The sequence below is a fragment of the Callospermophilus lateralis genome, chromosome 11, assembly GCF_048772815.1.
Source record: "Callospermophilus lateralis isolate mCalLat2 chromosome 11, mCalLat2.hap1, whole genome shotgun sequence".
Taxonomy (NCBI): domain Eukaryota; kingdom Metazoa; phylum Chordata; class Mammalia; order Rodentia; family Sciuridae; genus Callospermophilus; species Callospermophilus lateralis.
The window spans coordinates 72045351-72117439 of record NC_135315.1 but is presented as its reverse complement, the minus strand read 5'-3'; positions in this window follow the sequence as shown (position 1 = coordinate 72117439).

The following is a 72089-nucleotide window of genomic DNA, read 5'->3' as shown; positions in this document are numbered from 1 at the left end:
TTGAGTATTTTTTCTTTTTAAACTTAGTGTATTTTATATATATGAAAATTATAAAGGTTCATGGTGAATGCCATGATGTTTTGCTATAGGTATACATTGTGGAATGGCAAATTAAGTATGCATTACCTCATAGTTTTTATGAGAACACTTAACATCTACTGTTAGAAATTTTGAAGTATATAGCATATTATAATCAAGTGTAATCATCATAAGTGCAATAGAGATATAGAATTTAGAATTTATTCCTCCTTCCTGAAATTTGCATACTTTATTAACATCTCCCTAAACCCTACTGGTTTGTTTTTCCTAATGCATCATGTAATGGGGCTGTTTTATTAGGATATTTTAGAGAATGGTAAACTAGACCTCAATGAATATGTTCTTTCTTGAAATGTGAATATCTTCTTCTAATATCTTTAAAATATACCTAATTTTTGTGAATTCACATAATCATGAGTTAAATAAATATATATATGTATGTATGTGTGTGTATATATATACACATATACATATGTGTGTGTGTGTGTGTGTGTATATATATATATATATATATATATATATATATATATATATATATCTGTGCTCATCCCAGTAATATGCAGCATCTATGTAAAATGATATATTGTAAATTTAAGTGATAAATAAATTTTAAATTCCAACAGATTTAATACTTCTTCTATATGAAACAAATTTATAATAAATTTAGAACAATAGCTCAGTACACTATAAAGAACAAATAGACAAGACATACATTGATATTTATATTTGAATATCAAATACCAAGTAATTTTGTATTGAATTAAATGATTATTTTGGTGATTATAATCTTGCTTTTCACTCTATTTTAATTTGATTACTTGATTTGTCTTGGTGAGAGAAGGCTTGTGCCATTTGGATATAATCAAATCAGAATCATAGAACTATAAATATTTATAATTTAGATATGCTTCATTTTATAACCATGTATAGATTTGTTGTGAGAATAAAAATATTAATACATTTGAAATATTTTAAATAATGTCTGGTTTAAAATAATTGCCCAATAAATCATAGACCATGATGATGATGATTTAACCCAATGAAGAATTAACCCAGATGTACCAAATGTGTTGTCTAAGGCATTCATCTACAGGAGTGTGAATAAGAGCTAAAACATCATCATCTGACTCAGTTTAAATTAGAATGATATCATCCATACAATCCTAAGAACAGCTTTGTTAAATATTATTTGAGATGTTATTTTTACAGATGGGGGCATTAACACAGAGAATATAAAAATGACTTGCTGAAAGTCTTTGTGGTGTGGATAGTCTGGTTCCAGAAGTGTGTTCCAGGAGCTTTATCTGTATTTGCACATCTATATAAATTGAATAACATTATACCTAAAACCAACAAGTAATATGCCTTCTGTACTTGGAGTGGAAGAAGTTTATTTCACAGCTATGTTGTCCTTTAAATGAAATTTCTAACTACTGAAGTGCCTGTCAAAAATTCTGGCAAGATTGAGTTTAGTCAATGCATCTATGTTCCTCCCTGAAATTCCTGAAGTTGCCTTTCCTCTTTTATCTTTTTGTCATCTGGATGTATATAGGTACCTATATGAATGTTTGATTATCATTTAGGATCCTTTTAGTTTACGCAAACTAAATTAACCATGAAGTTTACCAGATTATCCAGCATAAAATTACTCATTAACATATTAATATTGGTTTAGAGGTATAGTTTAGTGATGGTGTTTGCCTCTCATGTGAGGTCCTAACTTTGATCCTTGGTACTGTGAAAAAAAAAGTTAGTATTTATATAAAGAGATCATGTATAATAGTTTATGTTTTATATATTTCATAATATAAAGTATTGATACATTTAATGTTTTGTATAACAATTTTACAATATACCATCATATTATTAAACTAATATTCCACAAATATCCAGTTTCTTTACTTTTAGAATTTAATATTTAATTCTGGCTTACTAATTACATTTATCTGAAAAAGAAGATTTGTCCAGAATTGGCAAAAGATTTCATATCTTTCTCCAGCTCATGCTCAGGTAAAAACTGGGGTTGAATCATAGCTCTAATTTCCGCCAGGCCCATATAAAACTTCTAATTAGGTCTTAGCACATTCTTTCTTGAAGTTCTGTCAATGAGTAAAAACTGTTACATGTGCTGAAATTCTATTTCCACACTCTCTCTCCCAAGAACTTGGTAATGACCTCTCTGTGGAGAAGTCTATATAAAACGTATTAGCAACTCCTCTGGTGTCTTCCATCTGCCTTGGGGAAGGCATCTTCTTATAATGATGGGAGTCACTGGCAACAAGGCTCTTCTAGATCCTCCTCTCTCTGAACACTTTCTAGGTCTTTGAGCATCGCCCAACTCTATTTATTTCTAAGCATCACTTTAAGAAGGAAGAGGAGAAGAGAAGACCTTATAACTTGTCCAGAGAGTGAGCCTTTGTTTCTCAGATCCAAGCTATATGGCCTATTAAATTTAACTTTGAGGTGATTTCAAGTAATTATCAAATTTAAACTTAAACATATGCATGATTTACCTTTGCAAAACAGGCACTGGGTTCAATCCTCAGCATCACATAAAAATAAATAAATAAAATAAAGATATTGCAGATATTGTGTACATCTATAACCAAAAAATATATTAAAAAACACAGTGGATTTATGGTTATACACATTTGGTTCCCTTGAATGGGTGAAGAATTGATTAAGTTAATGAAAAGAATTCATAGGGGGCTAGGATTGTGGATCAGTGACAGAGTGCTCGCCTAGCACAGGCGGGACCCGGGTTCAATTCTCAGCACCACATAAAAATAAAGGCCTTGTGTCGTGTCCATCTACAAAAAATATATTCTCTCTCTCTCTCTCCTCTCCCTCTCTCTCTCTCTCTCTCTCTCTCTCTCCTTTAAAAAAAGAATTCATGTTATTGCATACAACACAATTTGTGTCAGATTTTACTATGTGACCCTTTGCATCTGGCCAAACAAATTTACAAGTTACTACTCTCTAGGAAGTGGTAACTTTTTGGAAACATTATCATCTTTTTTTTTAGTTGGTTTTGTACTTAGGAAGACTTTTGTCAGTTTTCTTTTTTACTTAAAACATTTTGTTTATTTATCTTAATGAATTGCAAAAGAACCTTGGGCATTTTAAAACTGGAATAATTTAACTGAATTTTTTTTTGTCTTTTCCCTTGGGGACAAAATAATAATTATAGTTTATAATTATTAACTACAGTTAGTTATGACATTTAACTCAATTCTTAAATTTGTGGGCATCTTTCTCAATAACAAAATTATGCTATGGAAATACATGAAAATATGGGAGGCTTTTAAAAATGTCCTAATTAATCATACTCTCTTGGTGTTAATGTGGCTTAAATAAAGTCATGAAATCATTAAAGACATTGCTGTTGCCATCCTAGATGTACCTATAAAGAGACAACACTTTTCTCTTTGAAGCCCCATAGCCAGATATGGAAGAAACCATTTGGGGCTCTCTTGTAACTCTAAGGAGTCTAGTTTTGTTCAGACATATGAGAAAGGAATTGATCTACAGGAATATGTCTAAAACTAGTGTGGTATAAAATTCAAATATTATAAAATGCTTGTTTGTATATAAAGTGGAGAAATAGCAGAATAATTATTCACTATCTGTAGGTGTTAGCTTTTAAAAATTTCTTATTATTTTAAAGAAATTAAATATTAAGCCTTCCTGTGATGGTAAGAACAGTCCAGTAAATGAATATCTTCAGGCCCCATTTTACTTCCTTATGAAATAACCCTTAGGTGACCAGACAGTGGCCTCCTCCATTGATTGAACTGGAGACACAGTTTTATTCTCCAAAGGACTTTCACTGCCTGTTCATCACCCCTGCTGAGCACGTGTGAAGCTGTCACTTCATCCCTCTGCACTGGAGTCAAATACAATAATTCTATGGGGCATCTTTTGAGATAAACACATTATTATTGGGATACCTATCCCTCCCACATTATATAGTCATATTTGTGAGAACAGATCTTTAGTAAATTTCTTGATAATTGGTTATTGATTAGTAAGGTGGGTGAATTTAATTTACAAACACTGTCACTCCATAAGTGTGTCTGATGTTTAAATAAACAACACACTGGTCTTGAGAAGTTTCAACCAGAGCATATTTTATAGGCAGAACATAAAAAATGTCTATTCTAGGTTGGTGAAAAGATGTTAGTTTTTTAATATTTCTCAATTTATACTTTCAAAAAAGGAATAAGTACATGCATTTACTTACAAAATCTAAGGAATAAAATAACCTATTCATATTCATATCACAGCACTGGTATAAGAAGACCTATAACTTACATTAAAGACAACATAATTATTAAACAGTGAAAGCCAGCATTATTAATTTAACTGAAATCTGGTTTTCTTGGGGGGGAAATCTGCTTTCAAGTATGGCTTGACTTCTTTTAGTAGTTCCTACACATAATCATCTGCCAATTTAAAAACCGCATAGCATGGAATTAATTATGGAAATTTTAACAGCTGATTATAAGGAGTCAAAAAAACAAGATTATTCTTCTAGTAAGATTATTTTTGGTAAGTAAGATGGAAATTCCTAATTGCTGGACAGCTGTCTCCATCAGGATTTATTCACACAGCTCACCAGTCCAAACCAAAGAGCAGTGACAGCAGCTGCAATTTGACACACACACACACACACACACACACACACACACACACACACACATTTATAACAATTATTCCAAATTATTCAAGAGTCCTATTTCTCAAGCCAGCTACACTTTAGAATCATGAAAATCAGAATTAAATATAAATCACTGTGTGAAGTCCACTCCAAAGGAACTGAGTCTGATTATCTGCAGGTGGTTTCAGAGATCAGCATTTGCTTAGTCTTCTTCAAGGGAGTGGAATAAGATGCCAGAGGTGACAATCAAGGCTCTCGATCCTCAGTTCAAAGATGATACTGGCCTTGAATATCAGCTCTACCTGGATATTTATAATTTATTTGTTTTATATGATTATAAAATTATAAATAAAAATCATGAATTATTACTTTTTATTGTTCTTTAAGAAATAAGCTGTGGTCACCCTTTGCACATATCTCCTAACATCTCTACTTTTTCAGTGTTCAAAGAGGAGTTCATGCTCTTTGCATGAATAATATAGTCCACTATGAAGAACCATGTGAAGAAGATTGTTTCTAAAAGTCTTTTTTTTTTTTGTAGAGTATAATGATGTCAATATTTATTTGAACAGTATTAAGCTTTTATAGTATTGATTTGGTCATTAAATATTATTGCCAACTTATGTAATAAGAAGGATACTAAACCCTGAGTTAAAATTGTGCAGTCCAGTCAATGGACACTGACTAGTTCATTATTTAAGTTGCAAAAGGACAAATGTATTATCCTAACTATCTCACTTAAGAAAAAAATTGACACTAAATGTGACAACCACCTAGTTGAGAAAAAGAGGCAGAAGGATCACAAAATCAAGGTCCATGTCCACAACTTAATGATACCCTGTCTCAAAGTAAAATAACATAACAACATAAAATAAAAGTTTAGCGATGTAGCGTAGTGTTAATGCATCCTTGCCTTCAATTCCCAGTGTGTAGGGAAGGCATGGGGAATGAAATTGAAAGATTATAGAAAAGATTACCTAAAAAAGTATAATTTAAATACCTACTTATATCAAATTTAGGTTACACAAATGACAATATTTCATCATTTTCATCTTGAAAGATTATTCCATGTAAAAACCTTTTCATGACATAGTTTGAACCATGTTGCAGTGTTATGAAAGCAACTGATTGATCATTCAAAACACTACACCTCAAAAGGCTGCTACTTCTTGTTTACTCTGAATTAGTGAGCCTTTTTAAGTCTATAAAATTTCTTTCAGGAGAGCTCTCTTTAGATAATGTTTTATATCTTTGCATATTTTTATAAAATTATCTAGTCACTTGTTAAAATTAACAAGTAGAAGGGACTGGCATGGTGGTGCTTGCTTATAATCTCAGTGGTTTAGGAGGCTGAGACAGAAGGATCAGCAGTTCAATGTCAGCCTCAGCAATTTAAAAAGGTCTTGTCTCAAAATAAGAATAAAATAAAAATATAAGGGCTGGGAATGAGATTCAGTGGTTAAGCCCGCCTTGGTTTAATTCCTGATACCAAAGAGAAAGAAAGAACAAACTAGAAGGATAGAGAAATGAAGAGACTGAACTGGAGATGACACAGCAGTACAAGGAATGAAGCCTGCACTCAGTCTCATACCTGAGGAAGACATGTGCCCTTGCCCACTCCTGCTAAGTGACAGGAACTCAGCACTCTGGTCTGATTTTTGTTTTCCTAAAGCAAGTTTGTGATAACCTAATATCTATAAAGGAGATGACTCCACTAGGATTAAGACCTGTTCTCTCTTTCTCACAATAACCAGAAGCAAATCCCTATTCACTTCTATTTTGGTGAATTATTATACGACCAGAATTTCATATTTTCAATAAAATAGGAAGCTTCTGACATGGAAGTTTTCCCCTTAGGATATCGTCCCACCTAACAAAACATTGGCATAATGTCTTCGTTAGTGCATGAACCAAGTTGGGGCAACAAACAACCTACAAATTAATAGCTAAGATGAACTAGAACTTGATCTTTTTCCCACATAACTATCTGGAAGAATGGAGGTCTGAGTGGTCAGACTTCCCTGAAGAACAAGGTAACCAAGACCCCCATGCCTTCCATCTGGTTTCCAACATCCCCTAGGGGCATATCTCTGTTTCATAGGGACCAAATTGGTTCATATGCACTATGTTGTCACCAGAGGTTTGATAGGTTAATTAATCACAACTCACCATCAATTTGAGAGGGCTCAGTCATGGCCATTGTTATCTGTAAGAGAGACTGGGCAGTGTAGTCTCATAAATGATAAGTAGTATATCTTGTTAAAATGTGAGGAAGTTTTGGGTCTGGCCTGTAGCTCAGTGATAGATCACATGCTTAGCCAGCATGTGGCTCTATAATTTAATTTCACTATCAAATGGTAGATTTTAAAATAGAAAATAGTTTACTGGGGTTATTGGTTCATTCTTACTCAAGCGGAATATTTTTAGAAGATATTGCTTATTTTAATTGGAAAAGACTACTTGGTAATTATTTTGAAATATACATCAATATGGAAATATAATTTTCTATGTCACCAAGCCAACTTAGGTTATAAACTTTCATTAACCAAATCAAGTTCTTTAAGTTATGTAGCTTCCTTTTGGTAATGAGCTTTTTGCTCTAATCATTCTTGCTCTTATATCCTTTGGTTCCTGCAATCAAATTATATATTTTTTCCGTGGAAAACATACTTTCTTCTTTTAATGTTTTTAACAATTTATGCAGTGTCTAACATTCAATTTCTCATAGTTTCTGAGGCACTTTCTAAAACATCCCATTCTAATTTTTATTCAATGAAAGCAAACAAATTAATTAAGCAACAGCTATGTGTTAAGAGAATCTATCCTCAGGATTTTAAAATCGAAAGAGGAAAATGGGGGAAAATGATATAAATTAAAATTATGACAGAAACAGATTGTAAATAAAGTGCATAAAAAGAACACGACCTTTGATATGATACAATAAGAATATTTCAACTTTGCAGTCTTTCCTTTCCCCGCCCCCAAATTAAAACAATCTTTTATAATCATAAATAAAACATAGGACTAATCTTGTTGGACAATATGCTACAAAATGCCTGACCAGCACTCTTGGAATCTTCCAAGGTGATCAAAAACAAGAAAAATTTGAGCAACTGTCACAGACAAGATAGGAAATGCAATAGAGAAGTGGCAGAAAAAAAAATTTCTGACAACATATAATCCTTTAGTTGAGTTTTTAAAGAAAAATAGAATGTATACAAGCAAAAAAAAATAGAAAGGGTAAAAATAGGTATTTCAGACCAAGGAAAAGGAATTAGCAATGCTCAAGAAATGTGGGAGAACACATCATGCTCCTGGGACTTAAAAGAGTTCCCTATGGCTAAAGAAAATGTGCCTGCACAGATATGTTAAAATACAACCCTAAAATATTACACAGGGGCCAGACGATAGAAATCTTTCTGTGTCAGACTATGAGATTTCAATTACTTTCCTAAACACCCGGAAATGGAGAAATTTTACTTAGAAACACCAGGGGATTCACATACACAGATTTCATGTATTCCTATGAAGAATTCATGAGGTGTGAGGAGGAGATTAAGGACAGACTGATAGGGAAGTTATTGATATAATTCAGGAAAAAAGAAAGTATGACCTCCCATTTATCAGTGGAATGGAGAAGGGGAGAACATAGAAGAGAGAGATACTCAGAAAAAAAGGAGAAGTGGTTTTGAAAAGTACTTTTGTAAGTAAAGAAGAGATGATCTTGCATGGTTTTCAACATTAATGTATAAGGTTGAAAAAGATGCTACTCACTGAAATATGAAATGGAAGAGAAACTATAGGTTAGGTGACAATCAACTGTTATCCCTTCTGAAGGAAGGAACTATCAAGGTTTCTAAAAGTAGACATGAGATTCTGGTTGACTAATTTACTAGTTTGGGGATCTTGAGTAATTTAATTCACCTCTCTGCATCTAGATTTTTCCACTGTAAATGGAATTTCTAGTATTATGAGGACCCTGGAAGTTTAGACGTAATATAAATTTAATGTCATCTCAGTGTGTTCCATATTGTTTCAGTGAGCTTTTTTGCTGCTGTGACTAAAAGTCCCAACCAGAACAATAATAGAGGAGAAAAAGTTTATTTTAAGGCACACAGTTTCAGACGTCTCAATCCATAGACAGCAGTCTCCATTCCTTGGGGCTCAAGGTGAGAAAGGACAATATGTTGGAAGAATGTGGTGGAGGGAAGCAGTTCATATGAAGTTTAAGAAGCAGAGAGAAACACAGAGACTCCACTTGCCAGATACAAATATATACGCCAAAGTCCCACCCCCAATGCCCCACCTCCTATAGCCACACATTATCTGCCTTCCATTACCACTCAGGTAATCCTATTAGGTAATTAATGCACTGATTGGCTTAAGGCTCCACAACCCAATCCTTTCCCTTCTGAATGCTCTGGCTTTGTCTCACATGTAAGCTTTTTGGGGGACACTTCAGATCGAATCCATAACGCATATCATAAGCCAATAATAAATGTTGGCACATTTAACTATCACGATTTCATTATTCAGTCATGTTAAAGTTTTATACATGTGCCTATAGGAGAAATTCACTGTGGTATATCCACATATGTACATACCATAATTAGGTCAATTTCACTGAGACAACAAACCATTATTATCTGGGACCTTTTCTTAGTTGTCTTGATATGATCAATCCAGATGTCAATTTGTAGAACTGATCAAGGCTTCTTTCTAAACTTTCCGTTTATCACATTTTATGTGACTTTCAAATTCCTATCTCCAGTAGAAATAACTGATTGGATAACCCACTCAAACATGTGTTTGATTACCCAATTCATATTCTTCACCAAGAATCAGAAATTCAGGTTATATTTTCTCTGTTGTATATGCCAACAACTACTGATGATCTTCACTTTCTGTATCTGAAATCCATATGCCATTTTCTATATGCTCTTTGCATTTTCCTTAATTTAAGAAAAATGTCTGAAATACTTAAATAAAATAAAAGACAGAGTTCCCAGATATCCATCATGCAGTTTCCCTATTATTAATTTATTGCATTATCATGGTATATTTGTCTAAATTAATTAGTGTTGATACATTATAATTAGTTTAAATTCATACTTTATTCAGATTATCCTATTTTTGCATAAGGTTTCCTCTCTTTCAAGATATCACATTAATTTTAGTCTTTCCACTTTTCTTTTCTTTTTTCTTTCTTTTTTTTAGTACTAGAGAGATATATTGTAGAATATCCCTTAGGTGGGAATTGGCTGATATTTCAATTGTGATTATATAGGAATTATGTTGTTCGAGGGGAAGTTTAGATATAAAGTGACTTTCTCATTGTATTCCATCAGGGTGCATACTGTCAACATAATTTATCAAAGTTTATGTCTATCTTCATCTCCTGTTAGTGTTTCTCTGGGTTTTCCACTGGGAAGTTATGATATTTTTTTTCCTTCCCATACTGTACTCTTTGGAAGGAAGTCCGTATATATAATCCACACACAATTAGCAAAGAGTAATGCTCCATTTGTTAGAGCAAAGTATCTATACAATCTACTCTGAATTCTTCAAGGAGAGAAAAATTTATGTCTTATTTATTTACTTAATAATAATTTCTTTATTTAAATTGACATGACCTGTGGGTATTTAACTTATAGTTTTGCTTTTACTTCAATACTATGTTATTTGTGTTGCTGCTTAAATTTTTCCACTTTTGGTCACTGGAAATTTTACTGTTTTCTTTTGCATCCCCTTGACGTAGCCCATCATTGTGTTTTATTTCAGCACATCTTAGTCTTTGTCATTGAAAGATGCTCCAAGTTCATCTTGTATATTTCTTACCCCAGTTCTAGAACTAGCTATCTATCCACATTGTCCTGGATCCTCTTATTGAAGAATGGTATTCAAAATAAAGATCTCAATTCTAAGGGTGGTTTTTGCTTCAAGATAAAAATCTAACCCAGTGATGATTGCTCCTATATAAGCTTTATGGTAGCTGTAAATAACTCTTCTCTTTTAAAGTCAGATTAAAAATCATTATAGTGAAATTTTTGGACCTCTGTGTATACTGCTTTGTAATTACATAACTTGATTCCTGCAAACAGTTATAATGTAACTTAAATCATGTACCTTAACAATCATTTCTTAAATTAATGCAAACTAACTGCAAATTAGAAGTACATTCTGCATAAATCACTAAAATCATACAAAAGCCAGCAAACAAATTTTTAAAAATTGAGTTTAAATTTATGTGGAATTATACCATCTTGGCTCTTTGAGACAAAGGTGCTCCTTCTTATAATTAGACATATCTGATTCTGTTGTTATTTTAATGCTTTAAATAGTTAAGTCCCCTCCAAGTGCACTTTAATGAAGCAAGAATAAGAAGGAATGAAAGTAACTCTGTGCTCTGTAAAATATTAGCATGCTATTATATTATATCCTATATTAGAAATGGAAAAATAGAATAGTGGTGTGGATTTTTTTTTCTTTGCTATGCCATCACCTCCTTGTGGGTTATTGTAAGATAAAAATCATAGCTTTAACTGAGTGAAACACTCTTAAACTCTATCTTTCCTCAAATATATGTACCCTTCCTCAGGCTGCTTGTATCCTGCTTATTATACTCTAAGATATAAAATTCTACCAATTTGATTAATAAAATTTATGTTAAATTCAGATAATGTTTGGTCTTTGCAGTAAAAGAAAATTGATGTAACAATATTTTCTCTTGCTTATTTGAAAATCTGAACTTAGGGAAACTTTGTAGAAAAATTCAGAAATGAATTTTATTGTAATGATTTTGATCAAATCCTTCAGAGAAATGCCTTTAATGCAATCTCAAAATATTGCAGAATTTTCAAGCATTGAGAAATAAATCTATTTCTTCATGAATTAATCATCTGTGTTTCTACCAAATTACAATTTTCTATAAATTTTATATCAGGTAAAATATTTACAATATTCCTGAAAAATATTTTTTCTAGTTATCTGCAAATATTGTTAATATTACTATTATACGATAACCTCCAGTGATAAACATTAGATAGTACTCTGCATCATCCTTATAAATTTATCCAAAAAAATTTAAAGTACCTTACTCTATATAATAATTCATGAATGATTCTGAACTTATACACATTAGTCACAAACAAATCAATTCTCAGAAGAATTAATAAAAATAAATAATATTGTTTCATATAAAAATAAGAAAAATGGTAAAGAATTAAGAAACTATTTCTGTGTGCAAAATATAATTGCATATAATTTAGAGTTTTTAAAATATTTTGTTAAATCTCTCATAAAGGAAATAACACTATAGACAGATCACTTATAGTATGTTAGTGAGCTTTCTGTCTTTTTGAAAAAATAACCAAGACAATCAACTTATAAAGAAGAAAGCTCTATTTTAGCTCACAGTTTCAGTGATTCCAGTCCATTGTTCATGAACTTCGTTGGGATGAAGCAATTCATCTTGATGTGAGCATTTGGGTGAGGAGGCAGCTCACCTCATGATAGCCAGGAAACAAAGACAAAGAGGAAAGTCCTGGGGCAGGTTCTTATGTCCCCTTCCAGGGCAGCCCCTAGTGACCTAATTGTCTTCCACTACAACAACTTCCTAAAGTTTCCACCTCTTCCCAATAGTACTACAGGGTGGGGGTCTCTAGGAGACATTTCAAATATAAATTATAGTATATGAACAGACAAGAGAAGTTTTAGGCAAATATTTATTTCTTTTTTTATATATTTATATCTTAATTTTCGGCAGACACAACATCTTTCTTTGTATGTGGTGCTGAGGATCAAACCCGGGCCAAACGCATGCCAGGTGAGCGCACTACCGCTTGAGCCCAACAAATATTTATTTCATTGATAAGAATGATTATAAGAATTTAATTACATGAAAATAATATTCTAAAAGACAATTCTAGAGGGTCAAATGTAGTAAGTGATAGTTGGAGGAAGTTTGGAGGAATTAGGACTTTAATGCAGTGGAAATCTGAGCTTACATTGCATTTGTTACCATTTATATGTCCATTTATTATATCACTTCCTTTAAGATATGCTTTGAGACATCAGAAAAGTCAGAGAAAACTGTTATTTGGTGAGTGACCCTGAAATAGCAAGCAGAAGACAGGGTATTTAGTTTAGTTATATGAAGAAATTGTTTTTTCAAAATGCTTTTTAAAATCAGGCAGATAGTGTAATTTGAAGTTCAAGCATAAAACCAGGGACCAATAATTCAGTGAACATAACTGAACTGAATCTCTATTAGGGCCACTATATAGTCTTAAAAGACTAGGAAAGTATGGCTGTCTGCTTCTCGACTACTTTTATTATTTTCCTGAAGAAAGTGGATATAAAATCTTATAGCTGAAAATAACTGAGAGCAGTTCTCAAGTGAGGCAGGTATACAGAAGATAATTGAAGATGGATCATCTAAACAAAATATTACTTTATTGTATTTGGGTTATTACATTCACTACTATATAAGAATGTGTGCCTAAAATTTATGTGGTTCAATATCATAGTGGTAAAACCTCTATATAATAAACAAAGAGGATTTTTGAATGTTTTCTTTAAAAATTACTTGTTGGGGCCTGGGGTCATAGCTTGGTTGCAGAGCACTCACCTAGCATGTGCAAGGCCATGGGTTTGATCCTCAGCACAATGTAAAAATAAAAAATAAAATAAAGGCGTTGTGTCCAACTAAAAATTAATATATATATATATAAAAGGTAGTTGTTGGGTCAGGCATGGTGGTTCCCTCCTGTAATCACAGTGCCTTTGGAGACTGAAGCAGGAAGATCTCAAGTTCAAAGATAGCCTCAGCAACTTAGCAAAGCCCTCAAAATAAAAAAATAAAAATTAAATTTAAAAAATTCAAATATCCTGGAGATGTGGCTCAGTGATTAAGTGATGGGGGGTTCAATTCATGGTTCAAAAAAATGAGATATTTAAAATCATCATAAGGTTTGTATTTTATTGCCTTATACATATTTCTGTTAAGAATGAAATATGATGTTGTGAATGGGTGACTGTGACCTTTGTAGGAATTATCAATATTCATACGTATCTGGAGTATTAAGAAAGATGGAAATATCATCAACTAAGTACTCTCCCATGTCTCTTGATTGTCAAAGAATAAATTTTTATGTGGGAGAGTCTTCTGAGAACAAAGCAAGAAGAATATTAGTAAAACATGTCAAACATCAAAATACGGCTCTTTGTCCAAAATCCAGTATAAGCAACATTTTTCTCAGTTTTCTCATCCAGCGGACTCTTAATAGTTAGAAAATCTCTTTAATTATATTAATATATTGAATTGTCATCAGACAATTTTATATTTTCAGGGACAGTTTACTTTTTTTTTATTTTGTAGTGGATAAAACCTACTGATACTTTTGCATGCTTTCTTATAAATTTCTTTGTATCATTTAATTAGATAGGTCAAATTTATTTGATTAAACCAGTTAAAATATGAATTATAATGAAAGTTAATCCTCATCTTTCATCTTATAAATATAAAGCATTTTCTACAGGCAATTAACTAAAAATAGAATCGAATTCTTACTGCTAAACTAATTGGTTTTAACAGTATACCTTCTGTGTTTCATTGAATGCATAGGGAAAATCTAATAAGAAGATGAATATAATTTAGTGGTATAGTCTCCAGATTTTATCAATGATTATTACTTTATATGTTCTCAAACTAAAATTCCTCCTTGTACATAATATACTAAAGATATCATTATTAACTAATAGTGTTATTAGTAGTATTTTATCCATCATACATACACACTTTTAATAAGATATTATTGCTTAGAAAATGAGAGAAGTATTGGATTTTTCTTTTTATAATAAATGAATATATTAATTATATCTTCATCATTTTATAGCAACCTCTCATAAAAGACATATTTAGCCATTTCTTTCTAAGGGTTTTTCATAATATACCCCTAAAGACATTTTGATACATTTATCTACATTGAAGAAAATGAAGTTGTACTATTTCTGAGAAAAGCATGTCTGATATTACTGATTATTTGGATAGGAGAGAAGCTTTACTAACCAACTTATAAAGCAAGCATTTTCTATAAATTAAATATGCCAAATATGTATTTTCTTATTATTGACTAATGTATTAAAGTTAATGAAATTTTATTAAAAATACATTGTATTGGCAAAGATACATTAAAATTAAGGTATATCCTATTTTTTTTCTATTACTTAAGATCTTTGTTAAAAACAGTTACCTCTAAAAAGAGTCTAATTAATAGTCCTTTGTAACTCTTGGTGAACAATTTTCTAAAATAATAGTATAAATAAATATCCCTAAATGACTGAATAAAACATCTCTTGCAAGTTTGTTGTTTCGAATTTTTTAAACAAATTCATATATATAGTTTTCATGCTTTTTAATTAAATTTATATGTGCATTTCTTTGACAATTAAACAAGCATTATTTATATAGTCATGTATAGTTTTCTAAGAAATTTCTATTAGTTAATGCTTCCTAGAACTTTTTAGATAATTATTTGTAATAAAGAAAAATAAAATGTACATTTAATAATATATTGGTCATCCTTTTAACTAATTAAGACTTTAAATTACTGGTAATGTTTCAGATAAAAATTAATGTGATTTTTGCCTTTTTAATTTATTTGACTGAAAATATTACAAATAAGAAAATATCTAGAGGAACATCCATTTCCAGGAAGTTCTTAAAGATTTTTCACTTAAATTGACTACAGAAATGCAAAATTCACAGATAGTTCAAAAAAAATCTACACAAAAGAAACATGAAATACTTAGGCATAATCAGGAAAATTCTTTATGAAAATTGCTTAGCTGGTTAAGGTAATATGTAATATTTATTTAGAGTACTGTGTTATTTGTTATGCTCATGACTATATATTTTTTTTCAGAATTTAAAATCAGGTTAACAAGATTGTGAACCAACAATCCGTAGGATGTGTCTATTTTCATGGGTCTTTTCACATTCTTTCCCTATTTTTCTGATAATTAGAATAAATTGTGAAAAATATAGCTATCTAGAATTAATTATATAGTTTATGGTGACTATGAAATAAAATGACCTTTAACTAAATAAAGTTAAGATAATAGATTTGGGTTAATGGCTTTCCCCAATTTCTTAGCTTTATTTATATCTAATTTTAAATATCATGGGAAACTAAGAGACAAACATGAAGTATAAATTATTTTGCTTTTCTACATGGTAAGCATGCATTTCAATGGAATTTGGTTTATGTGTTGCAGAATTCTCATATGCAGAAGAAAACTATTCAAGGTCAATTTGGCTTCTTGCTGTATGATAGATAATGTAATATGCTATTAAGAAAAAATTATATAAATTATGTATTCTTCATACATAATTTTATTTTAGGAGTGACATTTGCGTAGTGTTACAACTAGGCACATAGAGATGCACTGGAGAAATTAGTTTCAGATTTATAGACAAGATTTCTTTCACTTGTGAGTCATTGTGCTTTCAGGAAAGATGACTCTTAATGAGAACACATATGTTTATGCTAAATAACCTGTAACACCAATGGAGGTGGCACAGGCACCTCACCATTAGCAAGATTGATTTTGCCTCAGTGTATTGCTTCACAACAGAAGTACCCTTCAGGTAAGTTGAAAAAGTTATACAGCATGTAGTTTAAATGAGCAGTGACAATTCCAAGAGAGGCAGGAGAATTGTAACTTGCACTCAAATATCATTGCAACTCTCAAAGAAAACAAACAGTTGTCTGTCAAAACAAAGTTGCCCACATCTTTAGGGGATGTTTTTCCTATTCTTTCTGCAGTATTGGGGATTAAATTCAGGGTTTAGGCATGCCAGGCAAACTCTCTCCCACTGAGCTATATCCCCAGCCCCAGGTTTTCTTTGTCTAATCTCTTTATCAGTTTAATAATATTTATTAATCCCCCCCACATTTTTCAAATTCAAATCAAAACTATGCTATAGGAGGTTCTTATTGGAAATAGTTACCAATTTCACAATAATGAGACAATATCCAAGAAAGTTTAAGTATCCTTCAGGTGCACATGGTTCTAAAATTAGCACTGTAAGTCATGTTCATTACAACACATTGGTCTCTTTTCTTTAAGTTCATTGGTTCCTAAGCATTTAATCTCAAACAACTCCATATTTTTACATTAGTCAATCCTCTCAACCACGTCTCCTGTTTCAAATACTTGTTTAACATTCACTTTCTTTTTTTGTGAAACAAATCTTTCCCTAAGGAACTACCTCAATAATTATGGTATATATATATAATCTTATATTCTGCACATCTACTGAAAAATGAGCATTAACTCCCAAAAATATTATTTGTAAATGAAACACAGTGGAAGAGAATATATAATATACTACTAAGTATATTATATAATATACTACTAAGCAAAAGTAAGATTATTTTCATGTCATTGTATTTGTATGGAAAAAATTTTGAAAGGAAAATGATAACAGTATGTTTCCCCAGGGAAGGTAAAGTTGTGTAGGGAATTAGGAAGATAGAGAAAAGAGAATAATAAAAAAAAATTTAAATGATTTTGTTGAATATTTTGGTGTTTACTTTCTTTAATTCATTAGATATCAACATATTATTTTATATATGTAATGCCAATCTGAGAAACAAAAATTATATTTTTACTTGTTCATAAGGATACTCTTGTACTAAATTCTTGAATATTTGGAAGAGAAGGATAATGTGTTAATATATACATCATTCATTTAAAATGTTGGGATGCATTGTCATGTATAGATGCTTATAAAAACAGAAGTTATTATATGCTAACATTAAGCAATGTATATTCTTTTACTTATTTCTTTTTCATGATTTTGAAACACAAATTGACCTATCCCTTTAAAATGAATCATTTTTTTGAGAAATATTCAAAGAGTAAATAATCATAAAATATTTTCTTTTTTTTTCTTTTTTTTTAAAGTGGCACATTTATTTACATTTTTAAAATATCATGTGAATATTTTCTTTAGAAAAATGTAGTAATAGATAAATTTGGACAAATTTTTAAAACTTAAATTGAGATATTCTTATTAAGAAATATGCCAATGGAAATTGAGACTTTAATATGTATAATTTAAATTAAAATTTGCTCAGGAAGTTCATGTACAAGTTATAGTATGATGCAAAATTTATGGACAATTAACAAACTGGACTACATAATTTTACAATGAAATACTTCATTTCAACAAAGTTTTATGTTGATGTTTTTTATTCTCATAATATTGTACTTTCTTTTCTATACAATTTTATTTAGAGCTATTTATATTTATTATGCATTTCCTATTTTACAGAGAATGTATGGCAGTTTAAAATATATTTATGCTACTAAAATTATAACATCTTAAATTATTAACTGAAATAAAACATAACTTTCTTATTCTTTATTATTCTTATTATATTCTTATTATTCTTGTTATTAAAAATACAATAATAGTAATGCTATTCTTATTATATTCCTATTATTCTTTAATAGCAGTTTTTACCTTTAAAAATCAAGTATTCAGTTTCTTATAATGATTTTATGATATACACAGTTTTTAATAATATTGAAATTGTTTTAGCATAACTCTGCCTCTCCTTATTGTTTAATATATGAAGCACTGTGCAATTCTAGAAATTTTCTGTATAGTATTTTGATGGTTCTTCAGTAAAAAATAATATTTTCATTTGACACTAACTGTGATATATGTCCAAAAACAATGTTATGGATATGTCACAATTTAAACAGTACTATTAAAATAATTTCTAATATAAAAAATACATATTGATTAAAGAGGAAACATGGATAAATATGTAGATTCTTCACTTGTATGCTGAAAAGCAAGGAAGAATATAAGAATATTCAAATGGTACAGAGAATATAATATTGGACAAGAATAATGGGTTATATGCTTGAGGCATTTCTGCTACTAAAAGTCATTTTCACTTGGGGGAGTCCATGTCACTGTTCTATTTCTGTATTTCAACTGTAAATGAAAGCATTATACTAAAACATCTCTAAGCAGCCTTCAATTTTCTTTGTCTATGCCTTGATAAGGCTTCAAAATAGAGAAAATAAGTAAATGGAAAGACATAATGTGTCATCAATGTTATAAATAACATGGAATATATTAAAAATGAGAATTTTTTGTAGAGTTTACTAACCATTAATTGTGTTCCAATCATGAATCCATGATACACTGGTGTTCATTTGATTAATGATGATAATAAAGATTTGTGCATGTGCTTATGAATAACTCTAAATTAACATTAACATCTCTACATGTCAATCAAAAAATTGGAGTATATGGGCAGGATTAATTTATAGATATTTCTATTATCATTTTAGTGGCTCTTCTTCTATGTACACTTTTCATCAGTCCTTATTGATGAAATACATTCCTTACTTGTCCCGTTAGATTGAATATGGAACACATTACTGAAGATAAAATGAAGAGGGTTTAAAACAAGAGTAAATGAATTATGCACTCTTGAAAACCTAACCAGAGTATTACAAGTTAACTTATTCATTTTCTGTCCCCTGAAGTGGTAGTTAGATATATTAATTGGTGTTCAGATTTTTACAAGGAATTTGAAATTTATTTTTCTTATCTTTTAAATGCATTTACTTCAAATGATACACAAAATGTAAATATTTACATATAATGAGGTAACCCGATGTTTCAGTACATGTCTACAAATATGTGTTGCTTATATCAGGTTAAGCACATCTATCTTCTCAAACATATTTCTGGGGAAAAACTTTGACATGTAGAAATGAAGGAAGCTAGAAGAATATGAAATTATTGATTGAATTCAAGAAATTGATTTAGGAAAGAGGAAGGTTAGGCAAGAATTTTCAATGATCAATAATATATTAAGGACAATTAGCAATGGAACAAGGCTAGAAAGAGGCAACATGATATCACATAAATGGAATTTAATTACTGAGCCTGAAGCAAAACCCTGATTTAGCTAAGGATTCTTGTTAGTAATGAAACTAATTTATCCTTTTTGATCCATTTTCCAGAAAAACCTTGTGATTCAACCTGAATGCTAAATTAGACAATTAGTATGAAGCACACTATCTAGTGTTTTCAAAGATATTAATTTATTTTATAAAGTTAAAATTATTTTATAAATTTTTCAATAATTTCTTTTTGAGGAATTAGGCCTTTGAAATAAAAGAGAGTTGGAATCAACCTAGTCCTCAGCCCTGTGTTTTATGGATCGCTCTACAACCAAAAGAAGCTAATCAAGATATTCGAAGAACAACATTTCCGGTGTTCTGTTTTATAGAACATTTTCTCCCCATATTCTGATCTCTTAATCACTTCAAAACCATCTCTGTTGGATTCATTCAATATATTCATTCATCATATAATTGTTGCATTTTCATTATGTTTCAGAGGCATTTTAAATTCTGGTGATAATGCAGTGAATAAATATAGAAAATAGTCCCTACCTACTGGGAAAAAAAATCATATTCTTGTGAGGATAACATAAATTACCCAAAGAAATCAGTAAAAGGCATGCTGTTTTGCATTGTGACAAATAATACAGGGAGAAAAGGGCAGAAAGGCATGGTTGGAAATGTGATGGACACTGGAATTTTGTGGGTCAGGAAAGGAAGGTGATGTTCCACTCAAGACCTAAATGAACAGCATGAGCAAAGTGTGAAGATATCTTAAGGAGACCTTTGAAGTTCTCTTGCCTCCCACAGATACAGCAAGAATGTGACCTGCATTTAAGAAATGGATTTTTACAAGATTTGAAATTCAATTTTAATTTGAGGAGAGATCTAGGAAAAGGGAAACAATGTAAGCTTGGGGAAAACAGAATTATTGATTGAGTTTCAGGAATTAACAGAAGTTTGAGGAGGACTTGAGTTTTAGAGAATTAGGAGAAGATAATGTGACTGATGTGCCAACAGGTGCAGCTGATGAGAATGAGATAAGAAAGGTTATGTAGGGCTGGGTCTCATAGGGGCAATATAGTCTTCTCATGGATTCTTTCATTCTGAGAATTTGAGGAATAGAGAAACATCATCTAACTTAGCAGCTTTCTAGAGTATTGAATGTCAACTGAGAAGGAAAAAGAGTGGAAGCTTTTGTCATAACTCAGGAAGCACGTGATGAAATTGAAGGTAAGAAAAAGCCATCAGAGTCTGGTTGTACTTTGAAAGCAATCAAAATTATTTTCTGCAATATTAAATGTTTGGTAGACATAAGTAAGAAAAAGTTAAAATTCAACACTACCTTTTCTGATGTGATGGTTGATATCCAGTAATCTTGGAAAACTATGGGTAAATTAAGCTTTGGAGGGAAGGTAATTAAGTTTTATGTTGGAGGTGCTAACTTTGCAATGTCCGTCGAACATCCAAATGAAAATTTAAATATTTATTTTTATTTTAAATATATATACTGATATTCCACATTAAATTTATATGTGTGTGTGTGTGTGTGTGTGTGTGTGTGTGTGTGTATATATATATATATATATATATATATATATATATATATATATATACAGAGAGAGAGAGAGAGAAAGAGAGAGAGAAGAGAGAGAGAGATGGGCATGGGAGTTTGTAGAGAAATGACTCAATTCAAGATTCAAGATAGAAGTTTAGGATCACTGGACTTTAAATTGGACTTTTAAAAATAGGACTGGGGAAGATCACCAAGTGTGTGAAAGTACATGATGTATTTTCATTTGAGTGATTGAACCATAGGGCACTACACTGTGCAGAAGCCAGGGGCAGGAGGAGAGGGCAGAAGAGAAACAACTAGGGTACCAAGAAAGATATAGAGGTGTGGGCTCCTGGTCCAATCTCAGAAACTGTTTCTCCAGAGAGTAACTAGTCTCTAATACTGCAGCTAAGTATTTGTTGTTGTTGTTCATTTTCTATTTACATAAATCTTATACTAAATGCTTTCTCTGTCATTAACCCATCCTTAAATTTACACTGTCAACAAAGAGAAGCATTTTGGTTTTTTCTCCAACTACAATTGAATTATTTTACATGAAAAACTGATAAAAGGGGCCATAAGATTAAATGTTATTTCTGCAGGCTGCGATGAAGGAAGAGTTCTCAAAAACAGTTATTTTTGGTTTTTTCTAAGGACTCTTTGCTGTCCTCTATTGTGTCTTTATAAACTGTCAGTATTTCACAGGAATCCCAATATATTGATATCAAAAATGAATTCTTCACATTTCCTTTAAGACTCAAAAGTGTCATGATAGTCTTCTAAAAATGCAATATACATAAATTTGTGTTCCTTTTTGTAGGAATCTTATGTAACAGAACAATAGCATGTTTGTGTAGAATAAACATTGAAATAAGTTTAACTATTTTTGTAAAATTTAATCTTTTATATTCAGATTATCTTCTCTCTTTCCCTAACACCCACACACTATGCAGATTTAGTTAATAAACAAATTAAATTTGTTGAAAGAAAAACTAATCAATAATTTATTAGCATTACTTTTTAAAAAATCTCCAAGATTTTGAAAATTCTTTTGTCATGTACTCTCTTAGTTGCTTTCTTCTTTGTTCTCTATAAGATAGTTTACATATTCACAATATGTTTTTCTAAGAAACAATATATAGTATAAACTCAGATACTCATTTTAATTTTCTAGTACACATGAAACATAATCTAATTTCATATTACTTTAATGCATTGTCCTATGGCCACAAATTATTTAAGTGCTATAACACAATAAAAATGAATATTTTTTTTAAAATTTCCATGAAGTTAGAAATAGGTGCCTAGTTACATATGCATGATTAACTTTAATAATGATTTAGTGCATGTTATAATGGAATATTTCCAAGGAAAGACATTAGGAAATAGGTATTCTTTATATTTTCACTCTTTAACAAAAGAAAAAGAAAACAGAAGCTGAAATGATAAATGTAAAGCCAAATTTGGCATAAAATTGACACAAGTCCTATATGTCCATTATTTATTTCATCAGTGACTCTTAAAATTCAACCAGATGCAAATCCATAATATCAGGGAATGTTTGACCAAAAAAAAACAGATTCTAGTTGCTTTCCCAAATAAGAATCTTGATTATACAAAAAAACCTATATTTGATAAACTTTTTTTAAAATTTAGGATCATTTTTATTTGAGAATGAAGTTGCACTGATAGCTCAGAGTACCATATACCCTTACCCAGTTTCCATCCAAGTCAACATTTTATATCATTAGAATATATTTGTCAGAACTGGACAAACAGCAGTGTACTATATCATAAACTGGAATTCAGACTCTATTTGGGTTTTGCTGGTTCTGCAACTGTACCAGGACCCAATTCAAAACATCACATTAGAGTGAATCATCGCATGTCTTTACTTTTCATGACCTAGACAGTTTTGAGGATTACAGATTACATTTCAGCTTTCCACCACTGTAACAAAATACCCAAATTAATTAACTCATGAAGAGCAAAAGTGTATTTTGGCTCACAATTGTGGAGCTTCCAGTCCAATATCAGGTGGACCCATTACTTTGCACCTCCACTGGGCATGCCAGATGGCTTTGGTAGGGAGCCTATAGAACAGCAAACTGCTCTCCTCATAACCAAGAAACAAAATAGAAAGAGGAAGAAGAAGGGACCAAGATCCCACAGTTTCCTCCAATGGAATGTCCCCAGTGACCTAGGGATGTCCCATATGACCCTACCCCTAAAATTCCACAGTGCCTCCTACTAGTGCCACACTGGGGACCAAGTCTTTAACACATAGACCTTTGGGGTATGCTTATCTAAACAGCAGCACTGGTCACATATTTTGTTCAATGTCCCCAAATTTGGTTTTTATCTGATGTTTTTTTGTCAACTCTTATGGAGTTATGGACGTTAGAATCTAATACAAAGGTAAACAACTCTTATTACCAAAGGTGATATCTGCAACCGACATTTGTTATCACTGATAATGTTGAAATTTATTACTTCCTTAAGATAGCTCCACTCTGAAGTTACAGTTAAGATAGCTCCACTCTGAAGTTACTTTTTCCCCACTTTATGTTTTTCAGTATTTGGAAGTCTGACATTGAGTTCTGACCAAAATACTGTGGGGGCCAGGGAGGGATAGTTAAGTCATTTTTTACCCCTCCTTCTATTGAGTTAATAATTCATTACATCCATCAGTGTGGATATATGTATATTTATTTACTTTATACTTTGGGTTATAGTCCAAATATATTTACTATACTACTCAAATTGTCTGAGTTTTGGCCATTATGAGTCTTCCAGTGTCTCATTGATTTTCCTATTTTTTTTGAGGACCATAGTGCACTGCTCAAGTATGTTTCAGTCAATAACAAACTTCATATATCACAGCTCCCATAATAGTAATGGAGCTAAACATTTTCTATCACCTATTGCCATCATAGCTGTAATAACTACTTGTGTATTCGTGGTGATGCTGGTGTAGAAAATCTCACTATGCTGCCAGAAGTACAAAAATATATCATATGCAAATATGCACAGGACATATATTTGATAAGGACAATGAATGTCTATGTTAATATTTTCTACACTTCCTATGGTATAATTTTTGATATTTTAGAGGGTATTCTTTTTATTTCTCTATAAAGATTTCAAGTGTAAAGGAGTCTCAGCACCTTCTTAGGAAGAAGACTTTGTTACCAAGAGAAACAATGGCTCCATCCATGTTGTAGTTCCTGAAGACATTGCATTGGGACCAGATGTGGAGGTAGAAGATTGCCATATTGGTGATCCTAACTCCCTGTCAGCCTAGGTAAGGTATGAATTTGTATCTTAGCTTTTAAAAGTTTAGAGAGTAAAAAATACATATTTTAAAAATAGAAAAAAGATTATAGATAAGAATATAAAGAACATATTTTATATATCTCAGCAATGTGTTGGTGTCTTCAGCTCTTATTACAAGAGTCAAAAATTTTAAAATTAAAATTTATAAAGAAAAATTGTGTAGTAATCTGCTTAATTCATTTCTGAGGAAATATATATTTTTAAATAATTATAGTATAGAACAAGTAAGTGGTATTTATAAAATATGTGTAGTACAGAAATGTCAGGGGCCCACACTCTACTCATTCACTGGCATACTCCAAGTAGTGTCCAGGTCTGAAGATCCATTCATAATAAGAACCTGCATATGTGTGCCATGTGTTGTCTTTAATATCACATTTTTTCTGCCTTTCTATGTTTATATATATATACAAAAATCTTTACCACTGTGTTACAGATGTCTGCAGTATTCAGTGCAGACATGCTACACAGGCTTGTAGCCCAGGAACAATACACTATACCATGTAGCCTCAAGGTATAGTAGTCTGTACCATCTAAGTCTGTGTAAATATACTCACAATTATTAAATCACAATAAAATCCCCTAGTGACACATTTCTCAGAAGGCATATCTGATGTTTTGTGACATATTACTGTATTTCCTTGCATTATATGTCACAAGATGCCTCAGTGTCATTTTACATTTTCTCTATATCAGTCATAAAAAAATACATTCTCCAAAGAACTCTAATTCCCTTTACTGGAGAATAGTGAGCTGAAACTCATATCAGGGCTCTGAATATGATCATTTTTGTTGAAATTTCACTTCATCTAGTCCCCAGTGAACAGAGCTAGTAAATATTATGTATCTTCTAACCTACATTTACACACACACACTCACACATTGATATAAACATATAATTATTTGTGTATCTATGCTTATGGATATGAGTTCATATTGATGTTTCCAACTCTTATCTAATGCCACATAGTTCTTGCTAACCTACACAATTATTTATAATTACTATGCAGTCCAACTGTTCTTGTTTTGTAGGGGTTGAAAGTTTTTCTAGTATGTGTTATTTTCAGTGCTAAAACTATGAAAATGCCATGCAAACAGGGAAGGTTTTCACTCGAACATTTTCAACATTGAGAAACTTGGCTGCACCATTCATTATTATGCCCGAAAAAAATATTCATTCAATATGCAAGATGAGGCAATGGATTTCAACATAATGGAGAACAAAAAGTTCAATGAAATGGTTTCAGATTCCATAAGCTAATGTTGAAGAAATTTCTAATTATCAAGTTTGAGTATAACATCAATGAATATGTGTGAATATCCACAATTATGTGAAAAAGTTCATAAATTATTCTTCCCTTTTCCAGAAAATATCTTCCTGAGGATATGTTTTCTTCCTACAATTCAACCAAAACAACATAGTTCCACAAACTGAACGTAGATGTAAAAATTAAAATTACATTTATCAATCAATAAGGAAATGAAAGTCCAGCAGTCATCAATCAAAAAGTTTGATGTGTTTGAAAATAGTGACCATATTTCTTATATGGAAAATAAGAGAAAAACCACCCTTGATTTTTTTATAATTATTTAGTTCTATTATTATATAATAGGATTATCATTCATTTATTTAATCAAAATAAAATAAAACAGTTTAATAGTTGTTTGGATTTTTAATATGATATTATTAATACATAATAATATGTATTAACCTAAAAATTTAAACCTAAAAATTTAACATAAAATTTAACCTTAAAATTTTAGGTTAAAAAAAATTTAACCTAAAAATCTTAGATTCATTTATAATTTGTAAGAGCATAAAGGACGTCTTAGGACAAAATGTGTGTTAGCAGTTTCTTTAGATATTTTAAAGGAAGATTGTATCCATTCTGCAATCTAACGCCCAATGAGAAGGAATTACTCAAAATAGTCAATAATAGATAAATGAAAATATTAGCAATAATGATACAATGATGACAAAAATTCTTCTTTTAATCTTCTTAAATTCATTAAGTATGTACACTCTCAGAATGAGTTTCATATCTTAAAATTTGGTGGACATCCTGTGACATCAATTATAAGGAAACTAGGTCCCAGTCCAATCTAGACTGATGGTGGGTTAACCAGTCAATTTCAAGATAGATAATGCAGGACTGGGCATACTGCTGCAGTCCAGCTGCAGCAAAATAACCTGGGGGTGATGAGCAACTTGTGTAGATTGATACAGCAGGAGTGGGAGCCATTTATTGTAGGACAGGAGGGGTATATATACATTCCACACAGCTTATCTTAATTAATGTAAAATAGATACAGCAGTCAACCAAAAAGGAATCTCCACACTTAATGGTTCGCTGGCATTACTTCAAAAACCACTCCCTCTGGCAAAATGCCAGGCACCATCTTGACTTGTTTACAGATCCTAACAGCGTACATAATATATGAATGCACACGTGCACACATGCATGTTTATTCTAAGTCCTCTTTCATGTGGGCTTCAACAGGCTGTCTATAAAATCATTTCTGTGTCTTAGAATCATAGCTAAAGGGAAACAATCAGTTTAACTTATCTCAACATAGAAAATTGTGAACTCATACTAAACTTCAACGTAATTTAGACTTAACAGACCACTACCAATTGGAGAACCATGCTTTAATCACATATTCAAAGAAAGGATGCTTTCTCAGGATAATCTACTCTAGAAGGTTCTACGATGTTAGACATGTAAACTATGAGTAGCCTGAAAATTTTATCAGTTTTTTTTCTCCAAATAAAGTCCATTTCTTCATCCATTCAGAATTTAATGATGCTGCCAAGATTCTAGGCATAGGGTTGGGGATTGGAATACAATCTCTAAGGGCTGAGTCTGTCCTTAAAATTTTAAGTCATTATAGAAGTCTAAGTAAGAGGTTAATATGCAGTTCTAGCAAAGTTATGCTTCTATATAGAAGGTTAGTAATTACAGTACTATTCATAGAACAGTTTATTATGTTAGTTTTTAAATACATAATAGTTAGAAAATTGAAGTACTTTAGTCAGGAAGGGCAGTGTTTTGAGGATCTTAAGTGAAAAAATTTCAAAATATCTTTTCAAATCTTATAAAATAATTTTTAAGAAGGAGATTTTATACACACACACACACACACACACACACACACTTCTGTTTCATAAATTAAAAAAATACAGAAAAGAAAGTAAATGCTTCTCTATACAAAAGTTTAGTTGTAGGATTTGAATACCATGAAAATTGACATTTTCATTAATAGAGAATGAAGCAGATTTATATCAATTGACTTTGAGTTTCAAATGTTAATAAGCCAGTATATAATAACCTCAATATAAAGAATGAATAGAAATATGAACCATACAAACATGTCTCTGTATATATTTATTTATATATGTATATTTATTTTGTTCATAGTGTCAGAACTCTGAGCCCCTGATTGGCTAGCACCATTGCTCTGGGTCTTAGGTAAAGCAGAGCATCATGGCAGATTGGTGTGACAAAGAAACTTGTTTATTTGGGGGAGAGAAACAGACAGAGAGAGAAAGTGAGAAAGTTATGAAGGGGTTCGGCATAAGAAAAAAAAGAAACATCCTTTCAGGGCATATCTTCCAACTAGATTCTGCCTTGTACAATTTGAATTACCTCCCAGTGCAAATTACTAACCCATCAAATGGATTAGTGCACTGATGAGGTTAGAGCTCTCATTCTTCTGTTACATTAAAGAACAAGTCTTCAATACATGAGTCTCTGGGAGGCATTTCATATCCAAATCATAACAATGAACATACTTGGAAGTTGGAAAACAAATCTACAAGACTTTTAATATATTCAGGTCATGTACCTGTCATTGTAAATTAACTGAGGTCAAAGAGAAAGCCATGAGAAAAGGTAATCATACTTTTGAAACCATATGTATTTTGAAACAACTTAAATTGTGGGATTTTGATTTATTTTACTCTATTGTCCTTATGTTTCTTTTCAATTTTTATGATGAACACATTTGTAAACAAATAACAAAATGTTCCTTTTGGAAGCAAAATTTACTTTCCTGGAAGTTGTATCAGAGGTGTTTTAAAGTTACTACACTGAAGAGAAGAACAAAAACATTTTGCTGTGACTGCAATCCAAATTAAGAAATAAAAAAAGATTGTCAAGAAGTCAGTAATAGTGAAAAGTGATATAGCAAATAACGAAGCAAACTTTTACACTATTAAAATACATGGGATTTTTTGACAGCTTGGGTATGAGAAAGGAGCCAGGCATGTGAGAGTACAATGAATGTTAGATTTCTCATTTAGGAAAATGCCTAGACCATGAGTTCATTCACTGAAATGATAACAGGGGAAAGAGTATATCAGAGTGAAAAATGATTCAAATGTATGAAATGTCAATCATTGTACTGTCATGTGTAACTAGTAAAAATTAAAAAAAATGGAAAAAAAGAAAAATGACAAATTCAGTTTTACATATGATAGTATATATTCACATAGCAGAATCTTCCCCCTAGAAATATAGAAGTCATCAGTTGAGCTGAGGCCCACCAAGGTAAGAGGGTCTCAGAAAAAATGTAAATTAATTACACAGTAAATTTATAAATAAAAGTTGAAAAGAGGAGACTATTTTTTTAAAAAAGTAGACATATAAAGTAGAAATGATCTAGGGTAGGAGGAAGAAAATCAAAAGAAAAGTTTCATGAATGTACTGCAAATGTTTAAATGACATAATCGTTCATAGAGTCAAACACAGAAGAGATCTAATACAGGTAAACATTGTAACATTTCAACTGATTTTGAAAATGTGAACGCCATTGGCATATCATGAGAAGAGTTAAACATAGGAGGGAATAAGAATTAATGACCACAAAACATGCACAAATCTACTTGCAATGCTTTAGTAATATAATTGATGGGAAAAAAAACATGGGGAGGGAATGGAATGAAACTGAAGAGTTGTGTGGATTTGAAGCATGGTTTTAGTTTATATCATTCTCTGAAATGATAACAGGAGAAAGAGTTTATATCATGGTTGATATAAAGAATTTATATCATTTGTTGTCAATGTGCTTGCTTCCAGATAATTGTTCACAAACAGGACAGGTGAAATATCGGTACCAACCATTTTATTCAGAAAATAAAATTACAATTACAGTCCGTAAGATGGGATTATATGATGAGGATATAGAAGTTTTCCTACCAAGTTTTTATTACAAGGATGAACATTTTTCTAATTGTTTTTCTCTGCTTGCATAAACCCAGACCTTCTTTTAATCTAAATAGTTAAACTTAAAAAAATAATTATTTAATTGTTCTTTTCCTTTTGTTTACTTTAGATTTTAATCTAACTTTTGGAGTTGAGCATTTAACTTATTTATTTTTGTTTTTTAATTTTCATGACTATAAAATTTAAGAATTTAGGTAAAGGATGTTTCATCTGGTTTTCCTTTTAATAACATGTCATGCTGTGATATATGATATTAATTTTTATCATGTGTACAAATTTATTTTTCTCAATTGTCATTTTGATTAAAGAATAGTTTAGTAATATTTTTCAAATGTTCTGAAGAAAGGTGATTTTTAATTTTTAATTTTGTCAGTACATTATGATAAAATAATGATGTTTATATTGTTTATAATTTGTTACTTTTTGGTATAAATTAAGAAATCATGTTATAATATAATAATGATAAAATATGCACTTATACAACATATAACCTTGAAAATAAAGTATGTTCTATATATCTGGGAAAAAGTTTAATATATTGTTTAAACTTACTTCAATCATGTTTTTACATTATCCACGTTCACATTTTTTTTTTTCAAAACTTTGCTTGTTAACTGAAGGTGATTCCATAATTGTCAGGCTTCTACTTGCTTTACTAGTGTTCTATTTTGTTATATGGTGTATAGACATAATTTGACTTCACTATGAATAATAATATTCAGAAATTAAAGTTTTTTTTTAACATTCAATAATATTTGAGCTTGAATTCTATTTCATATGATTATAGTCATAACGCCTATTTTTCTGTTGTTTTCATATTCTTGAAACTTGTTGGAATCATCTTTATGATTTCTATAGGACTCTTTTTTCTAAGACATTTTCTTTATAATCAGAATAAAGTTGGTCTTATATATTTTTCATGGAAATTATATTCACTTAGTTTTGCTTTGTTTTTAATAATATACTTTCCCAAATGGGGAAAATGAATTTTTATAGATATAAATAATGGCCTATTTATTCTTATCCAGCTTTAAAGAATTTTCTCACCATTTCATAAAGTCTTTACACTCATATCTCATTATTTTAACATTTTCTCAGCACCACTGGCAAAAAGTTGGCAAAATTGCGTTTTAGTGAATGTACAGGAAAGCTTTTCCTGGGTTATACCTGTACTACTGCATTTTCTTCCATCAGAACTGAGACATTTCTTATTTGCTGGCCATTCATGAGTTAGTTGCTCTTCCATGATGTTCCTCAAAACTTCATCCTTTTAACTGTTCTTTTCAAAATGCATTCTACTATAATTATGTTTGTTTTATAGCATGAAAGGAGGAATATAGCAAATATTATGTTAGTCCAGCTACTTATCCCTATTATAAATACTTCCATCCAAATCTTTTTCTGTTACTACTTCCAGTTGTTGCTATAGTAGTGTCAATAATGATGTAAGAAGCAGTGATAAATAGAGGATCTTGTAGAATCCCATAATCTGCCTCTGGAATCACAAAACATTTATTCCCAAAACAACAGAACTGATTTGATGACTCTCACAAGATAAGAATTTTATTGAGAATTCAACAACGTGTCATAGGCAGAATAGTGTTTGGACATAATTCTAGCAGAAGAAAACACCTGAATAGCTATGTGAATTTGAATGGATTATAATTATTATTATAATTATAGGAATCATTCTTTTCCACTTCAAAAAACTATAGTGAAGATATCATATGAATAAGTTGCACAGTGTTGTAAATCTAGTCACCTAGGAAATGTATTTTTTTCCATAATTTACCTTAGTACCTATAATTAAAAAAATTGTGATGATAATCAAGATTATATCACATTTCTCTCTGAGGATTATAATGTAACTGATTAAATTTTGTTTCAAAATTTTGGAAAGCAGACACTGTTATTAGTTTGATAATTTTTCTTCCTATTGCCAGTTACAGTTGATATAGGTAGGTCATCTTGGAAGAGAACTGATATAAATGAGGTAAAAAGATATAAATGATATAAATGAGATAAAAAGGTATAAATAAGTTACAAAGTGACTTCATATATATATGAAGTCAACAAGAAGTGAAGAGGACACAATTTCTGACACAGATTTTTAGGAGGCTTTTCACAAGGGCTTTTCATATCATAGTGAACATAACAAGACATAAGCAGTGAAAGTAATGAGGTGATCAGAATGTATCACCACATTATCTAGGGCTAGGAGAAATAACTACAAAACTCTAACTGGACCACACATACCCAGAATTTCATGTTTGTTTGTCTCGAGCTTAGCAAATAGTATATCCTCTAAAATAAACCAAAAGTGTATTTATGATAGTACATCCGCAAAATATGACAGATTTTCATTCTTTCAAAAATTTTATCTATCCTGGTAGGTTTTAGCTCCTATCTCTGACTCCAATGGAGACTCGGTTGCCTTTTGTTTATTCCCATTTTTTTCAAAGGTTTCATTTTCCTTTCTGTAAGCTTAATGTCTCTAAAGTGTCTCCAGTAGAGCAGCACAGCAATCTTTATCTGATTACCATATTTTAGTGGCTTTACTTTCAGCTGAGCTATACATGAACACCTTCTGTGACAAAAAGTGTTTGTTAAGAGTCTAAAAATATCGGTTCATTAATAATACACTATCAATATATATTATCAATCAATTGAATGCATTATTAGGAAATTCAAATAACCTATACTTAGATTGAGTTCCTATGCAAAAATAAAAGTTAATTTTACTTTCAAAGATAATCAAGCATTAGAGCATTTATGCACAAATATTTAGTCGTGGGCAATTATTAGATCAAGTTCAACAATTGAAATGTATATCTTCCATTTTGAAAATCTTTCAGAGCACTATCTTTTTTTTACATAATGTTTTCTCCATTTGTAGTATTTGTAAGAAAAAAATAGCCTCTGAAAAATTATCTCATAAATTCTAGAGAAAGTGTAATTGATAATGAAATAGAAATATTAACAGTGTTCATGTTGAATGCAAAAATATATTTTGTAAAATAAATTATCAATTCTAGTTAATGGTGGCTGTTAAATGCTTAGTATAAAATACTGCACATATTTCATGTAATACATATTTATGGATAATTTATTTCAAATGCTACTTTGCCTCATATATATTGTGGCTCCTCATTAGAAGAATGTACACACTTTTATGTAGAGATAAAGTTACATTTATTGAGATGCCTATGGATCATTTTCCACTTCAAATTGATTGCATTTTTGGCCACATAGTTGAACATTAAGGAAAAAGACAAAGTGATGCATAGTATTTTAAAAGCTGTGCTACAGAAGATCATGGCAGGAACTTGATCATGATGATTTCAGAGTTTGGAGAATAGACAAAGGAGAAAATCACACTATTACCTAATTTATAGAGCAAACTGCTATTCTACAGGAGCATCTCATTCTGAATATAGATCTTTCATGGGGGTTCCAGCATAATGACATCTTTTCCAATCATTTTCACAATTTTAACCTTTAATGGAGTTCTGATTTGATAAAACAAATCAATGCTAGCTTAAGCTAGGGAACCTAAGCTTCTTTGGAGTTTAACTGCATGAATACATATGAAATTAGGTAGCATGAGTTTGTATTTACTAAGTCTGCCTTTCAACTGTGTCTTCAAGGCAAGTGGATGCTGTGAAATCTTAAATTGAAATCATTTTGATTTACCATATCTGTTTTTCCTTGTTCAGAATCTAGGGTGGATATGTCTTGTTATCAAATATTACTCTACAGTAAGTGGTATTCAATTGACATTACATTCACTAGCTCAGATATCAGTAACAGTAGGGAGTATTTATAAACAGTATCAGGCTAAAACATATTTATTTATTTTGCATTCCAGTCCTTCCACCTGCATTCTATGAATTTTCTCCTTAGGTAGGAATCATTTTTTTCCACTTCAAAAAACTATAGCAAAGATAAAGTCATATGAATAAGTTGTACAGTGTTGTAAATCTAGTCACCTATGGAATATATTGTTTTTTCCCATAATTTACTCTAGTACCTATAATTTTTTTTTAAAAAATGCAATGTTAATCAAGATTGGATCACATTTCCCTCTGAGGATCTGTCCATTCCATTATGTACAAGGATTATATGCAATAAATATTTTCTTGTTCACTTCTTTGTGAGCATACCACCCAGTTTTAAGTATCAAATGAGTTGAAAACCAGCCAACCATAAAATATATCTGTTTAAACTAGATCTGAACTTGTCCAAATGCTTATTGCTTTACAAAATATGTTCTTGCTCTTTATTTATTTTTAACAGTTGGTTGACCTATTCAGTAACACACTACATTCCTGCCCATTTTATAGCTACCTCTTTGAAATGAAAAATGCTCTCACCTTTTGAATAAAATACAAATAGAGACTAAAAATTCAAGATGAAAGAAACTGCTTATGGAGAAAAAAATGGATGTATCAGAAAAATGCACTATTCATATATATTAAAGCATTTTCTTTAGACTAATTTTACATTATATTTTAACCAAAGAAAGCCAGGTTTCTACCTAGTTATATAGGAATTGAAAAGATTTCCAAAATTCTTTAGTCAGCATTCTAAATATAGCAGAATGTTGTCTTCTCACTAGGCTGAGGTATGACTATTAACTTTATATCTTTACAAATATTCAGAGAATATGAAATGGAAATGTTAGAAATATGAACATAAGATGCATATAGTATGTTAAAAGAATAACAAGAAAATTACCAAAGATATGAATTTCTTATGGACAACATGATATGATCTTAGGAGAAATGGGAAAAATGGGACATACAAAACAAAAAGATGATAAATCAAGCTTAAATAGTAAAATTAAGAAGGGAGGAAATAGAAAGCAATAATGCTTTTTAAATTGTGATCAGAGTAAAACATTTAATATAGTGTCAAATATTTTCTAATAGTGCAGCTAATTATGTTGAATATCATGTTAATTCTCATACAAGGTTGCTAACTTTGAGGCTGAGATCCATTAATTTTCTCATTTTCTACATTTTAAGTGAAGAATATTTTAATTTTCTATCCTTTGAAAACCCATTTAAGAGAATTTTACAGCATAGCTAATCAGTGATTATAATGAATTTGAAAATATGAAGTGTTATGTCAGCATAAAATAATAATGCCATAATTACATGTAAAAGACAACAATCACTTTTTAGATTTTAGTATGCACATTTATGAAGCTAAAAATGAAACAGAAAAGGGGATAACATAAATAACAGTGAATAAACTGAAAATAAAGTGTTGAATACTTTATGTTTCTAGCATAGCTATATTCTGTGTAATATTTCTGAGTATACACAAGCATATATAACTTAGCACCCCTTTTATATAAAACTACTATTCATAGTCCTGTGTACATAGAAAAATGGATCCAGTGTATAATTCAGCAAAATTTTGAATCACAAAATCAGTGGTGGTCTAGGCAAGACTTTCTTACTAAGCATTGGTGTGTGAATGTCTTATACATAGTGGTTATTAGTTATGCAATATTCTCTCTGTGTTTTCTTTACTCATAACAAGTGCATTGTAAGCATCTCCAGGATTGATTAAAGCTATCTTTCCTACAGTTAATATTATGCACTGACCAATTTGGAAAAAGGTATATTTAAAACCTAGGAAGGCACAGAATCTTCTCTACATCTTCGGACCTTCCCCTAAACCTCTTTCATCTACCTTTACAGCATAGCTTACCATGGGGCAATGATAAAATTTTACCATCTAGAAAATATATTATGAAAATAGTAATTTTTAATCATACCTAGGTCTTTAATCACTATCTCATTTTTCCTCACAACAGAGTTAGAAGTAGGCACTACTAGTATTTTACTCATGAAATAGGGCGCTAAATTTAAGATGGATGGAAATTAAATAGAAGAACAAGGATTATTAGTATCAAAATTATTATTGAAGTATAAAATTTCTATAGAGTTGAATATAGATTGTACATTTATGGGGAGTTTCAGAAATTTATAGAATTTCATAGGAAAAACCATCTAGGATTTTTCTATACGGAGAGATTTTTAATTATGGATTCTACTTTTACATGTGTAGGATATGTGCATTTTCAATTTCACTTTTTATTATCAGCTTCAGTGAGTTGAATTTTTAAAGAAATTTTTGTATTTCATTTCTTATAAAACAAGTTTTGTAGTGTATATTTTACATTTATAAAATGTACGTTTTCATCTGTGTTGTGGTGGTGGTTATTGTAGGAACATCAGAATATGTCCCATTACATGTTACTCAAGATCAGATTCCTGAGGAAGAATATCAACTTGTTCTTATCTACAATACAATATCAATAGGTAATCTGTATATATGGAAACTCAACAAATGGAAACAAATGGAAACTCAACAAATAAATATCTAATATGACATTAGGAAAAAAACAGATAAAAAGAATGTGACCTGCATTCTCTGAGGATCAGAAATTTAACTTAAAACTAGACTATTTTTGTTTTGCTTTTGTTATTAGGCCTTTAAAAAACCACTGGTTTTTAAAAGCTATTTATATGTCTTGTGATAAATATAAATATTGCACTAAATTTTAAAAATTTGACCTTCAATTAGGCTCACTATTGTCTATATTCTCCATATATCCCCATTTAAAGGGATTTGGCTTGGTATTAAAAAAAAAAGATGCAATGCAATCACAATACCTGCATTGTATGAATGCACATTTTATTTATCTATGTTTGGTACCAAGTACTGATCCCACCGCTGCTAAGCAACCAAGTGACATCCTCAGCGCCCCCCCCCCCTCTTTTTTGAGACAAAGTCTCACTAAGTTGCTTAGCTCCTCGCTAAGTTTTGTCTTTTTTCCAAAAACAATTTGTGAAAGCACTGAATATCCAGACACCATTCCAAGAAAATTGTAGAAAGCATTTTCTTAAAGTCAGAATGCCATAGTATTGATAATCTTCAGAAAATTTCAAAATATGATAATGGTAATTTTCATATGTTCTTCAATTTACATGGAGCTATATTTTGATAAATCCATTGTATTTCAAAACTTTGGTGACAATGCATTTAAGGCCCCAATAAATCCATCATAACTTTACAAAATCATAAACCAAACCATCATTATTGATGGACTATTTACATAAATGAATTAAGTTCTTCTTTCACGTGTCTGTAAGTTACTGCTGGTTTTATTCAGGTGCTAGTTGATTGCAAAAGAAAGCAAATTAGGTCTTGAGGAGATATTAACAGGAGAAATTGAAGAAATTGATGAACAGTGGTGGAAAAAGGGCAGATAAATAGGCAGAAGTGAGGGAAGTAACCACAAACATGGAGTGCAAGAGAGGGTGGTGCTCTGCGAGTTTCCTGTTTCCCTTTTCTCTATGGCTCCTTCCTTCTGGACACAGCTTCCCTTGCACCAACCTTCTTGCTGTGAATGTGGGCTTTGGCTTGAGTGCAGCTCTGACCCACAATTCAGCAGGTTTGAAGCACTAACAAAGGACATCATTTGACTGAGTCAGCCTCTATGATTAAATTCATCATTTCTAGGGAGGATAATCTGAATTTACTCAGGTGAGATCAGAAATTGGCCACTGGTAGAATCAGTATAACCAGGTTTTCTAGAATGATCTACAGAACTAAATATTTCAAAAGATTGAAATGAAATGTCTCTCTAAGAAGCTAGGTGCCTGCACTGAGTGGAAAGTGTGGACATTAATGGTGCAATTTGGTATGATGTATATGGCATATTAAATAAAATTCACATAAGTGTGAATTGCTTTTTAATAAAGTTTATCAAAATCAGCCTAATAGTGCTTAACAGCATAGACTACAGAGTCATACTGCCTTGCCCTATTATTTGAGCAAGTGCCGTGAGGATTAAATCTATTTATTTGTTTAAAATTGAAAACTATCTGACACATATTGAGAACTATGTAAGTTTTTGCTAAAGGAAAGTAGTCTGAAATATTTCATCATTAGTATGAGCATAGACACACATGTTGTGTGTTTTAATATTCATTAACATATGGACAGTAAAAATACATACAAAAATACACATCCATAAGCATGTATGTATGTGTTTAAAGAGAAAAAAATATGCCAATATATAAATCTTATTTTTTCTCTTTTTTAAATTTTTCTTTAATTGACATATAAAAAGTTGTTTTTATTTATGGTATAATATGTGATGTTTTGACACATATACACAGTTTAATCTTCAAATCATGGTAGATATATCTAACTGCTAAAACATTTATCTGTAGCTCAAATATTCAAACTTGCTAATTTGACTGGTTAAAAAATATATATCTTATTAAAGTTGCATTCTTTGACTACTATTGTGATTAGTAAAACTTTCTGATATTTTTATTATTTATATTGATTCATGAGCACTATTTATGTTAAGTAAAGATGTTTTCTTCTTTGAGCACAAAAATGAGTTTTACAAATACGAGTTTTTTGACAATCTTCTTCCATGTCACTACATATTCTCCTCCTACATTATTAGTGGCCAGATAACAATATAAAAAAAATTAGCTAACAAATCCCTATTGTTGGTCATTTATGTTGTTTCCTGTAACTGCTACTATAAATAAGATTCTAGTATTTTCCCATAAATATTGTTCATTTTCTCATGAAAAAAATCATGGGAATAAAAATACTAGTTAGGGAAGCTTGATAAAGGATATAAGAAGCATGTAAAGTTATAAATCTATGATACATTTTGCCTGATATTCCTCACTAATTATTGTTCAATGACTCACTTTTGTATATGAAAGAGTTTGTTCCTCTTAACTTTGAATTTAAACTTGCTAATTTTACTGGTTAAAATATATATCTTATTGTGGATCCAAGATGGCAGGCAAGAGGGAGGCAGCATTCTATGTCGATCTGTGACCTGGGACTCAAGTAGTGAGAATATTGCATATTTGCCAGTGATAGAGGACTCCACCCCCATAGCTGTTCCCACAAAGGAATTGGGCTGCTGTGCCTGCACAGGGCTCCAGTCCTCAGTGTCAGAGCAGGACACCCTACTATTTGCCCACACAGTTATCCTGTATGCTGGAGCAGGACCACCAGCATCAGCACCCATGCAGAACTCCTGGCCACCCACCTGTGCAAAAATCCCTTACTCCACTTCCACACAGAATACTCAGCTGCTACCCACCCACTTGCAGGAACTCCAGACGCTGTTCCTGTGTGGACCCCCATCTATTAACATGGGGTTCGCCAGGTTGCCTCCATCTTGGGACTCTGCAGCCAATACTATAGTCTCCTATGCACTGTGGTCTGCTTGCACCTGGAGACATCATGCAGCCTCTGCAGACAGCTAACAGCCACAACACTGCGGGCTACAAACCTGTGTCTCTGAACACAGTGCCCAATGCCATCGCCTGGCCCCCCACCTACCCTAACCTCATTGCTGAAAGCAGCTGTCTCAAATTTGGGTCACTTGTATTACCATCTTTAGTTGGAACAACTCCCAGTTTGGAACACTGGCTGGCCAGGTACCCATAGTTTTTAACTCCTTCTTCTCCCCAGCAGCCGCTAACTGGCACAGTGACTGCCCAATACAAAACAGCTCAGATGCACAGCCCCCAGAGCATAAGACACAAGACCTCAGAAGAGAAAGGTCCCTGATTAGGAAGTAATAAGGGAGAGGGTGAGGGAGATACACTTTAGAGACTAGAGACCAGGAACTCTGAGGTCTATAGGCGAGATAAGGAGATGAGACCAGGTACCCACATGACAAGAGCAGGCCCAACAGGAGATCCCTATTGGGGACTCCTGGGTGCCATACCTCATTTCCAGGTGCCCTGCACCCAAGACCAACCCTCCCACCCTGGTAACCTTTACCATCCTGAGGGTAGAGATAAAAGCTAACAACAGACAACCCCCCCATTGGATGAGAAGGGAAGCAGAAAAGATATTGATTGCCAACCAAAACAATCCTTGTTTCTTCCTTTGTGAGTTCTTTCTTCTTTTCTCTCTCTATTCTCCCACCCTCACATCCCTAACATATGTGAAACCAAGTACTTTGCATGAATTAGAATACCGAGGACTGGAAAGTCTGAATAGGATATTATAGTTGTGTTGTATATTCTTTTTCTCCTATTTTTACTATTTTTTATTTTTCTTAATATTTATGTGTGTCAGTTTTATGAACTCTAATGTCTTCCCACTTACTTGTCTACTCCAAATTTCTTCCTTTCTCTTCTCTTCTCCTGTTACAAACCTTCTTCTTTAGATTCCTCTTTCACACTATGAAGATACAATATCTAAGATATATCCTCACCTCCTACCTCCTCAGCATATCATCCTACACCTCATCCCTGGTTCTTTGTCTACCATCAGAAACTTTAAACCATTTTGCACACCTACTGTTTATTGTAGGTAATATAGATAATAACTGAATTCATCACTTCTGTATATTGTGACAGAATGTAAATGTTTTAATAGCATTTATTTGGTTTAAACTTATGTATTGTTTAGATTGGGAACTGATAATATTGTCCTTCCCCTCAAAGGAGAGGTATTTGAACCCTGCAGGGGCATTATAAGCCTATAGGGTAATGCCTCGGATCCACAGAGCTAGAAGGGAAGACACACTAACAATCTGAAAAGATAAGGGAAGAAAGTGCCCCCAACAAATCAAGATACTACATTATTAGAATCCATGGCCATCAGAAAAAGAAGAAAGAACAGAGTAGGAGTTCAGGATGTACATAATTAAAATGTTCAGTGAATTAAAGGATGATATAAGAGAGTAAATTACAAGCAGCAAAAGATCATTTTGTTAAAGAACTACATAAACAAATCAGGAAGCAAGAGATTACTTCAACAGGGAGATAGAGGTTCAAAAAAAAAAAAAACACAACAATCCTTCAAATGGAAAAAAGCACCCAAATTAAAAGTTCATTTGAAAGCATCACCAACAGATTAGACCACTTGGAAGACAGGACCTCAGACAATGAAGACAAAATATATAATCTTAAAAAGAATGTAGACCTTGCAATAAACATGATAATAAACCATGAGCAGAACATTCAAGAAGTATAGAATATCATAAAAAGACCAAATTTAAGAGTTATTGGGATAGAGGAAGGCATAGATTTCCAAACCAAAGAAATGAACAACCTATTCAATGAAATAATATCAGAAAATTTTCCAAACAGGAAAAATGAATTGGAAAACCAAATATGAGAGGCTTAAAGGATGCCAAATGTATAAAATCACAACAGATCCATCCCAAGGCACATTCAAATAAAAATTCCTAGCATACATAATGAGGGAGAATATTAAAACACATGAAAGAAAGGAATATGATTACATATAGGGGGAAACCAAATATGATATGTGCAGATTTTTCAAACCAGACCCTCAAAGCTAGAAGACACTGGAAAACATATATCAAGCTCTGAAAGAAAATGGATGCCAACCAAGAATCTGCTATCCAGAAAACTTAAGCTCTAGATTTGATGATGAAATAAAAATCTTCCACGATAAATAAAAGTTGAAAGAATTTACAGCTAGAAAGCCTAGATTACAGAATACCCTTGGCAAAAATATTCCATGAGGAAGAAATGAAAAACAACAATGAAAATCAGCAGAGGGAGGTATTACAGTAAAGCAAAAACTAATCAAAGGAGAAACCAAGTCAAGTTAAATATCAAAAATAAACAAAAATGGCTGGGAATGCAAATCATGTCTCAATAATAAGCCTGAATTATAATGGCCTAAATTCACCAATCAAAGGACATAGACTGACAGATTTAATTTTTAAAAAAGACCCAACAATATGCTGCCTCCAAGAGACTCATCTCATAGGAAAATATATCCACAGACTGAAGGTGAAAGGTTGGGTAAAACCATACCACTCACATGGACTGTAGAAACAAGCAGGGGTTTCTATCAAATAAAGCAGACTGAAAGCAAAAGTTAATAAAAAGGCATAAAAAAGAACATTTCATTCTGCTCAAGGGACCAATCACGCAAAAGATATAACATTCATCAAACAAATGCTTCTCAATTTCAAGAGTCAAACAAATGGTGCTGAGAAAACTGGAAATCCATATGCAACAAAATAAAATTAAACCCCTATCTCTCACCATGCACAAAACTCAATTCAAAGTGGATCAAGGACCTAGGAATCAAACCAGAGACACTGTGTCTAATAAAAGAAAAAGTAGGCCAAAATCTCCATCATGTCAGATTACGCCCCAACTTTTTTAATAAGGCTCCTATAGCACAATAATTAAATTAAGATAAATAAATGGGATGGATTCAAACTAAAAAGCTTATTCTCAGCAAAAGAAACAATCAGTGAGGTTAATATGGAGCCTACAGAATGGGAGCAAATTTTTACCACATGTACATCCAATAGAGCACTAATCTCTAGGATATATAAAAATCTCGAAAATCTAAGCACCAAAAACCAAATAAACCAATCAATAAATGGGCCAAGATATAATCAAACAACAAACATGTGAAAAAACATTCATCATATCTAATAATTAGAGAAATGCAAATCAAAACTACTCTAAGATTTCATCTCACTCCAGTCAGAATGGCAGCTATTAATAATACAAACAACAATAAGTGTTGGCAAGGATGTGGGGGAAAAGGCACACTCATACATTGCTTGTGGGACTGCAAATTGGTGCAGCCAATTTGGAAAGGAGTTTAGAGATTCCTTGGAAAACAGGGAATGAAACCACCATTTGACCCATTTATCCCACTCCTCAGTATGTACCCAAAGGACTTAAAAACAGCAAATTACAAGGACAGAGACACATCAATATTTATAGCAGCACAATTCACAATAGTTAAACTGTGGAACCAACGTAGATGTCCATCAGTTGATGAATGTGGTATATATATACAATGGAATTCTATTCAGCATTAAAAGAGAATAAAATCATGGCATTTGCAGGAAAATAGATGGAGTGCGAGAATATAATACTAAGTGAAGTTAGCCCATCTTATTATATCAAATGCCAAATGTTTTCTCTGACATAAGAATGCATATTCATAATGAGGTTGGAGGGAGGATTAGAGAAACTCAAGAAAGGGCAAAGGGGAAAAGCCGAGGTAGGGGAAGGGAGGGGGAATAGGAGTAGAAAAGATTGTGGAATGAGATGGACATCTTTAGCCTAAGTACATGTATGAAGACACAAATGGTGTGATTCTACTTTGTGTGCAAAAGATATAAAAAAATTGTACTCCTATGTGTATAGGAAATGAAATGCATTCTGATGTCATATATAACAAATTAGAGTAAATAAAATAATTATATAGCTAATATATATATCTTATTGTGATTTGAATTCTTCATTGAACGTTCTAATATTGTTAACCGTTCTAATATTTTTTAATTTATATTATTCATGAGCACGATTTATATGTTAAGTAGATGTAACATTATTCATTATTGATTATGCTGCAGTATGTCTATGTTGCTGTGAACATTTTTTTCTATTTCATATTTGTCATTATGCTTTCTTTTAAAGAGAGAATTTTTAAATATTTTTCATTTTTATTTTTTTTTAGTTTTCAGTGAAAACAACATCTTTATTTTATTTTTATGTGGTGCTGAGGATTGAACCCAGCACCCTGTGCATGCCAGGTGAGCATGCTACCACTTGAGCCACATCCCCAGTCCCTGTCATTATGCTTTTGAGTTAAGAATTAGTTTTATGTTTAGATAAACAAGTATTAATGACATTTCTTAAATCATAAAAATTATTGTCAATATTTTCATCTTTGAAATTTCTTAAATATATATTTTTGCCAAATAAAAATTATTTAAACATTCATTTTCTTTATGATAGGATTCTATTTAGTCCAAAATTATGAGAAACATTCAGCACAATAACCTAAAAAGACAGTCAAAACAGTAAAGATATTTAAAAAAAACTTTCATTTTCTCCTAATTGCAGTCAGATGTGGTTATTCATAAACTAGAACGGGTTTTAAATCACACATCCTTGAGCAACTTGTGTGATCTAGAGTTTCTCAGAGGGTACAATAGAAAGAACATCTTAGAATTGAAACTACACTATCCATTTATAAAGCTAAACGTAGCTACTTTAAAATAATTGAGTAACATTAAGCTTAAGAAATATATTAATTGCTATATTGGAGCATATTAAGCACAATAATTAATGTGTACTAAGCTATTGGTGCATTTTAGATTGCTTTGTACAAGGTATTCTCTCTCACACACATATTAACTAGACGTTGTTCAATAATCATGCTTATTTAATAAAAAAATGTCTAATTTCAGTGGAACCACAATTAATAAAATTTATCCATAACTTTGGGAAAACTAGCCAATTTCTAGTTTGATACTTGTGTGGTTTTGCCCTATCCAAATATCATAGCAGATTCTAAATTTATAGATGCTCTGAAGAAGAAATCAAGCATAATCTAGGGACTAACAAGAAAATTGTTAAAAATGTTTTAATATAACTGATCAAGTAGTCAAAATATATGAGCAGAACATAGTGAAGGAATATGAACTTCTTTAGTATGTATACAACAGATCAAGTCACTTTTCAAATTTACTGCATGATACACTATCATTGTTCATTTTAGTAATAAACTTGGCTTTTCTCCTTTGCTCCCAGCCTCTCTCTCCCCCGAGATTACTTAAAGGTAGACTACTTGAGTTTCCTAGGTTTAAGAGAGCAAGGAGAAGGGTGATGCTATCTGTCTCTCTCCTGACCAAGAGAAATGAATTAAGGAAAGAGGAAATAACAACGCTTCTTCTCCTGGATGAAGCTGAGACATCTGCCTGTTACTATTTTATACTCGATAAGCAATATTATCAAGCTAAAGTTTTTTTTAAAAAATATAAATAGATTCAAATTGTCATTATAGCTTTCTCTAAAACATGACCATCTTTCACTGTGACTTTAAAATGTATAGCCTTTAATATTTTATTATTTTTGAGAATATTAATGTCTCAAACATTGTAACAGAAACCGTTCATTACTTCCCCAAAATCTGTTCTCTTTAGCAACAGAACCGACCCATACGTGGGTGAAAGACGTATTTCTAAGGGTCTTTCTGCTGTATGTGGCCATGTGACTAAATTTGGGCCATTGATTTATAAGGGAAGGGGTTTTATGGGAATTCTAGGAAATCTTATAAAGGTGTGGTCTTTTCTTCTTCCTCCTTTATTAGCTTGGCTCCCTGGCATGTGAATGGATAGCTGAAATTATTGGGGACACTAAGAAATATGATTAGAACCTAGAAGTGCTAGAGTTGACATGAGACAAAGCCCGGTTCCCAAGAGAGTGGTAGAAATGCCTAACCCATCTTGAATTCCTATTTCTGCAACTATTTTGAGTGAGATACATAAACTCAGTCCTTGTTCAAGCCACTATTATTTTGGAATTTTTTTTCCTATTTTATGCCACAAAACACAGTCCCTATCTGTTACAAAGAGTGAAGCCTATTTTTCCTAAACATATTTTGGACAAGATGGAAGTATTAATTCAAGTGTTCTCATTATTAATTATACAACATATGGCATACTAATCATTCAAAAGGTTAATACAAAAGATTGTGCTAGATTTTTAGAAAGTTCTGTTAATTCTTGACTGACCCAAAAACAATCTCACGTGTATAAGATTTTGTAAAATTTAAATATATGCACTGATTTCAAAACCTGGTATAATCATTTCATTCTAAAAATATATTCTGTCAATAAGGTGAATATAATCCCAGAATTATTTTGCTATATTTAAAACTGAATAGATATAAATTTCAAAAGATGCCAGCAAGGGATGACAGACATATTGTTCTCCTTTTTGGGAGCAAATTCTTTTCAGGTTCATGAACTCAATTTTAATTGTTTGATATTAGTAGGGTTTTTCTTCATATTAAGTGCCCCAGATAGAAAGACACGTATACATAGAAAACATCAAGGAAAATGGAAAACAATTCACTTTGTTATTAGGCTTACACTGCTGAAGTCTCCCACCAAAAGGCAGCGCTCCTCAAATCTGAAGTAAAAGCACATGCATTGATGTTCAAGGACTAGACAGGTCTTCTAATCATTCTGTTACTTTACATGAGCTCTAGGGAATCAGAATCTTCCCCAGGAAGTCAAACTTTAATTATTAAACTTTCTATCTCCTTTAGAATTTGAAAAAAAAAAGATTCCCAAGGACATGGCTATTTGCAATACAATGATTCCAGTTATGGGTAATTAGACTCAACATTTGCAATACCACATTATAGTGTTTTCTTTTTCTGTTGTGGGAGAGCGAAGGGTGACCTTAAAAAAGAGAGAAAAGGACCTGAAAGAATGTTGACACTGGTGACTCCATGTGAGATTCAGAATCCACTTGGTTCTGTGGTAACAACTCTGAACTTGCTGACTTGTCAAAAGGAAGGAGTTTGCTGAGCGGGAACATCCTGAGTATTATAAAAACTAAACTGTTTGCTAAAACAATGCATGATCTAAGTTGGTATATGGTAGATCAATTAACTATAAAAGTTAATTTATCCTCCAATCATAATCATTGACAAGCATCCTACATAACATAAAAATTTCTTCCTTTTTATACCCTTGAAAGAATGGAAGGGATATTCTAAACCCCTTCCTTTTGGATACATTTTGGTTTCTGCTGAAATCTGCTCTCTCTGAATTTTCTTTTTTTGCATCCAAGTGTCTTTAGGCTCTGGATAACAATGGGGAAATGTATTGTTGAAACTGGACACAGGGACACGGGCCTATAATCCCAGCAACTTGGGAAGCTGAGACAAGAAAATCACAAGTTTGAGGTAGGCCTCAGCAACTTAGTGAAAACCTGTTTCAAAATTTAAAAAAACTAAAAATAAAAAAGGGGATTTGGGCTGGGGGATAGAGCTCAGTGGAAAAGAGCCCTGAATTAAATCCCCAGTACCATAAAAAAAAAGCCAAAGAAATCACTGAACCTGACTCTCTCTGCTAGGCCAGTTCTGATTTTAGTAGCATTTAGGCTTAACTTTTGAACCAAACAATAAAGATCATTTAACTATCAAGAAAAAAACTAGCATGATCATATACACAGACTTGTTTTCTACATGTTATTGCTACATTATAGACAGTTGGGGACAGGGAACATGAGATTTAACTGTTATCCAGAACCCTCTGATCACCATATTAAATTACCTGAAGACCAGAAATTCATCTTACAAAGTATACCTGAATCTTAAAAATTATTTCTCAATAGACAACAGAAAATTATTTCCACAATTATGCCCTATTGCACTGTTCACATATCATTGAATAATTTTGCAGAGTGCAAAAGGATGGCAGATTAATGCAATAAAAAAAGTAAAAGACTTCATGAGAAAAATATATATGGTCATTAAGTTAGCACAAAGGATTCTGAGTTCTAAAGAAACTAAATCATGAAAAATCTATAATCCAAAATAGATTAATATCCATACATTACTTCCAGAGGGCAACTAAATCAGATTTCTTTAATCTCTCTCTTCCTTTATTTTTGCTATGGGAATTGAAGCCACAGACACTTAACCACTGAGACATATCCACATCCTGTTTTTTTAATTTTTATTTTTAATTTTTTTTCTGTTGTGCTTTTGTTTTGAGACAGGATCTCACTAAATTACTTAGGGCCTTGCTAAATTGCTGAGCCTGGCCTTGAACTTGTGATGCTCCTGCCTCACCCTCCAGAGCCACAGGAATTACAGTGGGCTGCTGAGCCCAGCCTAAAATTGATTTTTTTTAAATTCTGGGGCCATTGTGTATTAAATAAAGCCTGATCTAAGAAATCAAAATAGTGGCCACTTTTATGATGACCTTAGCATCTCAAAAATTAAGTTAACCAAATTTCAATCTCTATGTGACTCGGTTTCCAAATTCCTCCAAAGTCAATCTGTTGTAATAGATATCCTACCACAAAACATAACTTTTAATCTCAGTATTATTGCACACATGGATACATTTACTAAGCAAAAGGGGTGTTGTAAAACACAGATGTCTACTCTAAAGAATAGCATTGTTGTTAGTGCTGCTGTGATGTCATGATAAATGGTAAGATACGATAGCAGGAGAGGAGAAACAATCTTTGTTTTTGGATGTCCTGGATTCTGTTCAGTCTAGGCTAAAGTAAAAGGCAAAGAATAGATGGCAATAAAGGATAATAAGTAATGCTTGACTGACCTGGCTTTCTATATTGAGGTCTAGCTGACCTGCATCAGAAAAGAATAAAGACAGGAAATAAGAAGGTAATGTACCTTACTCAAAATGTTGGAACTTCTTATTAAGAAAGGAATCTTCTCTGCTGCCTCATGTTTGTATTGGAAATATGAAACTACGTCCTCCTGTTCACATAAATGCAGACCCAGCATGGATGGTCTCACTACAAAGGAAGCTAATGCTGCTGACACCAACCTATATTTCAAGAGCACAAAGCTCAGAGGCAGGTTTTCAAGAAGCCATTAGGCCAGCACAGCTCTATGTTTGTGGAATGTTGACCCTGTCCCCTACTTTTGGTATCTCTTCTGCCACCACCCAAGGTTGTGAGCTCCTGAGAATTTTCCATTCTAGATATATATTCACAAATTTCCTTCCACTTCTCCTATAATAGTATCTTATTTGGGATGATAGTAATGTCAAGGCATTGTTCTGGATGACAGTAGGAAAATTTTTATGTAGCATATGTTCCCATATATATTAGACTCATTTTCTTTTTTGTCATTTGAAATATTGAATCTCTGACATTAACCCATACCCTACTAGACTCTGACTACTTATCCTAACATGGATAAAAATCATTCTAAAAGAAGAGAAGTACAGGCAGTTCATAGGAGGCTTGGTGTATACTGGGAATTGCCTTTTGCTTATCAAGGTTGCGTTTTATAAAACCCGCCATGTTTTCCTTGTAATACTTCTCTATGCATTTTCAAGGTTAACAAATGTGTAACTTCCTGACTCCTTGTCTCTATTGCCTGGGACATAATATATATTTTATATTCATATATATTGTCTTATCTGCTATCACAGGTACATTCTTGAGAGTACTCTGACTTTGGCATAAACAAATTCCGTGAAGAGATCACACCCCCAAACACTGAGGGAACTGAAAATTCAAACTACGGTGAGCTTCATGCTTCAACAAGATTATACATAAAACCATGTAGAACAAAATGAATATTTTTGGGATATGTGAATAATATATATCCCCTTATGAATTTCCAATGGAATATGTACTGCTACTATTTAATGTATTGAATATGTAATATATGTATTTTCCACGGTTTTGCAAACATGAAAAATATGTGTCATATATAAACTACCTTGATTCTTTCACGTTTATCTGTGTGGATTTATAATCAACTTTTAAGAAGATATTTCTCAGAAATATTTATTTTCCTGACATACATATTCTTTATGAATACTCAAAACTAACCTCAGTGAATATTTAGTGCTAACCCTACGATTTCTACAGTAACTAACCCAGTTTAATATCAATGCAAGTATATTCATATGGAACATGATGTGTATTTTCAAGTTAATTTTCATTCATGATTGTTATATTCCTATTTATTCAGTATATATACATCATACCATGTATGTTTTCATCCACAAATTTACAAATTTATATGCATATGACTCAGTTTCAATCACTTCCTGCATTAGAACACTTGTATTCCTCCATGTTTCTTTACTTGCTTTTTCATGAGAGTTCTTTTATAAAACATTACTTTTGATTTCCATTATCATGTTCGAAGGAAAACTCAAACATAATTTGTTATAAATAGTAACCCTAATATTACCACTAGATGTATAACTACTTGGATTGAATGTATCTATGTGAATACCAGATTCAATGTGTATATATTAAAATACCAATTAAATCCATTATTTAAAATAGTAATGTGTTACATTTTTTTTCACCATATGGTCTATTCAGGCATCATCTCTATATACACCTATTTTTATCCCTAAACACTAAATGATGGGGTTTTCAAACAAGCTCCCAGATAAGGTGAAAGAAATATGCATGCCACCTGCTCTATATATTCCTTTCATCATGTAATATTCTGGACACAAAATGCAAAACTTACACTTATCTTATGATTCTTCCAAAGCCTAATTTTAATGAGAGCATGGATTACTTAAATCATCCATGTCTACATTGCCTATTGTTTTCATATTTCAATCCTATTGGTGAGTATACATTTGTTTCTTCCTAAGGTAATGTATTCAACTGTCCCCCTGTTGAAAATATCCCTCATCTTATCAATCATTTTGTACTTTGCCTGATCTTCTAACTTTTATATTGATATCTATTTTCCCATGTTCCTTGTTGTGGCTGACACTTCATGTGTGCTGATATTCACATTGACACTCTAACAGAAATTCTGTCACAAAAGGCCTTTTGTATCAATCCTAAACTCACTCTTCTTCCTAAACCTACACTGCAATCTTACCTACTATCTCTATTTCACTGGAAGTTCTCTTTTTTATTCAGTAGACCAGGTAGAAGATCGTATGCCATCGTATATTGATTTATAGGATTCAACTGTGCAGAACCTATTTCAAAACTATGTATCCAAATCAAGGGCCCAATGCCCTTGTGTGCTTCATATCTTACCTAGTTTTCTGTTTTCACACTTAACATTTCACCTTACAATCTTATAAATATCCCAGTTGCTCAATACCAGTATTCATCCAGCAGAATGACTCCTAACCCAAATCGATCATGATATGAACCTTAAGCATCCTCTGTTCCTTCAATCTATTTTCACATAACAGCAGGTCCAGAGTTGATGTTGCCATACAGGGATGTAGGGAATCCTACAGCTGCTCAGAACCACAAAGGTAGATGCAGAAATAATTCCTGGAGAAAATGTAGGCAGCTGGGTTGGACCTGTGAGATCTAAAGTCATCTTCCATGAAAAACAACCCTGTCAGGATGAAGGGATGTGGCTGAATCAGACTCTCTCTTCTCAATGCAAAGAAGAAGGACCCTCCCAGGCCTGTGTGGATAGCTGATCACGGGCTTCTATGATATGTATATGTTTATAATTTGTGAAAACATCAAGATGGGGCAGCCTCCATCTCATGGAATACTTGGAAACAACTGTTAGGACAAAGTGGTTGCCAAGGAAGTGACCTCATTCACTTCACTAAAGGAAGTGACCTCACTTCACATCCTTGGTGATGGAATTCTCTGAACTTGGGTTCCAGGTAGTGAGGCACCCAGTGACAGTCCCAGTCCCAATGGGCTCACTTGTTTGGATGTACCAAGGCCAGAGTCATTCTTTCGGGGCACCTAGTGATGTGTGGATAGCCAAATGCCAGGAAAAGTCTGAAGAGGGGCCTTTCCTGAGAAAGAAGTTACAGGCTCATTGCTGGCTCCTGACAACTACACACAGATGGCCAAGGAGACCAGAGCTGAGACAGGACAGGCCACTGCTGGGGAATATAGTTTCACCCACCAGTCAGAGGACACTGTGGATAGACAAAGACCAACTCCAGAGGGGGTTTGTGTGTCTTAGTGGATGTGTGTTTAAATTTGTGGTTTTTTCTCATGTTCTGATATCATGCAGGAAAAAGGCCTTCTTGGTTTTGAAATGGATTGTTTACTAGTGAGTCCTTTTGCTAATGGTGAGTGTTTCTATGTCAGTGGATCCCACTGGGTTTGTGGTTAAAGACAGTAGAGAGAAGAATGCAGCAGTGTATGTGTCCTGTCTAGTGGAAAGCTTTCTAGCACTCCTCATGGACAATTTATGAATGGACCGCTGCTTGCTTTGCAGATGGGCAACACCTACCATGTTCCTAAGTTCCTGTATTCTTCCTGAATTTGTCCACTTTCTGAAGGGGCTCAGGGTTTTGTGTTAAAGATGTGTACCACCTCCAAGCTCTGTGATATGGCCATGGATTGGATTGTTAAAGGGAATGCCAAGCATCTCAGAAAACTCAAAAATTAGTGCGACCAGTAAGGTTCTCTCTGGAGAATCCCTGCTAGCATAGATAGCAACCCAAGTAGCATGATCAGGAGCTGTCAGTGCCATAGTGTTCATCTTGTGGAAAAGTGTTTCCACAGGATTTTTTCTTACTGATGGTCTGTTCCCCTGAATGTCAGGAAGGTCTTTGCCTTAGGCCACCCCTTTTTGAAACCTCAAGAAAACAGTTTCAAATGGAAATGAAGAGGCCTCATCTGTGGCTTTTAGGTAAAGTGCTTTGTAAAAGATGTGTCTGAATTAGCCTCTTGGCCCTGGGTGAGGCTGTGGATTAGATTCTCAGCTCCCCAGGAAATTAAATAAAGATCCCATGTGTCCATCCAAAACTAAAAGCATAAAAAGAAGAGTAATTTTGGATGAAGTCTCTTGCCTTCCTCTGCTCAGGCTCCTGACACCTATGAAGTAAGAATAGGGATCCTCTGTGTCAAATGAGTTGTTGCAAGCCCTGAAGTAACTAGCACACAGGTGATTGGATTTTTTCATGAGTCCAGTACACATAAAGAATATCCCCCTTGCAGGCAGTAGGCCTCTAATTTGAGAAGCAGAGAAGTATTATCTATAGGCCTATTTTATCTATCCTGTATCTCAGGAAGTGTGTGCAGGCCACCATGATTTAGGCAAATGAGGGGCATGAGAGCTTACTTTGGACACCATCTTAGAGTGCTCCCCCTATGGAAACCCACAGCCAGAATGTTATGATGAGTGTCTATATGGAAGAAGATGAGGGCCATGTGGGAGTGTTATTGTTGGAATAGTGGACTTTGTGTGGTTGTTGGAAATGATGAATGGGTCTACTTTCACTTGAACTCCAGTGTAATGCCCAGTGGAGACTGTGTTGTGGAACTGACCTCAGAGAACTATTGCCATGAATTGTGTTGGGATATTAGGGGGCCAGGCATGAGAGGAACCTTTGGAAACTGAGATCTAGGCCCGGGTGGCTTTGTCCACAGCCCTGGGAATCTCAGGCAGGATTTTATATCATTTTCTTGTAAAAGCCTTTTCAGGTATAGTTGAGAGCAAAACCAAACATGAAACTCTCATTTTAGACCCCAATGGGCCTGGATTCCTGTGATCTTTGGCAACTCTTTGGAGGCCTTGCCTTCAAGAGATCTCCTGAGTTTATATTGAAAGGAGATTCCACACTACTTAATGGCTCCTAATAGAATCAAAACCCACAGTGCCATCTTCTTCATTTTTGAAATATGGCTAGGCCAACACCATGAAATATTTGAGATTCCCATGACCAGAAATCACTGGAGAACCTAGAGATATCCTGTTCCTCATCATGACTGAAGCAGACAGTGCCTTTTTTGACTGACTGGAGTTCATGACAATGGTGAAGAACAGAGAAGCCAGTGATTTGGAGCCCTCTGGGAACAGGGCCTGTGGCAGTGGAGTGCACGTGTGTGTTCCAAAATCTTGTGGTTCAGCCATTTGTGCTTTTAAATGACAAGTGACTGACATGATGCAGGAAGCAGACCCTAAAACATAAAGGCATCTTGTTGCAGGAAGAGGTTTGGGGATGATGCTTAGAATCAGATTGCTACGCTCAAGTGGAAAGATATATGGGATAGCATCCCAGTTAGTGTTTTCTCTTGCAGACCCTGACTCATCCCACATGACAGAACTCCCCCATCACTGTGTCCCAGTTGACCTTCTTTTATTTTATCAAGGAAACAATAATTTCCCAGGGAAACTGCAAGAAACACCATGAAAACTGGGGGATGACCCAATGTCTTCAAAATCCACACAGGAAGACATTCATACCCCAGTTGCCACAGTTACTTACAAAAGGAGGATTCAGCCCTCCTGCCTCATGTTTGTATGGGAAAATATGAAACCATATCCTCCTGTTCACAAAGACATAGACCAAGCTTTGATGGTCTCACTAAAATTAAGCTAACGTTCCTGACACCAACCTATATTTCAAGTGCCCAAAGCTCAGAGGCAGGTTGTCAAGAAGTCATTAGGCCAGCACAGCTCCATGTTTGTGGACTGTTTAACGTGTCCCCTACATTTGGGATTTCCTCTGCCACCCCCAAGGTTGTGAGCTCCTAAGAATTTTCCATTCCAGATATGTATTCACAGATTTTCTTCCTCTCCTCCTCTCATTGTTTCTTACTTGGGGTGATAGTCATGTCAAGGAATAATTCTGATTGAGAGCGGGAAGATTATTGTGTAGCACATGTTGGCATACTTTTTAGACTCATTTTCCATTTTTCTGTTTGAAATATTGAATCTCTGATACTAATCCATACCCTATTAGACTCTGACTACTTATCCTAAATTTGATAAAAATAATCCTAAAAGAATAGAAGTATCAGCAGTTCATTGGAGGCATGGTATATATTTGGACTTGCCTTTTGCTTTGTCAAGGATACGTATTATAAAACCAGTCACATTTTCCTTGTAATACTTCTCAATGAATTTTCAATGTTAACAAATATGTAACTTCCTGACTGCCTGTCTCTGTCGCCTGGGTCACATTATATATTTTTATATACCTATATAAAATCCTACTTGCTATCACAGGTACATTCTTGAGAATACTCTGACTTTGGCAAATAAAAATTCTGTGAAGAAATCACTCCCCCAAAACACTGATTGTACTGAAAATTCAAAATATGGTGAGCTTCATACTTCAACAAGTTTATATATAAAACCATGCATGTGTCTACTTTATCTTAAAATAGATTCTCAGATTCTTGCTCATGGCTTCCCCAGTAGTGCTGTGAATACGCTAAGAGACTGTGTTCTGGCATGATTGCTGACTTCCCTTTATATCTTGGATAATATTTTCTCAGCCATGGTTTTAACTATTCCTGAAGTCTTATGTGATATCCCAGCAGTGCAGTCCTCTAGGGTTCCTTTTGTGGCAGTATGGTTTGCTTGTGAAATGTGCCCAAAAGCTGGTGAGTGAGACCATGCAAGGCATAGAGGTGAAATAATTGGGTTATGAGAACTTAACCCAAACTGTGTATTTTTCCCTGATGGTGTTTAATGGGATGGTAACTGCAGGCAGGTAGAATAATGGCTTGAGGAGGTGGGTCAATGATGCATGTATTTGGGGTATGTATTTTTGATCTGGTGAGTGAGTCTCTCTCTTATTTCTTGGGGCCATGTCCTGAGCTGCCTTCCTTTACCACAGTCTCCTGCCGTGATATTCTTTCTCACTTGGGGCCCTGAGTAATGGAGCCAGCTGTCTATGGACTGCAATCTCACCATGAGCCCCCAAATAAACTCTTCTTTCTAAAATTGTTCTTGTTGGGTCTTTTGGTCACAGAAGTAACAAAGCTGAGTAAACCAAGGGGCCCCTGGATTCCTGGCATTCTTGGGGACAATAAGCAGCATACTCTTAGTAATCTCACTGACTTCTTTTGAGTTACTTTAAATACATGATTACATATGGCCCTTAGGATAAAAGAATTTTTAGGACGAAAACAAGTTATTAGAAGAAAAACAGATTCTTAAATGAACATTTCACTTTTTAAATCCTGAAATGAGAGAAGTGGGTTCAAATTCTTTCTGTGATAGTCTGTGGTGACTACCAATGGCTTCTATAAGAACTGCCTGATATTATTCCAATAAATGAGAAAATCATGGAATTTGACTTAACTCCATCTCAGAAGTGAGTCTTGTCCAGGGTGGCTGGAGCAGCAAGACCATGTCTCCCTGACTGAACTGGGTCTGGATTCGAGGTATGAGCACAGGTCTTATGTTTGAGAGACCAAGCAGGAGACAATGTCAATTTACTGCTGCATCTTTGCTGACCTGATGAAAGGGAAGGAGGCCCTCACCTTATATGAACACTAGGAGACACCAATGGGAAGTGTCCATTCCAAAACTCCCAACTACTTCAGGAAGAGCATGCACTGGAAGTCTTTGAGCATCTCACTCAGGGTTCCCACACATTCCATAGCAAAGACATGACCTTTTTAAAATGCCTGATTCCTGGAGAATGGAGGGCCAATGACCTTCATGTTCTCAGGCAGTGTGGCCACACCAAGCCTCTGGGGAGCCCTTCCACCAGGTGGTCAATGCCTTCAGGAAATATTGATCATGCATATGAGACCATCAAAAGCAAAGACTTTTTAAAGTAAGCCAAGTTATAAGATTAGCTCTGTAACACTCTTGTAGTTAGCTGTCCAATGGTGCTCTCCACCTTCAAGATGAAAGCCACTTTCTGTCCTGTGACAGATGTTTTTCTCCTAACCTCAATCCAAATCAGTTTTTCTTACCATTGTATTTGGCTGCAGTTCTTCTGTGTAGTTAAGGTATGCATCATTCATTCAAAGCCTTGTAGTGTAGTTTTTGAATCTCTGACATCAACAGAGATATCTGAAGTCTTTTGGTCACAGAAGAAACAAAGATGAGTAAAACAAGTGGCCCCCAGACTTCTGTCATTCTTGGGGACAATGAGATAGAGAAAATTTAAAGTCTGAGGTCATTCTTGTTGCAAGGTTTAAAATTATATCTGTCATCTCAATTTGCTTAAAAGTATTTAAAGCTGGAAGTATTTGTAACAAAAACCTATGAAATTACTCTGAATTGAGGATTCAATAATTTGAAAGTATAGTTCTAATACTGAAACTAGATAGTGCCACAGAGTACATGGATTTTATGCAGTGAGAATATATTGTGCTTCGTGGAATTTTCCAAAGATAGAAATAACTGCTGCTTATTTTTTGAAGAAAGGAAGGATTTTGAAAAGTTCATGCAATTACCAAACTAAGAAGTTCAATGCACACACTGGGTTATGCCCTCCTGTGCTACTGGGCTCTTAAAGAGGCACAGAATGATCCCAAGAAGTAAGAGGATGATGTGACAATTTCACAGAAGCCTACAACTTCCTGCCACTGCTGTCACCAGGGGGCCCAAATTCCCAACCCTAAGGCCAACTGGCTTACAGAGCCCAGCATGGGGCACATCTCAGTGTGTCATGGCTGCAATGCACTAGTTTGGATGGATCCCAAGCTTCCATGAGAGGAACTTCTAGAGGCCTCAAGGGCATCTGCATCATGGTCCTCCTTGATGACTGTCATTGGTTTGTGCTAAACCAGTAGGACCTGAGCTTCAGTCAGAGACTTCAAGTGTCTCATACAGTTTCTTCTCTGCATTTTCTTTTTACCCACATTAGTATAAATGCTATTTGCAAAAATGAGACTGGAGGGTGTTCCCCCCAGGGCTGCAAACACCCCAGCTACAGCATGTTGTTTCCCAGTCCCATGAGAGAGCTGGAGGTCTCTGTGAAGGCTTTGGGCACTTCACTACTTCTGTGGTGGGGAGGGACACATAGAGGGCAGCCCATGCCTATGAGCTGGGGAAAGACAGAGGACAGGCCACCTGCCCACTGCGCAGAAGTATCCCTCAGATGTGTCACAAGGGTATTTCTTTACTCTTCAACCCGGGTGACTCTGGATTCTCTGGTGCCATCCCCAAGGCCAGATACTCTTGCTCCTGTGGGTATTGAGGATGGAACCAAGAGCCTTGCACATACAAGGTGAGTACTCTACCACTGAACCACAACCCCAGCCCAATGTTTTGTTCTTTAATTGAAACTCACCCCTGTTATTTTTGTGAAACTGTGACAGTAATCTTCAGATAGAAAATTCTGGTTTTATTTTTGGAGCTTCTAATGCATATGCTATTTTTGTCTAAATTAGTGTATACTTGCAATTGGAAACATGGTTAAATATGTTTTACCTCAGAATAAGGGTAAATAGAAAGATGGTATGATAATCTCCATATTAAGAAGGGAAAATGATTCATTCACCAATTGGATTTAAAACATTCTGGTGTATGACATGATTGATTGCATTTAAGAATAAATACAGCATTCCATTTAAAATAGAGATGATTATTCTTCAATAATAAAATAAAGGATTGTGTCCAACTACAACTAAAAGACAAATATTAAAAAAGAACAAAACATTGGAATATAAACTTGTTCTTGTTAGGGTCTGTAAACAAGTCAGGATGGTGTCTGGCATTTTGCAGAGGGAGTGGTTTGTGAAGTAATGCCAGCGAGCCATTAAGTATGGAGATTCCTTATTGGTTGACTGTTGTATCTAGTTTATGTTAATTAAGATAAGCTGTGTGGAATATATATATATCCCTCCTGTCCTACAATAAACGGCTCCGCACTCCTGCTGTATCAATGTACACAAGTTGTTTGTCACCCCCGGTTATTTTGCTGCAGCCTGGCTGCGCCATGTTTTTAAATTATTTTGCAAATCAGTCCAAGACATAATAAAAAAATTTAAGGATACACGGAGCCAGACATGGTGGTGCACACCTGTAACCCTAGAGTCTCTGGAGGCTGAGGCAGGAGGATCTTGAGTTCAAAGCCAGCCTCAGTAAATTAGTGAGGCCCTCAGCAACTTAATGAGACCCTATCCATAAATAAATATTTCAAAAAGTGCTGTGAATGTGGCTTAGTGTTCAAGTACCTTAGGTTCAGTTGCCTGGAGAGAGAGAGAGAGAGAGAGAGAGAGAGAGAGAGAGAGAAATGTAAAAGGGACATATAATAAAATATGTAAACTGCCTAGCACCACATCCATTTGTGTCACCGCCATTTGAATCTTCTGAATTAAGTTCTAATTGTTGGGTTTGCTATAACTTGTTTTATTCCCCTATTTTAGCAACAGTACATTCAACTTTATCTAATAATTATAATATGTGTGTGTGTGTGTGTGTTTTGCTAAGTTATAAGCATCACTGAAGGCACTCAAAGCTTTTAAAATAAAATGTAATTTGAATTTTTAAAGTAGCCTTATTGGAGTATAACTTACATATCATAAAATTAACCTGGTATAAAAATTCAATGTAAAGTGTAAAATTCAATATTTTTGGTAAGTTTTCAGAGTTGTGCAAATAATACCATACTAGTTTTAGAAAATTTCCACATTTCCCCAAAGATTTTCCAAATCCATGTACTCTCAGTTTCCATACTGCAGATTTTATAATGTATTAAGTTTTGCTTTTTATTCAAGAATGTTAGGTGTGAGGTGGAGAAGAGATGTAAGGGATCTAAGCACAGAGGCTAGAATCTCTCTCTTTCATTTCCTCCCTACTTTTATGTATCAAGTTTATATTTATTTAACACTCAGTTTGTACCATATTTCCAACTGTCCTCTGCCAGTTCAATGTCACTCATTAAAAGGGCTGTCATCTATAGTGTGCTAATGGAGTTAAGTAGTTTAGTGGTTAAAACACCTAAGATTTATTTTAGTCTATAGGACACATTTCTGAAATGTTTTTATGTATAATTTAAAATTTAAACACATGGAAGAGAAAAACATTTAATAAACACAAGTAATATCACCTTATTTTACATGGTGCCCAACTAATTAATAAGTACTTTAGTGTCCTTGATTTAATTAATTTACTATTTTTTTATGTCTACCTTACAAGAAGAAATTTTAGACAAAGCAATAGTTTGTTAACAGCAAAACTAGGATTCAAAACTAAGTATATAAAGTCACATATGGGAGAATACTGATAACTAACAGTGAAGGTAGTGAAGGTGTAGGTTTTAGAGATAGAGAACAGAGACAAATACATAGGTGCACAGAGATTCCATATGATCACAGAGATCACATGCTAGAATCATATAAAGAAGCTTCCAGTTCTTCCTCACACTCAGGAATAACTTCTCAGCTCTTTGGTATCCTAACATATTTCCCTGAAGGATATTTGATATATATTGTCTTAAGTTTGCTCAACTATAGGCATAATGGTATCATCCTTGAAAATAGTCTTGCAAGTGAAGCATGGAGGCTCATAGAGATATTTAACTGGGTCTAATTGTGATAGTAAATATGATAGTATATGTGACTCCATTTTGTTTTGTGACTCCATTCTGTAAAACAAACATTCCAAGTACATGAGTAATGACTGGGGCAAGATGTTCTTTTCCTTTTGCTACAGAAACATTTAAGAACATGGACCTAATGGGGTATTGTTTCTGTAACTAGGGTAATGGGGCCCTGTTTCTGCAACTGGGGTGATTGGGTTAACTGGGATTGGTTAGGCTTCCCTCTACCTGACTGCATTCTCCCACTTCTGTAACCTGGCTTGCTTGCATTGACAAGACCCCCATATGTCTCTTTTGCAGTTTTCAGGCTTATAAGGAGTGCCCTTGCAATTGTTCAGAACTGATCAGTAGAACATCTTTATGTTCTGGTCAGTCACCACCGGTGTGCTTCAATAAAGGTTTGATTCAATTATATGTGAGTGGTCTAGAAGTCAGTTTATGAAACCCGGGACAAAGCTTTAACCATAACACTGGCATGTATAAGAAACTTAGTAACTTATGCCTTGTGGGGGTATCAGGCAGAAAGCAGCTGTTTACTTGAACAAACAGGTATGGTCACTCTATCTCAGCACATAAACTCAAAATGGAGAAGCTCACAGCAAACTACTGCTTTGCAAAATGGAGTAAGAAAGGTTTAGGCACAGACTGAGACAGGTGTTCTATACACCATGGAGTCATTAGGGCAGGCACAGACTGACAGCTGCTGTTCTACACTCCATGGAGTAACTCAGAGCAGTCACAGCATGAGAACTACTGTTGTGTACACCATGGAGTCACTCAGGGTAGGCACAGCCTAAGAACTGCTGTTGTGTGCACCATAGAGTCACTCAGGTGCAGCCTGAGGACTACTGTTCTACACACCATGGAGTCACGAGAAAAGGCACAGCCTGAGAACTACTTTTTTACACATCATGGAGTGACTCAGTGCTGGCACAGCCTGAGAACTAATATTTTGCACACCATGGAGTCACCCAGGGCATGCACAGCCTGAGAACTGCTGTTGTGTACACCATGGAGGCACCCACGGCAGGTACAGCCTGAGCACTGCTTTTCTACACACTATGGAGTCACTAGGGCAGGCACAGTCTGAAAATTAATAATTGATTATTACCCAAATTAAGAAGTGAATTACAACTCTGAATAGGGAACACTTGGAATTTAGTCTTTGAGTGACTCCTTTAAGCACATGTTGGTGGCCCTAATGGGGAGAATCACAGCCTCTGGAACAGGAGTCCACTATATTTTTCCTTTGCTAGCAAAGCAAAAACTTATTTTTCCTTTTTCTCAAAACCATGTTCTCATCATTGGATTGGAATCAGGGATCAGGACTGAGCTTTCAATAATAAATTGCCACTAGGCAACTGAACTTCAAAAAGGGGGGATATGGCTGTTTATTTTCAGAAGTATCTTTGCTTTGTTAGTATAAAAAAGGATATTTTAACCTTATCACTAAAAGCTACCCCACTGAATTAATGTTTTAGTGCACTTTACTACCTAAGAATATACCTACTCTAGTTCTTCCTTGTAAACTACATCAAGTGCCTTAACTAGAAAGAAAGTTCCCTTTAATTCTGGTGAAGTGCTCAGATATGCCCAAGAAATTATTGCTACATTTATATATATATATATATATATATATATATATATATATATATATATATATATATAGTTGTAGATAATTTTATTTTATTTATTTTTTCTATATGATGCTGAGGATCAAACCCAGTGCCTTAAAATTAATGTTTTCCAATGCATATATTTGTTTTACTACTCATTTGGGTGTGAACAATCTATTAATCATACATAATTTTTGAGAAACCTATAGGATCACTTAATAAAAACCCAAACAAACTCATTATGCAATACTAAACCTAACATTACCACCAGAATTGGAGCTATTTCCAATCCATGCCTGTATATTAATATGAGATTACATGTACACTTAAAACATAATTCATTTTTTAAAAATTTGTAAGAAATATATTATGAATAAGTCCTGAGTTATATTCATGAATCAACTGGAAAAAAATTAGTAAACATATATATTTCCCTATCAAAACACCATAGTTATCAAGGTTTTTAAGAGGTATAGTGAAAAAAAAATGCATGTTATCTGATATTCATATTCATTTCATAACAGTAATGTGACTGACAGATAATTCAATATGAATCCTCAACTTATGTTAATACCAAAATTGAATTTGTAGGACATTTCAGTATACCTATGAACTCCTATGTGTTTCTTGAGTAAAACATTGAATATTCAATGTCAATGGTGACTGTAGATTTTGTGTCTTCTTCATCTTCTATATTCTGCCATTCTCCATTTAAAAATACTAATAATCATATAACATATGAGATACATTTCTATATCTCAGAACTTATATATTTTTATCAAATTTCCTACATATTTTCCAATGTAACTGCTTATGGATTCTCATGGGGGCTGACATTATCATTCACTACATCACTCAAAACCTACTGTGAATGATAATTCATTATTAAGCCTAAACTCTTTGTTCTCCCCAATAAACCTACATACTGTGCACATTTAAGTGGATGTTGACTAAGACATTACATTATTAATGGTACACTTACTGTGTCATCATTTATTGACTTATAGGATACATCATTGCATCGCAGAATTTATATATATATATATATATACACACACTCTCACACACACATACTATGTATCCAAATTCCCCACCTAATGTCCTTCTGTGATTCAGATCATACATGATGTTATGTATTGGTCTAATTTTTTCACTGATACATTCTTATGTATATTCATGTTTCCCAATAGTGATATTTTTCCTCTAGAATGACTCCTCACCCAACTCAAAATTTCATGTTAACTCTAAGTTTATTCTATTAACTCAATTGAATTTCACAGTATATATAGAGTTGATGTTGCATGATCTCTTAGCAAAACCCAAACAACCTTATTGTACAATACTAAACCTAATATTACCTCAAGACTTAGAGCTATTTTGAATCCATGCCTCTACATGAATATCAGATTCCATGTGTATTTAAAACATAACTTAAATTTTCCTGTTTAAATTTGCATGAAATATATTATGTATTCGTCCTGGGATACATTCAGAAAATCCTTACAATATGTCCCCATTGAGTCATGTGCTAGTACCAATTTTCAGCAGCTAGCAAGAGCCAACCTTTAACTTTTAATGAGTTTTACAAATCAGTGTTAAAATATAGTCATTGGGCTGGGGATGTGGCTCAAGCATTAGCCCGCTCGCCCGGCATGCATGCAGCCGGGTTCGATCCTCAGCACCACATACAAACAAAGATGTTGTGTCCACCGAAAAATAAAATAAATAAATAAATATTAAAAGAATGCACTGCCTGATACCCTTCATCTTTAAAAAAAAATAAAAATAAAAAAATAGAATATAGTTATTATTTGAAATTAAATTATGACTCCAACATTTGTGGCTGATGAGCAAGCACGTTTGGCACAGTGTTTGCTGCAAGCTGACCTACCTCTGGAGCACAGGCTTGGACTTATGTGGCTTGGGATCGGATGTGCTGACTTGGTGCTTCTGAATGCCCTGGAAACCCAGTGCCCAGACCTTCCCGCAGGGTTTTGAGGATTCAGCCCCACCCCCACCAGCGCATCTCCCACCTAACTGCAGGGCAGCATCTTTACAGCTCCATCACGCTGCGGTCCCACACTGGAGTCCTGAATACCAGCAGCCACCCTACTTTCCACCGCCCTAGCAGCAGTTGGCTTACACTCAGTCCGTGGATCCCTACTCACATTTGAGTAAAGCCTATGCTGCAGCCATTAGCCCCCTGCACCAGCCTGTGGCCGCCACCAGTCACCAATGGTCCTGGCCTGGCCGCCAGAGTCAGGAGGGGGCCGCCCTGCCTTTACAACTAGGGCACCTGGCCGGCCTGCTTCCTCAACTCTCTGGGATAGAGGAAGTGCTGTGGGTGTCCTCGGGGATGCCTACAGCCGCTCAGATCTGCTGTTGCCCCACATGCACACCCTGAATGCTACAGGCCTGGCAAAGAACCTGAGGCTCCACAACATGGCTCACCAGATAGAAGAGGTGAAGAATGTCAACCCAAACCTGCCTGTGCATGATCAGACGGTAATCTGCAAAGGTCCCATTTTCCATGGCTTAAAACCCCCTGAGTCTCCCCTGTCAGAAGGAGCTGGTGATAGCCCTGATGAATCCTATGAAGTCTTCTGCTTGGTTCAGGGAATATTGTCTCTCTTCAGCTCCACATCCAAATGTAAGTGACTGTGGCTGAAGTGCAGAGGTGATTGTCATTTTCTGAATGCTTAAAGGCCTCTCTGCTGGGAGGTGTTTTCAAAAAACAAAGCCCAAAACTGGCTGATAGTTGTGGGAAAAGTTGGACAAGACTGGCCTGAAACTTCCAGCTGGGAGACAGAAAGCTGCTCTTGTGATCCTCCTGACATTCTTGGTGGAAGGAAAAGCTGTTCACTTGGCTTGGGGCTTTGCATATGGCTGTGAAGTGGAGTTTTCTAGTAAGCCAGTGGCCAAATATTTAACCAGGTCTTACCTAGGAGAGTAAACCAAGATGGCAACAAGAAAGAATAACACTGTGGGTGGCTCAGCAAGTTTGTAAAGAATTCACGGACCTTCTCAATCAAGACCAAACACACAATGGCAACAAAAGGCACTCCCTGGTCTTAGAAACCTACAAACAGAACTGCTTGTCTTATTTTAGCCTGATTACCCACGGGTTTGGCAGCCATGTCATCTGTACTCCTGTGTCTGGGGTGCAGAACTACATCAAAGAAGCCCCGATTCTCATAGACAAATCCTATATTAACCCCAGAGACCAGAGTCCGGCAGATTCTAATAAGACTCTGGAGAAAATTGAGAAGCAGAGGGAGTAAAATGGAGGTGAGCACAGGGCCAGAAGGGAAAGGACAGAGGAATCCATCTCCACTGGGACAGACTGGAGGCACCCTTGCTGGGGGAGGAGATTCCAACCCCTCTTATCCAACTATCCAAAGTCCTCTGTCACTTGAGGCATACAGGATCTTGACCTGCCCTCTGGGATCCCTGCGGATTCTCTAGCACTGCAGTGTCTGTCCTTGAACACATTATCCCAAGGTGACAAGTATTGGTTTTTGTTTTGTTTTTAATTGTTCAGCCTTTATTTTTTGGAACCCCATCCCTCCTTCCTCTGAAAGTGGTGCTACAGAGTTTTAGAACCTTCTCATAAGTTCCCAAGGGCTGACAAGAAATCATATGCCTAGCTGTTGAAAGTTTAGATTAATGATATTCAGATTATGTACCTACCTCGTTGATGGTGCACTCCAGGAGGAGGCAAAGGTACCATGTGCTCTGCTGCCAGTGAGCAGGTGCTACATTGGGGCAAACCCGGTGCACAGAGGGGCCTTCTTGTTGTAGGAAACTTGTAGGAACAATTTCTACTGACATTTCATTTTTATTTTGTCTGTTTTTTTTTTTTAACTTTGAAAGTTAACTCTTTAAATGGGTGACTCTTTGGAGTGACACATTCCTGTAAGGAACTGAAAGTTTTATTTGCATATTTATTTCAGATCTTGATTTTTCAAGTAAACTTGAAACGGGTGAGAACTAAGCATTTGCTGCTGCCTGTCACCCCTCAAACCCCTGTGGAGGATCTGTATTTTGAGAAACAGTGTGTTGCGTGTACAGACTTATTTATGCATAGTTTAATGGCATCTGTAAATACTGGTGCACTACTTACAAGTTTTTGAGAAATAGGATTCGATTTTAATATTAACTTTTAATTAATAAAAGTTAATATTATTATTTTAATGGTGGTGGGGTAATTTATAACATGTCTTTAAATTTTATTAATCTGTACACAGGGTATGAAGAAGCAAGAGGATACACAGTTTTGTTCTTGGTTTGGAAGATTCTGTTTAATCAGGGATCTCTGTTCAGAAAGCAAAAACTTCATATCTCGTTCTTGTGAGGCTCATTCACTGTAAGGTGAATGTGTGTTATACTTGATATGGATAAAATGGAGGTTTAGAATTGAACTCCCTGCATGTAAATATTCCTCAAAGCAGAGTGTGCATATGATACCTGTATAATAAAAGTATTCTTGATAGAATCTGTGCAAAAATAAAAAAGTAAAATTAAATTATATAAATGTGAAACTAATCAAATCACATTAAAAATACAGGTAATCAATTATCAAAACTCACCACTTTTGCTTTTTTATGGTGTCTTGCTATGCTCCCTGCACTTCAGGCTGTTTATGTGTCTTCTGTGTGTGTGGGATAGAAGTGTTCCATGGTGTGTGATTGTGTGCCTTCCAGTCACATCACACTGACTTGGCCATGATGGGAATAGTTATAATAAAATAATTACAAAGTCTGGAAACTAGGGCTTTTATTTTCCTTATTAGTCTATTGTCAGGCAAAGACTAATAGGCTTATGACCAAGATGGTTCAAATTCTAACCTCTTAACTAAAAAAGAAATGAGAGAAGGAAGGAAGAGGAGAAAGGAGAGCTTCTCCCAGTGTGCTAACCTTCATATGTTGCTTTTCTCTGCAGACATCTATGATGCTCTGCTGGCCTCTGCCTTGCCTTGGGTGTCCTTCAGCAGCTCTTCAGAGATGTCCAGTAGCCATGGCCTTGGCTTTGCAAGTCTAAATCAGCGAATGCTGAGTCAGCTGTTGTCTCTGCTCCTTCCTCAGAGAGAGCTTACATCTTTATTTCTGTTCCTATAGCTCAAAAATTAATTATTTGAGTTTTAATGAAATTGAAGAAATTGGAAATTTCATGTTTTTATTTATTTTAAATTTATTTTTATTTTATTTGGATAAATTTCTTCCTTATTGGTTGCTAGTAAATACTCATAAAGTAAATTTAGTCAGAATGGAATTATTGGAGCTATTCATTATTTCCAGTTCTTCCCAATCTTTTTAGTTTGAGAATAGACTATGAAAAGGTTACTATTCCAGTGAGCTGATCATGAAAAACTAAAATATATAAATAAGTAAAAGAGCAAATGTCAGAGCCAATGGGATTAGTCAGCAGGCCACCACACAGTATCTCTGTGATGAAAAGAGTCCATGGCTGCCTGATGGGCAATGAGCACCATCCTGGGACATCATATGAGAGGAAGCCAGGGGAAGGTTGTTCTGATAGTAGGGATTTCCTTCCCAGGTAGTATGAAGGAAGCTGTGAACTTGCTTTTTGGAGATGTATCATTCCATCTTAGGACTCCAGTATCATTGAGTAAATTACTTTTTTCTGTTGCACAAATAGTAGTTCAGAGGATTAAATAAGTTAATACAATTAAAGATAAATCTTTCTACAAAATTCTAAAGATGTAGACTGATTTTTCTGTGAAAGGTGAGTTAATTCATTCAGGAAGTACAACTTAATATAAGCTCTACCCCTTCTAAGTACATTATTGTAAGTATTGGTGATGTAGCCTGGAGCTGAGTATTTTCTCCCTTTATGTAATATTCCAAAGATCTGGGTGAAAGTACAGCCTTGAGTTTCTTTATCCCTTTAAAATCAAGCATGATGCTTAGTTATCAGATACATTGATAGGAAACAGTCGATACAAGAGGAAAACCCAGAACGTGATATTTAAATATAAAATATCTAAATTGTCCTCTCTCATTTTTTAAATGTGCAGGAGCATTCTGTGGCCTGAGAGTTAGACTTCAAATCTCATTCAATATATTGTAAAATATACTGTCATTGAAACCAGAGTTCATCTATTATTTACATTATCAAATTAACATTTTTTGGTCTGGTGATTAATCCAATAGCATATTAACACCTAAATTTTTCAGTGGTTGCAAAGATTATAATAACTAAATAAACACTCAATTTTTATTTTGTTTTTAAAAATTTTAAAATTTATTTTTTAAATAATGATAGCAGAAAACATTACAATTTTTATTGCACATATACAGCACAATTTTTCATCTCAAGTTGTATATAAAATATGTTCACCCTAATTTGTGTCTTCATACATGTACTTTGGATAATGATTTCCATCACATTCCACCATCCTTGATAAACTCCTGCCTCTTCCCTTCTCCTCCTACCCCACTGTCCTATCTAGAGTCAATCTATTCCTCCCATGCTCCCCCTCCCTACCCAACTATGAATCAGCCTCCTTATATTAGAGAAAATATTTGGCATTTGTTTGGGGGGATTAGCTAACTTCACTTAGCATTATCTTCTCCAGTACCATCCATTCACCTGTAAATGCTATGATTTTATTCTCTTATTGCTGAGTAATATTTCATTGTGTATATATGCCACATTTTTTTGTCCATTCATTTACTGAAGGGTCAATTCAATTATTTTAAAAAAGCCCAATGGTCTTGCATGTTGTGTTTCTGATCTGCAGAGACAAAAACCTGTTATGATTCAGGTTTCCCTGCAGTACGTACTTTGGAGGTCATAAACATATAGATGAAAAAGTCTTCTGGTTTCAAATCTACTTATTTCCATTACTAATAATTATAAAAAGTTAACATCTCAGAATATGATAAGTAGTCATTACAAAATGGTAGTACTAAATTCACCATGTATATTTAGATTACTTTCACTGCATATTTAAGTTAATTTTTCCTAAGAGAGTAGCATTCAGCTGATTAGGTTTAGTGTTTATAGTTGCAACTCTGATTGCATGTAATGTGTGTTTCAATGAATATTCCTTGATATTGCTACCAAACTTCATGCTCATTCCCGAAGTGTGATTTACAAAGCTTAATGTATCAATACTTCTTCTGAAAGATTATTTATGTGTTTTCTGTTTTATGTGTATGATTTTTCTTTTATACTAATGCATTTTATTTATTTCTGTATTTGTGTTGTTTTCTATTGATTTTTGAAAAGTAATAAAGTATTTTTTAGGAACACTTTTATGACAAATAAAGGAAAGGGGTCTTATGAACTGTACTGGGAAGGCTGAGTATCAATGTCTGGGAAGGTTCAGGTGTTTACAGTGACCAATGAGAGGAAGTTCCCAAGGGGCTGAGCATCAAAGCAAGTGATCTTGTGGCCATATTTGAGTCAGTGATTTTTTTGAGTTTCTTACTGGAAGAGAAAAAGTATTGTAGCGATAGTAATGGATTTGTATTATCATTCAACATAGAATTAAATGTTCTTAAAGTTCAATGAGAGGTGTTTACAGTGACCAGAGAGGAAGTTCCCAAGGGGCTGAGCATCAAAGCAAGTGATCTTGTGGCCATATTTGAGTCAGTGATTTTTTTGAGTTTCTTACTGGAAGAGAAAAAGTATTGTAGAGATAGTAATGGATTTGTATTATCATTCAACATAGAATTAAATGTTCTTAAAGTTCATTTATTTTTTTTATTTATACATGACAGTAGAATATATTTTAACATATAAAAGCAGAGTACAATTTCCCATTCTTTTGGTTGTACATGATGTGGAATTACATAGGTCGTGTATTCATCTTTGAACATAGGAAAGTGATGTCAGATTCATTCTAGAATCTTCCCTATTCCCATTCCCCCTCCCTTCCCTTCATTCCCCTTTATCTAATCCAAAGTACTTCTATTCTCCCCCTACCCTAATGTGAGTTAGCATCCACATATCAGAGAGAACATTTGCCCTTTTTTTTTTGGGGGGGGGGACTGGCTTATTTCACTTAGCATGATAGTCTCTAGTTTCATCCATATATTGGCTAATGTCATAATTTCATTTCTCTTTATGGCTTAGTAATATTCCATTGTTTATATATAATACATTTTAAGAGTTTATTTTTAAAAGCTCTGCTTGTGGTGATTCTTCTGGAATTCCCATTTAAAGCCTGAGGGTAGGTTCCAGGTATACATTTAATAGAGTGGCCCTGACATGATATGCCTTACATTTTTATTTCAAGAAACATAAACTGTTTAAAAGTTAACATCTCACAATGCCTCCCCTAAAGTTTTTTAAATTGATAGATTTTTAAAATACCTTCATTTTGTTTATTTATATTTATGTGGTGCTGAGGACTGAACACAGTGCCTCACACAGGTGAGGCAAGCGCTCTACCACTGAGCCACAACCCCAGCCCCAAAATTGATAGATTTTAAGAAGTACAACTTATTCCCAATTAAGAAAATTCATGTCATTAGATACAGGTAAAATTCCTTTATTTAAAGAGACACTTTTTATTGTTGTTTACTTTCAGGACAAGTTTAACTGTAATTAAATATCCGTTCAATTTTAATGCCTTGAACATGACTATCTTTTTGCACCAAAATATTTTCCTCTTTAATTAGGGGTTATAAGTTTACTTATTTGGATTCCCCATTAAAGAAGTACTCTCAATTATAGCTTTTGACCAGAAATGCATATCTAAGGCATTGTTACTGAGATGTATTTGGACTGACATGGTCCAACAAGAATCATATTCTTGCAATTTTTAAAATTATCTATTATTTTTTATTAGTTGCTCATGACAATGCAATGATCTTGACATATCATACATTTTAATCAAATGGGGTATAATTTCTCATTTTTTCCAAGTGTACAGGTTGCAGAATCACATGAGTTATACGGCCAGGTATATACATACAGCAACACTAGTGACTATTTTATTCTTCTGCCTTTCCTATCCCCCCTTCCCTTCCTCTCTCCTCCCATCACCTCTCTCTACACAATCAAATGTGATACATTTCTCTTCCTCCCTCACATCATCATACATGTATTTTGTATAATGATGAGGGTCTTCTTCCACCTTTCGTGCAATTGATACAGGTGAAATTTCTAACAAAATTGGATTTGACTGTTTACTTTGTTGCCATCAAAATTAAATTTGTATTTTCTAAAATTAAGAGTTAGTATGTTTCATATAAAAGCAGATTGCTGAATATGCATTCTAAATAAAAAACATGTTATAATATTAATTTTCACTTTTTCTTTTCAAAATCATTCTTAAGAAACTTTTTACTCCACATTTATCCAGTTAAATGTTAAAAAGTAAAAAATAAAAAAACAACACAAAAAACTATCTCTATATAAGCTTTCACTCCACATTTTGCTTGTTCATGGACTCTAGGGACCATAGATAAAGCTGACTTATAGCATTCAGATGCTGGTGCCTTCCAGCCTCATTGGCACCTTCTCATTCTGTCAGTCATGGGGGCTGTAGGTGCAGACCTAGATATCAGAGGCATGATCTTGGCAGAGGTGGTTGAAATTGACTAGAAAATCATACCAGTGTTTTTTTTTCTTTTCTAATTCCCCAAGTGCTTGCATAAATTCTCTTTTCCAGGAAAGGACTGCTTTGTTCATAACTCAGATGCTGAAATTGTGAGCTCTAAAGCTGAAAGTGGCCACGTGCATTTGTGATCCAATTGGAGACAGTGGAAATTGTAAACTTCTTTGATTGCAACTGAATCAAAAGTGGCATTGAGAATGCAGTATCAATTTTTGTTTTTGCAAAACAAAAGTAGATAGAGACATATGGAACTGATTTGATTGTTCCTCTTTTCCTTGTAATTCTCAGCCTCACCAATGCCATTGAATATGTGTCCACAGAACATGGACTGCACTCATCTGCCTTCATTTCCCTTTATCTTATCCAAAGTACTTCTATTCTCCCCTTACCTCATTGTGAGTTAGCATAAGCTAATCTGTGTTATGCATTCTGTAGAAACTGTACTTTGAATATTGTATTTTAACATTTTTACCTCATATGTTTGTGGATCCAGGAAAATATTTGCCTAATACTTCCAATACTAGTAATTGCCAAGCATTTTATAAACTCTTGTTAACACTAAGATACTTATTTCTCACTTCCATACAGCTAGTAGTATATACATGTATGTTATGGGCATCAGGAAGATAAATAAGAAAATAAAAATGATTAGATAAGGGAAAATATTTAAATTTGTCCGTAAGATACTAAATAGCTTTTTACAACATGAATATTTACAATTTCAATTCTGAAATTTCCCAAATAGTGTATAATATAAAATTTATTGGCTTTTAATTCAAGAAATGTTTTTTAAAAACTTAAAAGAGTAAATGATAATTTAAAATATCTGAAAGTATGTCAATCTCTGATACAAATCAGAATATTACTAAATATTCAATGTGAATCTTACCCTCATATTTTTTCCATAGAACCTAGGTTTGTTTTCTGTTTTGTTATGTTTTGTTTTTTTTATTTTCATCATTATGCACAGGCAGATGCCTAATGGAATTGGCCTATGTTCCATCAAGTAGGTCAATTCAAATCACAGCAAAGGGACTTGCAAACTAGATTTCTATAAGATGAATGAAATACAGGGATGATTTTGCCTTTGCACATCAGATATTTAATTCTATTTACTTTTTGAAAAATTTTAGACCTATGAGGGCAAAGAAATTTTTTATTTTTAAGCTGACATTATGTTTTGTCCTGAGATAAAAAGGGTTTTTTGTTTGTTTGTTTGTTTTTAACCCTGCAAGATGCACTATGGGTATGAAGTGCTGTGGACAGGCCAAAGGTAAAAATGTGTGTTTTCAATATGTTCATGTGCTAGCACAGAGCCCTTTC